The sequence below is a fragment of the Moschus berezovskii genome, chromosome Y (assembly GCF_049115385.1).
Source record: "Moschus berezovskii isolate FMDL1 chromosome Y, NW_MosBer_1.0, whole genome shotgun sequence".
In the NCBI taxonomy this organism is placed as follows: domain Eukaryota; kingdom Metazoa; phylum Chordata; class Mammalia; order Artiodactyla; family Moschidae; genus Moschus; species Moschus berezovskii.
Window position 1 is genome coordinate 65,960,203 of NC_142489.1, and position 72,089 is coordinate 66,032,291.

At 42.1% G+C, this 72,089-nt stretch overlaps 2 pseudogenes; both read left to right on the forward strand.

Moving 5' to 3' along the window:
- The first annotated feature begins 204 nt into the window (after positions 1-204).
- LOC148773147 (testis-specific Y-encoded protein 3-like) lies at positions 205-10,425 on the forward strand (annotated as a pseudogene).
- Positions 10,426-21,984: 11,559 nt separating this feature from the next.
- LOC148773148 (RNA-binding motif protein, X chromosome-like) lies at positions 21,985-43,433 on the forward strand (annotated as a pseudogene).
- The last annotated feature ends 28,656 nt before the right edge of the window (positions 43,434-72,089 follow it).

A 72,089-nucleotide genomic window follows, 5' to 3' on the forward strand; every position in this document is an offset into this window, starting at 1 on the left:
AGCCCCTTCCCGCTGCCATACTACGCGTGCGTGGTGGCTCACGGTTCTGCGCATGCGTGTCTCCCTTTCCCTGCTCATTGGCTGCGCACGAGTATCCTGTTGGTGGTACCTCTGAGTGCGGCTGCCCGGTGGGCGTGCTGTGCCGGCGTCTGCTGTGCTCTGGTGGCCACCTTCTTCACAGCTCTGGGCTCCGGCCAGAACACCATGGCGAGTGAGACGGGGCCAGAGGAAGGCGGCAGCACCCCCGGATCCTGGATCTTGGTTGTGAGTCCGGGTCTTCAGGAGGGAGGGGCCCTGGGGCCTGTCAGCCCAGTGCGGGCGGCAGAGGCCTTGCAGGCCCCAGGTGGTGCGCCAGGCGAGGAGGCCGCCCTCTTCTGGGTGGAGGCAGTGGAGGAAGGTGCGGTCCTGGAGGAGGGAGATCTGGCGGGAATCGGGCAGGAGTTGCAGCTGCTGGTGTTAGACGTCATGGAGGAGCAGGAGCAGGTGTCCTCGGAGGAGCAGGGCCAGAAACATCCACGGCCTGGAGGCCCGAGCGACCAGCCTGCACTGGAGGCGCTGGCGGCACTGCAGGTGGAGCTGGAGCCGGTGAATAAGAGAGCGCAAAGGGCGCACGCTCGCCTGAAACATAAGAACTGTCAGAGGCGAAAGCTGCATCTAGAACACAGAAGCGCCATCATCCAGGGAATCTGTGGCTTCTGGGTCGAAGTTGTATCCCTTGGTGTGGTGGTTGTGAATTTTTTTTTTTCTTTTTTTGTTTTCTTTAAACCTGGGATATTGCAGGAGCAATTTTACAGATCTGGCAGTTCTGGTAGAAAGTTGTTTTTTTTTTTTTGCATGATGGGTATTCGTTACCGTCCTGCATATCTGTTCCTGATATTAGATGTGATGTTCTTGCTGTCCTGACTAGCACAAATTGATATTTGGGCTTTACTTGCAGAGGTCCCAGTCAGAATCGTCATTAGCATTAGGGACTCCTCAGAGAAAAATCGTGTCTGGAATCCAGGTCTTCTCCAAAAAGTTGAGTGAATTTGGGGGTGGGTTTGGGATGTGTAAGTGCTCATATTGGTTGTAGCTAGGAATGCTTGTTTTCCAGAAGTAAGCTACCTTGAAGGAGGCTGAGATGGAGCTTAGGGCCTTCCTGTTAGGAACAGAAGCTCCTTTTGGTAGTGCACTCATAGGCACAGCCTTGGGCCTTGTTCCGCGTTCATACAGTCTGCATCCACGGAAATGTGGCGAGTTCAGTAGTAGCACGTTGAAGTCAGACAATGCCATTCTACTCTTTAGGCTAGCTTTGTTCTTCCAGCACATTTACCTTTAGCATCTAGAGGCTCCTTGGCCTAAAGCAGTTTATGAACCACCCCCAGATGTCAGTTATGATGAGCAACCAGGATGAAGAGATGCTTCACTACATGACCAACTTGGAGGTCAGGCAGGGGACCCCGCTAACTGTGGAGGGGAGATGACTGGGGAGGGGAGAGGGCATGGTTTATCCCTGAATACGGGAAAGGACAGCTCTTCTGTAAAGAGGTTTCATACCCACTCCCCCTACCCCCAACACTTTGTCCTGGCAGGTGGAGGAATTCAGGCATCCCACTCATCACTGCAAGATCACATTGTCCTTTCGGAGGAATAGGTATTTCCAGAATGAAGTGATTGTTAAGGAGTATCTCATTAACGTCCCTGGTAAGAGGCAGCTCCCTGGATTTGGGGAGTGGGGGCAGAAGAGTGTAGGTTGAGTGGGAAAGTGAGCTAGGTCTTTCTCCCATACTCCTTTTCCTGCAGGATACCGAGCGTCTCATTCCACTCCGATTCAGTGGTCCCAGGGGTTTGAACGTAAGGCATACAGCCTCAGGCACCACGACAGCAGCCGTTAACTTCTTCAATTGGTTCTTTGACCACAACTTCACAGGATCTGGCCGGATTGCTGAGGTGGGGTCCCACGTGGCCACTGGGCCGAAATTGGTGATTTATGTTGGAGTTCTTGGCGGTGCACGGGAAGGCTCAGTGTCTGGCCAGCCCTGTGCCGACCTTGCTCATTTCCCTGGCAGATCATCATAAAGGATCTGTGGCCCAATCCTTTGCAGTACTATGTGAGGAGGAAGGCTCCACCGCGAGAGGTAGCGGGAGGACGAGAGGTGAGGCGCCCAGTGGCTGAGCACTGGCATAAGGGTTGTCCAGGAACTTGGGTCGTTTATTTCACTTGCGGAGAAAGTGAGACTCTGTGGAATCCAGCGTGACACCGTGCACGGGGAAATCAGCAAGAGACAGCAAGTGTGGAGAACTGTAGTGAAAGACAGGTTCTAACTAGAGAAGCCTGAGGTAGATGAAGTGGCCTGGTCAGGCCAAAGTCACTCCAATTTATATCTGAGTCAGCTGCACACATCTCTGAACTGTCATTCCTTGGCCAACAAGTCCAGCCTCAGGCTTCTCTTAAATTGGGGTCCACCTACTATTCCTCATGAAGTCCCCTTTCCACCAGGTCTGTGAGTCTCCTTTGTACAAGGCTGTTCCCCCACTGACCCATCACTTGATTCCATTTTGGTCATCACGCTTTTTTTTTTTCCGTTGCATCTTTTTCACCTGCCACCCTCACTATGAGAAACTGACCACTGTGAAGGATTATGGAGAATAGTTTTTTATTTATTTTAACTGGAGCATAATTACTTTATAATGCGGTGACCGGTTTGGCCGTACATTGGCCAACATGAATTACCCAGAAGTATACACGTGTCCCCCGAATGGTGAACCCACCACTCACCGCCCTCCCCTCCCTGTCTTTCTGGGTTGTCCCACAACATGACTTTAGTTGCCTTGCTTCACGCATCAAACTCACACTGGTCATCTATTGTTCAAAAGGTAATGTACATGTCTCAGGGCTGTTTTCTCACATTAACCCACCCTCCCCTTCTCCCACTGAGTCCCATGTCTGTTCTTTATATGTCTGTGTCTTATTTGCTGCCCTGCGTGTTGCATGTTCAGTATCACCTACATGGTGCTCAACTCCAGATATTTGTGTTAACATACAGTGTTTGTTTTTCTCTTTCTGACCCACTTCACTCCCTGTAATAGGCTCCACGTGCATTGCATCTCACTAGAACTGACTTTGATGCATTCCTTTTTAGAGCTGAGTCACAACACCATTGTGTATCGGTACCCCAACTTCCCTATCCCTTCATCTGCCGATGGGACATATAGGTTGCTTCCATGTCCTAGGTATTGTAATAGTTCTACGGGGAAGACTGGGGTACATGTCTTTTAGTATGTGCTTAGAGGACATGTAAAAATTCACAGACTCTGTCTCCTGGGAACTGACTTGAAAAAGTTGTGTTTAGTGTTCTCAGAGAGGGTAGGTTTTCATATCTGTGTCTCTGTCTTTTTTGAAAGGAACCACCCCTGCTCGACTTTGAGACGTTTATGAGGCAGTGTCCCCCTTTCCCTAAAATAGAAAACCTAAGAAGCTGCTTCATGTGAAGATCAATGGCCATCAGAGTTCTCTTGGACGGGAAAGTAGTGAAGAGTGGTCTGGTGGTGAAACGGATCGAGAGGGAGACACAAGTAAACCTGAAATAATGCCGAAGGACAAATAAAAAGCGTCAACTGTATGCTTCTGTGTATTGTTTGGGGAGGGCCTCAGGACAAAAACTTCAGCTGCATGTAGAATTCTCAGTTTACCGTGTGGGAAGTACCAGTCCATGGAGAGTTGTAGAGGTGGTTAAGTCGTATGTGGGGGTTGTGTCAGGAGACACAGTTCTTCCTGTGGGGTGGAGCTTGGGGAGGATGGAGAAAGAAGATGAGGGGCCCATTAACTGTGGGTCTGGCAGTTTTACAAGGGAAATGTGGATGTCCACGCACAGGGTCTGGTGAACAAGGGCCAGAGAGTGAAAAGCTGGAATGCAATTTTGTTGGAAGGTGGTGCCCCAGGTATCTTCTCTGTTGCACAGCATCAGACATTTTAAGAGTACAGAACAAGGAAAAAGCCTTAACATTCCACTCACTATGAAGCAAGAAGGCATTGCAAAGAACTTACAGACAAGAAAAGTTTAGGACAGGGTCCCCCAGTGCCTAATATTTCCTGCCAGTGCTTCAGTACCAGGGGTGGCTTTAGCTCTAACTTGTGCTGGAGTGAAGAGTGCAGAGATAGTCACAGGTCGGTGAGTAAAAGTGAACTGTGGATGGTTGACTTGCTGGTCAGTCTCTGGAAACTTGCCATGACTTGTGTCCCAGTCTCTTCAGGGCTTTCACTTAGGCCCTAGGGTCTAGGTGCTATTAGATTTGACTGCACACTAGGATGTGTTGTGTAAGGTTTTCTTCCACTGAATATCAATGTGTGTGAGACTTGGCGGGTTTCTGATGAATTCATGAGCATTCTCTCTCAGTCACCCTGAGCTGCATTTGCTTCCTGTTCCCTGGATGTGTTCATGTTTTCCTCTGTTTAGAATGAACAGCGGGCGTCTCCATTGTGTCTGCCCATGAATGTGAGTTGATGTTCCTTCCTGCGGGTCTGCCTTTGCCTCCTTCTTCTTTCATGATGCACCCATGCTTGTGCTGTTACGCACAGCTCTGCTGCCATAGCTCTCTGAGTTCTTACACTGCCCTGTTCAACACTCCTGCATTGTGTTGCTCGTATGCCCTCTTTTTTTTTATTTTTTTAATTTGTGTATCTTGTTAGATTGCATGTGAATTTGACCCTTTCTTTCACTCCTGGATCAAATGCTTCCAGCATCTTGAATTGTGACTTTTTTAAAGAGTTCTGTGATATCTGTGCTCAACAAGAAATGCGTTATCGCAGGAATAGTTAACAGTGACCCACATTTGGAAACAAGAATGCCTACACACTTAGAGTTATGCCCAATGGGCAAGAATATCACTCGCTGAAGTGAGAGTATTAGTTAGGATCACAGAGGGCAAAAATGTTGCAGGAATGCTTCTGTCAGGAAAGATTTAGGTTTGACTGGTTAAGTGTTCTAAAAAACACTAGTGCAGGATTGAAATACGTTGACTTTTACCCCCATCCATGTATTCTTGCGTTGACCATTACAGTTATGATGAAACTGACATTACCCATGCAGAATTTCTTCATGACTTAAAGTGAATTATCACCCAGGTGATAAGAATTGGGGCTTGCCTTTCTGTAAAGAGAAAGTTGTTAAAGAATTGTTGTCCTCAGTGACCCAGGGAAAAGGGGTGCATGATCAATTTCCAGTTCAAAACCCGTTGCTATTTCTGTGTTGTTTCTGGAAGTAAAGCACAGGGAATGGAATCACGCCAACCTGATTGGCACTGTGAGCCGGTCCAAGGCGATAGGATTAGGGAACGCAGGCACACGTCACTCAACTGTCCACAGTGAGGACTTCCAACCCTGCCAGCCTCTTTGCATGTCAGTCCCCCTCATAAGCAAATCCCATTCACCTTCCAGGATATATCGTGGAAGTAGACGAGGACACTGACTTGATCAACTAGCGAGTGAAGCAGATAACAGGAACTAAAAAAGAGGGGTGCTTACCAAAGTCCATTATACTGCACAAGTAAGCCAAGAGTCGCGCATGTGTGCAAGTTTCTTTTCAGACTTAGGAGTGTGTGTGTATGTGTGCGTGCACACGCATGTGCGCTGGCAAAAATGGGTGTGTGAGCTCTCTGAACTGGCCTGGCTGGGGGATGGAAGAATGGACACTGGAAACGTGAAAGAGCTTGTGTAAGGTACAAAGACCTTGGGGCATCAGAAGCACTGACGTGATGGAAGAAAGCCCAGGGATCTCTCCGACAGAGCAAGATGTAAGTGTAAACGTGGATCCCTGAGCAGAAAGGAGAGACAGGAAAAAAGCACCCGGGGGCAGTCAGGGAGGATGTGAAGGGGCAGAGAACGAGAGTGGGCCAGATTCCCAGGCACAGAAGAGGGGCTACGCACAGCCCCTAGGACACCCGGCTACAGAGGGTTTTCTGTCCTCAAGTGCAGGAGCATTCTTTCCCTGACATGACCAGCCACGTGAACCCAGCTTGCCCTCTTCTGTAAGGCTTGCGAGACGGATGGCACTGTAGCATCAGCAGCTGCTACGTGCATAGTTTGCCAGTTTGAAACATCACTCCATAAAAGGGTGTCTTAGGTTGATCCTCTCACCCCCTCCCAGTCCCACAGGCCTGGGCTGATGGGGTTAGCTGGCGTGTGTTCTCTCACCTGGAGGCTGGATGAGAACAGAACTAGTTTGAAAGGACCTCTGTACAATGAATGTTCAGACTTCAATTCCTCTGGCACTGGTGAGTCATGGCTCTTAGCAGGACACTGTCCTTAGCATCTCTGTATTAAGAGATGCTTCATCTCTAAATCTCTCTACAGAGAGAATTCCATGTTTGTGTCACATTTTGACATGTGGGCAAAAGTGTTCTACGTGCAGCACGGAACTCGGTATTTCACATATGAATCCATGCGTGAAGTTTTCATGAATGACATATGCAATTCTCTACATTTCACCTGTGAAAATCTCACCACAAACGTTCCAAAATGAAAATGGAATTCTCTACATTTTATATGAAAATATACGCACATACTATTTTCCTACGTGAAATTTGGAATTCTGCGTATTTCACATACGAAAAACTGGGTGCTGAGTTTTCCACATGAAATCTGGAGTTTTGTCTATTTCACTTATGAACATCAGGCCACTGATTTTAATACACAAAATGTGGAATTTTGATGATTTCATATATGCAATTCGGGGCACTGATTTTCCTCTGTTGAGGACGGATTTCTCTGTATTTCACATAAGAAAATCTTGGCAGAGACTTACTCCATGAGATACTGAACTTTTTATATTTCATTTAGGAAACTCTGAGCCATGATTTTCCTACATGAAATACGGATTTCTCCGCTTTGGCATTTGAAACTCTAGCCACAGAGCTTTTTCCCATGAAATATGAAATTCTTGTATTGCACACTGAATTGGGAATAAACAGGGTAACATGAAATATGGAATTTTTCATATTTCTCATTTGAAAATCTGTGTGCTGACTTTCCTTCACGAAGTACAGAATGCCGTATATTTAACAATTGAAAGACTTGGCATCAATTTTCCTACAAGAAATATGGAATTTTCTATTTCCTACATAAAGTGATTTTCATGCTAGAGGTGTGAAAGTCTCTATACTGCACCCAAGAAAATTTGTTAGAAGAAAAGTTGTTAATTCTTGGGTGGGAGCAGGACTCATGGACACCCTGCCCTGGCATGCCCTCCACCTCTTGGCAGAATATCCAGCCATCGCCCCAGAAACTCAGTCCTCTGAGTTTCAAGTCAGTGTTTTTCAAGAATAAATAGTCGAGCCTTTCTGCACTCCCCAGGGAGGGGCTACAGGTGGCTACTGATCCCAGAGCTGATTCCTTCATCTCCCAGAGGCTCTGGGATAAACCCGCCCACCCCTGCTCTGTGTAGCACAGTCTCCCCTTTGTGCCGTCCCTGCAATACCAAGGGAACTTGCCCAGCGGGTCCGATGTGGTAGATCAGGAAGTCCTACAGGTGCGTGGGGAGGTCGTGCCTGATCTCTCCTTCTCCAGAGATCCAGACGAGTTTGAAAATGAAGAACAAGTCACTTTCGAAAAGGAGGAATGTTACGGTGAATCGATGCTCCAGCACCCAAGTTCACTGCCACTCAACCAAGGTCACAGCCTGGTCTAAAGGCACACAGATGCCCTCTGTGCCTGCGCAGCGCCTCCCTCCCGGAGACTTCAGTGCTCAGACCGCTGGATAGGAAGTGGTCTGAGGCTGCTCTTCCACAGATACTTAAAGGTAAGCGGAAAAGTGGTTGATAGAAATTAAAGTGAAAACGTCATCTAGCAAGATGAGAACCTTGACAGGAGAGAGGAAGGAGCATGTGGCAAACAGCTTCGGTTCTTGGGGCATACGATTCTCCTTAGTAAAAACATTTGCATTGCAAAACTTATGAACATTCCCTCTTATAATTTGTCTTCCCAGGGACATGGTCATTGTATTGTAATCTGTCAAAATCCACTGAGTTTCATTAGAAATATGAATTTTTGCAACATATGCAAAAGAATTCTAGCCTAATGAGGCTAGAAATAGGCTAGTCATAACAGTGGTTTGAAATACTACTTCAAGATATAAAACTTAAATTTCAGGACAAAGTGTTCTATTATTTTTTTATAAAGCATCTTGAAATATCCAAAATATCTTCCCTTACTGTGTTGATTGAAAAAAAAAAAAAAAACACTCCTCTAAAATTTCGGTTACTTGATAAAATAATGAGTTAAATATGAAGAAAAAAAAAAAACCCAGAGTAAGAGGCCTTGCATACAGCAAGCTATGTAATCATTTCCGTTTGACATTAGTCATAGTGGTGGTCGCTCAAATAAGAAATACCTTGTATTTATCCAAACACCCAATAAAGCAAAATTCTCAGGTGGAAAAAAAATAAAAACATGGGTTCTGGAAAAGAGGAGCCCTGATGAGATAAAGCTGCATTGCCCCATTCTGGTCAGGTTAAGAATATGCTCAAACAGTGACCAGCACAGTGAGTAATCCTTACTAAATGGCTCTCTGTCCTTTTGATTAGATGCTGTCTGCTCCCTTTCACTAGTTGGGGGTATTTTATTTCTCTTTAGCCCCGATCACCACCACAAGGGAGGGGCTGAGGAAAAAGCGACAGCAACATCTCTGAGTAATAAACCCGCTGGCATCTCTCATGGGAAAGAAGAAGGATTCCATAATTTCACTTTCCAGTACTCAGGGCGAGATGGTCCCAGCATATGCAGGTCTTCCTGGCCAGCATCCACTGCATCAGATCCCCTGGGAGGCTCCCTTGTGGTGCAGGGGTGGTGGGGAGGAGAGTCTGTGCACACAGAACAGCAATGGGCAGGTTAACCTAAGTGCCTCTGGGAGACACAGGTGGTCAGCTCTGGGAACAGAGTCATGCAAGCAGGTTATTAGAAGAGCCACATCTTATTCTGCACCCAGAAAACATTTTTTTAGTAACCTTCTCAAGATCTCAGAAGTTAGGATGTTAAATACCATGATATCAAGCTAGTGGGCGAACAAGTTAATTGCACACAATCTGTATGTTTATTGTGTTTATTCATTTTCTTGGTCATGCTGCACACCTTAGGGGATCTTAATTTCCCAGCCAAGAGACTGAACCCACACCCTCAGCAGCGGAAGCACGGACTCCTAGCCACCACTGGACTAACAGGGAATTCCTCATCTTCTTAAATCTGAGTCATTTGGTAAAGAACAGAGCAGAGACTGTGATCACCCCATTCCCACCACCTCCAACTCACCACTTGCTGATATTACGACTTACTTGCTTCCAATCTTGTACACACTCACAAATGTCTCTGACAAATGACCCAGGTGAAGGTGTGTGTCTGTGTGTGTGGGTGTGGGTGTGTGGGGTTGTGTGTGTTTATGGGCACATTGGCAAGAGCTTGAAGAAATCTGATGAAGAGCTTCTGTCAGCTGGTTGGTGTCTCTGTGATTGTCCATCCAACCTCCTCTGGAGGGAATGCCAGAATTTGCAGCTGAGCCCTTTCAGATTAAGTCACCCCAGTCAGTTTCCTTCTGGGCTGCCTGCCCCAGTGGTGACATTTGCTTTCGGATTTGAGGCATCACTCAAGGCATCTCTGTGGATCCTGCAGGGATTTTGTTGTCCCCAGTTTGATATTCAAGCTGAGCACAGGAGAGAATGACCCAGTGCTTCCCATTTCCAAATTCTCTCTTCTCTGTCGCAGCCCTGGTGTTAAACTGGGGATACCGAAGGTACAGTTCCAAGTGTTGTTTCATTCCTAGTGCATCATATCTCTACCCTTAAACTCATCGCAGAAAATCCAGAAACAACAAAATAATAGAAAAAGAAGAAATGTCAGCCAAACCCACCCATTGAGAGGCCCTGGTACCATGCTGAGCTGCTCCCCACCCAGGCTTTTCCTCTCTGAAAAGACCTTCACTTTTGAAGTTTTGGGTCTACATATTTCCTTGTGATGTCGAGTGATTTTGCAGAGCTATACCAGGGGCTTCCCCGGGGCTTCCCCAGTGGCTCAGAGGTTAAAGCGTCTGCCTCCATTGCGGTAGACCCGGGTTCAATCCCTGGGTCGGGAAGATCCCCTGGCGAAGGAAACGGTAACCCACTCCAGTATTCTTGCCTGGAGAATCCCATGGACAGAGAAGCCTGGTAGGCTACAGTCCACGGGGTTGCATAGAGTCGGACACGACTGAGCGACGGAATGGAACGGATACCAGGCTTCTGGTGGAGGGAGAGAAAATGGTGTTCCAGGAAAGCTGGGGTTTTCATTCTCATGCTCCAGCTGCGATCAATGACAAATTCCCCACTATTCCCCCTTCAGGTTCCCAGCTGCCGCTCATGTCATTAACTTCCCATGACACTCTGACGTGTTCCCAGGGCATGCTTCACGCTGATGGAGGGTGATATATGCAAAGTACTCTGTACATATGCAATCGACTCGGCCTGATTAGTAGTAGTAGTAGTAGTAGTATTTATTCTTTTGCTTCAGTACTGTGAACAGACTTTCTCTCGTTGGGGCAAGCAGGGGCTACTTGCCAAGTAGCAAAAGTACCAAAAGCCCACGGTATTTTCTTCCAGAATCTTCTCTTGGGATGAACCAAAGGCAACCACTTTTTGGAATTGCCTTCCAGCTTCAAAGTCCAAAGTGGGAAGCAGAGAGGCTTCCCTTGGCTTGGCCACTCACTGCATGCAGGGAACAGGATGACTGCCCCTCAAAAATCTAGACATGTTCTTTGATACCAGAAGCAAGAGGATGGAGCCTGACTGGGCACGAGCACAGGAAGCCACCGTTGATCAGGAAGTGAATGAAAGCCCTGATCCTGCTACCCCCAGAATGCAGATTCAGCACCATCACGCATTCAGAGACATAGTGAAACACAGCCCTAAGCCCACCCATGGTCTCCTGGTGAAAAGAGCCCTCCTCCCCACAGTAAGAAAGTCTCTTCTCCATCCCGCAGCCATCTTCCTCCTCCCCAGCACCTACAACTTCTCCCCTATGGCTTCCACAGTTCCGCCCCAGGAGCCAGCCTGTGCCATGATTTCGGTGTGCACAGCGGCTGTGGACTGGATGAGCAAGCTGGCCCTCCGCTACCACTGGGTGAATGGGATCACAACACCTACAAGAACAATGTTGGCAGTGAGTGGGCCGGGGAGAGGGCCACCCATGGTGGTTGAAGGGTCTGCCTGCCTGGACTCCAGGCGCACCCTGGACCAAGGGAAAGTCATCAAGAATGGATGCTGTCACTCATATCCCAGTGGCTCGGTGCCAGGTTCCAAGAGGCTTACAAATCCTAGCTCACTCAGTGCCGCCCTCATTGACACCCTCTGGGAGAGGATCTCATCATCTCCACTTTGGTTCTGGGGAAGCTGAGGGACAGATGACTTGTCTTGCCCATCCACGATTTATGCCTCCAACCCCACCGAGGTGTTCCACATGTGGTCCAGCATCAGGGTCACCTGCAGGCTCTTTAGAAATGCAGAGTCTCTGGTCCCCACCTCAGACCTGTCAGATCCACAGCTCTGGGGTGGGCCTGGCCCTCTGCATCTTAACTGGCCCTCCAGGTGATTCTGATGCTTGTTGAACATTTGAGGACCACAGGCTTCAGCCCTGACTACTCCGACTGTGTTCCCTGGTACAGCCACATGAACATCACCTGGGAGCTTGTTAGAAATGGGACTCCAGGCCCCTGCCAAGGCAATGGAGTCAGGTCTGTGTCTTTAACAAGATTCCCAGGTGATTTCTGAAAACACTGGCCCACAAGCTTGGCTCGTATTGGAGTCCCCTGAGGATCTGCTCTTTGTGGCTTAGCTGCTGCTTGGCATTGGGACTTACTGAGTTCCCTGGGTGATTCTACTGTGCAGCCAAATCATGAAAGCCACCAGCTTCATTGTCAGGACAGCATTGGTTTATCACACTGAGCAAGAAACCTGGAAGGTGCTGGAGGCTGGGTTGATTCACCAATGGTCAGGCCCTTGATCACTATTTCTGGAATTCTCTAGGCCTTTGCCTCTTTTCAGGTGAGGCTGCTTCTATCCCACGAGGCACGTGGGGATGTTTCTGATTATCACTATGTCTCTTAACAGCTACTGGCTGGTAAAGGAATAACCATTTCTTTTCATGGTGCCTCAAATCACTCCTAGGAATCGCTGTTCACCTCTTAGCATTCAAGACCACCTCCCTAAACTCCGAAACAACATTATGGGATCCAGACTCGGTTCAGAAGATCTGTGACTAAATGTAGAAGACTGAGCCTCATATAGGACACCCATGTTCTGCTTCTGGGGATTCTAGGCCCACATCCGCGGTCTACAGGGCTACTGTTAAGAACCAGAACTTGTGTTAGGGAACCAGTTTATTTCCAAACATCTCAAGGAACACGTCAGGGATCTCAGACCCTCAGTGGCCAGGTGAGAAGATTCCAGAAGCAATTTACGATTTTCCAGATCCACTTCAGAGAAGCATAAACCCACTTCAGGGGAATCAAACACCTCTCCAGTAACCTCCAAGTTACCTCGTGGTACACTGGACAGTCTACTGGTTCTAGAATCCTATATAACTTCTGACGATATCATCCCGATTTAGGAACCCTGTGCTTTGTGCTCTGTTTCTCAGTTGTGTTTGACTCTTTTTGATACCATGAACTGTAGCCCATCAGGCTTCTCTGTCCTTGGAATTTCCCAGAGAAGAATATTTGGGTGGGTTTTCACTTCCTGCTTCAAGGGGATCTTCCCAACCCAAGAATCAAACCTGTATCCCATGTCTCCTTTATTGCAAGCAAAGTCTTTACCTGTGAAGCCATGGGTGGAGCCCTTTAACTCTGAACTGACTTTCGTTGAAACCCACTTCAGTTCAGCCCTACATGCTTAGTTGCTCAGTTGTGTCTGACTCTTCACGACCCCATGGACTGTAGTCCACCAGACTTCTCTGTCCATAGAGATTCTCCAGGCAAGAATACTGCAGTGTGTTGCCATGCCCTCTTCCAGGGGATCTTACCAACACAGGAATCAAACTCGGTCTCCCACATTACAGGTGGATTCTTTACAATCTGAGCCTCCAGGAAAGACAAAGAGTGGGTATCCTATCTCTTCTCCAAGGGATTTTCCCAACCCAGGAATTGAGCCAGGGCTTCCTGCATTGCAAGTGAATTCTTTACCGGCTGAGCTACTAGGGCAACCCTATTTAAGAAACCATGAGCCCACTGCAATGAACCCAGATTCAACCCGAGATTCCTAGACTCACTTTAGGAAGATGTGAATCATCATCATATTATCGTCTTCAAAATAGTAGCTGTATCATCGGTTGAGCATGTTTTGGACTAATAACTGTTGATGAAAAGTCTTCTTAGGAATGAAATTAAAAGGACAATTACTTAAGGTCAAAAAGTAATATATAACCAACAACTGAGCTTAAAGTGAAACTTATACATGGTTGTCATAAATATGACTCATTAGGAATTACCTAGGGTTCATTAAAATGGTTGTCCAAAGGATTCATATTTTAGAGTTCATATGACCTGTTGTGATGGAAGTAGTATACCATCCATTTTGGAAGATGAAAGTTCCCAGGTTTTTGACTGCATGACAATCAGAAGTTCCAAGTAAAGTTTGCATTATAGTTAGGACCATCTCAGTATACTATATTCACACAACAAGACAAGGAACATGTGGTTTTGTGGCAGAGTGAGCTCCGGGAGTTGGTGATGGACAGGGAGGCCTGGCGTGCTGTGATTCATGGGGTCACAAAGAGTCGGACACGACTGAGCGACTGAACTGAACTCAACTGAGTATAACTGAAAACAGTAAGATGCCTGAAAAACCTTTTGGTTATGTTACAATGGAAGTATACATTACTCATTCTGAAAATCACTGAGGTTCATGGAGGTTCCTTTTGATATCCAGAGAGGAATTTAAAGCTAGCCCATACTAAGTTTCAAGACAAATGATGCCCTTTATTCAGTATAGGAATTTCAAGAAACTGCAGTTTTGCAAAGGAAAGTGAATAGAAAAATCAAATGAAGGAGTCAGGTACATTTGGACAATTCCTCTGTCCTTGGAGGGACAGAGGAATTCTTACAGGGGAAATGGTTCATGTGTAGAGGAAGACAAAGAGGTAACATACCAAGAGGGAATGAAAGAGAGGAAGAGGGATAAATTTAGAGACTGGGACTGACATATAAACACTATTCTCTCTCTCTCTCTCTCTCTCTATACATATATATATATATATATATAACTCATAAGGACTTACTAGTATCTGTTACAAGGAACTCTGTTCAGTACTCTGTCATGGCTTATATGGGAAAATGATCTAATGAAGAGCAGATAGGTGTATATGTGTAACTGATTCACATTGCTGTACACCTGAAGTTAACATAACATGTTATGCTATGTTAACATATCAAATATGCTTCGATAAAAATAAGTTTTTAAACAGCTAATATAACGTAAGGCTTGCAGTAGAGAGCTACTGTTGTAATGGTGAAAGTTTTAAGGACAGCAGAAGTGATGGTGGAGTGGATAGAGATGAAAATTCAGCAAAGAAAGACCAAATAAATGGCAAGGACAGAAAGACAAGGAATTTCTCAGACTGGGGGTCTTGTTCTGATATCTTAGGTAGAAGCTGACCATCTCTCCTGATGTCGTCTGCTCAGGCCCAAGTTCCTGGGAAATAGGAACAGCCTATAAAGAACTATCTATCTCATAGTCCTGTCTGCCCTTGGGCACTGAAGAGAGTACCTCAGTTTAACTCCCCAAGTAGGGTGAAGGAGTTGTATTCAAGAGTAATATGTATACCCTTTCAATTGAGAGATGCAAATCCTGGGTTAGAACCCTTAGCTTTTCTCAGCATTTCTAGGAGGATAAAGATTTGTATTTGCTGTTGATGAATGAAAATTTGAACACACTTGATGTTTAATGATATTTAGAAATTATTATTAATATACTCGTATGTCTGTTTTCTAGTAATGTGATGGCCTACTCTTTCTTGTCCATTGTCCACTGGAAGAGGACAAAGGATGTCAAAACTCATTTGTGTCATAGAACTCAAAAGTGGAAAAACAAACTGAGACATTGGTAAGAAGTTTATTTAAAAAGAGAATTAAATAGAAGAACATTTCCATCTCAGAATCTGCAAATATTTTAAAATAAAAAAGAATTCTTAAAGTAAGTTTTTTTTTTTTTTTTAAGACTATGGAATGAGCATAATCATTCCATAATGATTATGGAATGATTTTCCTAGCCTAGGAGAAACTAGGCAGAAACTTATGGGGGCACAAGCAAATGGGTGAGCAGGAAGTAAAATATCATCTTTCTAAGAGAAAATTTCTCTTTCTGCCAACTTATTCTCAGTATAAGCTGTTAGGAAATATGTTCTACCTTAGTATGTTACTGCTTACTACAAGTTGAGAACAGGTCAAAATTTAGGGCATTCCCATCCCTTTTAGAATTTTCCAGAGTTTGTTGTGGTCCATACTGTTGAAGGCTTTGGCATAGTCAATAAAGCAGAACTAGGTGTTTTTCTGGAACTCTCTTGTTTTTTCTATGATTTTGGTAATTTGACCTCCTGTTCTACTGCCTTTTCTAAATCCAGCTTGGACATCTGGAAATGCATGGTTCATGTACTGTTGAAGCCTGGCTTGAAGAATTTTGAGCATTACTTTACTAGTGTACCTTTCTTTGGATTGGAATGAAAACCGGACCTCTTTCAATCCTGTGGCCAATGCTGAGTTTTCAAAATTTGCTGCAATATGTGTGATTCACAGGAAAACAGCAATAACAAAATGAAACAGCTAGCGTCACAAATATCCATTCATCCAAGAGTGGTAGAAGGAAGGAAGGGGACGAGGGAGTGGGGAATGACACAGGGAGAAAGAGGATTCAGATCAGTGCCTGCCCAGGGCTGGCAAATGCTAGAAAAGAGTTGAGAAAAATCAGTGGTCCTTCCAGACCCTCAAGTGTTTAAGGTCCATGCTGGTGTCAGGAAGATTCTGCCTAACACAGAAATCTGGATTCCTCACATTTCTCAGAGAGAATGGAACATGGCTAGAGCCCTCAAAGGGGAGAACCAGCCAACACTATATTACTTATTTATAACAGCTTACTAAGAAATTCTAAGTATTTTTGTAAATGGGGAAGTATTATAAAGATTAGTAGACATCAGTATTAAAATAAGACATAAACACTGAAAATGGAGCTACAGTATTGCTTTTCTAAAAGTAGTAAAATCTAGTATACTTCCAAATATAAATATACAAGTACATTACAATTTATATATGTATGAATATATACATATGTAAATATTTATGTATCTATGAGCGTGTATGTATGTATATTATATATGGGTATATAAACTATGTGGATAAATTCTAGGGAAAGCCTTGGAAAATGAGTTTTAGTTCTGTCTTGCATTAAGTGTATTTTCTTCTATTACATATGATTTTGCATGTTAATTCCTAGAAAGAAGAATTTTATATTAGGGAAAATAATTTAAAATTTATAAACTTTATAATTTTATAAATTTTATAATTTATAAAATAATTTATCAATTTTAAAAGGTTACAATTTTTCCAGTTTTTTCGGGTATAGACATGCATTAGCTGAAAGCGTATTTATTACACAGAAGCTGAGGTGACAGAAATTGCAGAAATTTTCCTTAGTGGATCTCTTCATTTTGTTAATTTTTGAATTTTCAGTGAAAAGCATTACCTGTATTTGCTTACTGAGAAAATTCCAAATGTGTTTACTTCAAAGACACTAAGATTTTGACTCCTAAATGTTTTGAGTATTTTCCTTATGTTTTCTTAATTTTATTATTACTTTTGTTTTGTATGAAGAAAAAAGAAAATCACACGCAACTAAAGAATATGCCAGGCAAGCGTGATCATATTGGCGACATTTGAGACGGCAATAAATTACGAAAAACATGTGATGGTAAAAGTTCTCTTTTGTATTTTATAGTAATTAAGTTAAGGCGAGTGGTAAATCTATTCATTAAAAAAGAAACGTAGAACACTTGGCTCTTCTTAATTTATTATTATTTTTTAGACTTTCCCTCAAAGGTCTCCATTTACCCCTCCCCCGCCTCTGTATTCTCTTCCTGTCCTACTTTCCCTGAGGCTCAGCTCGCTATACATCCGGGTTTCTTACGCTTGTCTCCTGGCGCCATACATCCGGTTCCTTATGCTCTTGACGGAAGAGGCACGGCCGCCTTCAATGGTAGTTTAGCTAGCGGTCAGCTGAGGAAGGTTGGTGTTGTGTGTTCGCAAGAACGAGGCGAAAAAAGGTACGGAGTTGCACATTTTAAGATTGGAAAACAGATTTAGACCCTATGAGAACATGTTTATAGTTATAGCGTCCGTGTTTACTGGAGAAAAATAGTAACTCAGACTGATTTTTTCCTGTCAGGCCTTTTCCTGTAAGAACTAATAACTGAGTGAAATGTGTGTGTGTGTTTGTACCTTCTCCTGAAAAGTCCTATCAGTTTAATTCTTGAAAAGTATCTTTAATTTTTATTCCTTGGAGAATCAGTGCCTGAAGTAGCCATGGAAAGCCAGTGAAGGTGGAGAGTCCTTTTGTCTGAATGGAGGGCTGGGGGATGGACGGGAGGGTGGGGGTGGGCAAAGAAGGGGGTTTGAAACGTCTGGATGTTGGCCGTGGGAAGATATACTGGGCATATACTCCTTCCCTGGGACTGAGAAAGCTGCTTTTGCTTTCTTTAATTTGGTATATAACGCTGGGCTTTTCTCCATCCGCTTATGGCTACTAGTGCGGAATCTTGGCTGCTTTTGGTGTGTAATTCGTTTTTTCTTCCGTTGGACTGGGGCTGCTAGTCACGTGGAATGTTGCTTTGGTTTCTCGTGCAATGTTGCTTTGGTTTGCAGTTCGGCTTTTTTCCGTTGGTTTCGGGCTGCTAAGCGCATGGAATATTACTTTCGTTTCTCGCCTAGTGTTACTTTGGTGTGTTCTTGTTTTTTCTCACGTAGTGTTCCTTTGGTGTGTAATTCGGCTCTTGTTTTTACTCGCATAGTGTTTCTTTGGTGTGTGATGCGGCTTTTTTCCGTTGGTTTGGGACTGCTGCTGCTGCTGCTAAGTCACTTCGGTCGTGTCCGACTCTGTGTGACCCCACAGACGGAAACCCACCAGGGAAGTCCCCCGTCCCTGGGATTCTCCAGGCAAGAACACTGGAGTGGGTTGCCATTTCCTTCTCCAATGTGTGAAAGTGAAAAGTAGAAATGAACTCGCTAGAAGGCAATGGCAAGCCACTCCAGTACCCGTGCCTAGAAAATCCCATGGATGGAGGAGCCTGGTAGGCTGCAGTCCGTGGGGTCGCTAAGGGTCGGACACGACTGAGTGACTTCACTTTCACTTTCACACATTGGAGAAGGAAATGGCAACCCCCTCCAGTGTTCGTGCCTGGAGAATCCCAGGGACGGGAGAGCCTGGTGGGCTTCCGTCTGTGGGGTCACACAGAGTCGGACACGACTGAAGTGACTTAGCAGCAGCAGCAGCAGTCATGTGGAAGTTTGCTTTGGCTGCTGGCGAAATATTACCTTGGTGCGGCTTTTTTTCTCTCCACTTGGGGCCGCTAGTCTTGCAGAATGTTGCTTTGGTGAATAATGCGGCTTTTTTTCGGTTGCCTTGAGAAATAGATTTAAAGGACTAGATCTGATTGATAGAGTGCCTGATGAACTCTGGACGGAGGTTCGTGACATTGTACAGGAGACAGGGACCAAGACCATCCCCATGGAAAAGAAATGCAAAAGAGCGAAATGGCTGTCTGAGGAGGCCTTACAAATAGCTGTAAAAAGAAGAGAGGTGAAAAGCAAAGGAGAAAAGGAAAGATATAAGCATCTGAATGCAGAGTTCCAAAGAATAGCAAGGAGAGATAAGAAAGCCTTCCTCAGTGATCAATGCAAAGAAATAGAGGAAAACAACAGAATAGGAAAAACAAGAGACCTCTTCAAGAAAATTAGAGATTCCAAGGGAACTTTTCATGCAAAGATGGGCTCGATAAAGGACAGAAATGGTATGGACCTAACAGAAGCAGAAGATATTAAGAAGAGGTGGCAGGAATACACAGAAGAACTGTACAAAAAAGATCTTCACGACCAAGATAGTCACGATAATGTGATCACTGACCTAGAGCCAGACATCTTGGAATGTGAAGTCAAGTGGGCCTTAGAAAGCATCACTGCGAACAAAGCTAGTGGTGGTGATGGAATTCCAGTTGAGTTATTTCAAGTCTTGAAAGATGATGCTGTGAAAGTGCTGCACTCAATATGCCAGCAGATTTGGAAAACTCAGCAGTGGCCACAGGACTGGAAGAGGTCAGTCTTCATTCCAATCCCAAAGAAAGGCAATGCCAAAGAATGCTCAAACTACCGCACAATTGCACTCATCTCACACGCTAGTAAAGTCATGCTCAAAATTCTCCAAGCCAGGCTTCAGCAGTATGTAAACCGTGAACTCCCAGATGTTCAAGCAGGTTTTAGAAAAGGCAGAGGCACCAGAGATCAAATTGCCAACATCCGCTGGATCATGGAGAAAGCAAGAGAGTTTCAGAAAAACATCTATTTCTGCTTCATTGACTATGCCAAAGCCTTTGACTGTGTGGATCACAATAAACTGTGGAACATTCTGAAAGAGATGGGAGTCCCAGACCACCTGATCTGCCTCTTGAGAAACCTGTATGCAGGTCAGGAAGCAACAGTTAGAACCGGTCATGGAACAACAGACTGGTTCCAAATAGGAAAAGGAGTGCGTCAAGGTTGTATATTGTCACCTTGCTTATTTAACTTATATGCAGAGTACATCATGAGGAACGCTGGACTGGAAGAAGCACAAGCTGGAATCAAGATTGCTGGGAGAAATATCAATAACCTCAGATATGCAGATGACACTACCCTTATGGCAGAAAGTGAAGAGGAACTCAAAAGCCTCTTGATGAAAGTGAAAGAGGAGAGTGAAAAGGTTGGCTTGAAGCTCAACATTCAGAAAACAAAGATCATGGCATCTGGTCCCATCACTTCATGGGAAATAGATGGAAAAACAGTGGAAACAGTGTCAGACTTTGTTTTTTTGGGCTCCAAAATCACTGCAGATGCTGATTGCAGCCATGAAATTAAAAGACGCTTGCTCCTTGGAAGGAAAGTTATGACCAACCTTGATAGTATATTAAAAAGCAGAGACATTACTTTGCCGACCAAGGTCCGTCTAGTCAAGGCAATGGTTTTTCCCTTGGTCATGTATGGATGTGAGAGTTGGACTGTGAAGAAAGCTGATCGCCGAAGAATCGATGCTTTTGAACTGTGGTGTTGGAGAAGACTCTTGAGAGTCCCTTATACTGCAAGGAGATCCAACCAGTCCATTCTAAAGGAGATCAATCCTGGATGTTCATTGGAGGGACTGATGCTAAAGCTGAAACTCCAATACTTTGGCCACCTCATGAGACGAGTTGACTCACTGGAAAAGACTCTGATGCTGGGAAAGGTTGGGGGCGGGAGGAGAAGGGGACGACGGAGAATGAGATGGCTGGATGGCATCACCGACTCTGTGGACATGAGTTTGAGTGAACTCCGGGAGTTGGTGATGGACAGGGAGGCCTGGCGTGCTGTGATTCATGGGGTCGCGGAGAGTCGGACACGACTGAGCGACTGAACTGAACTGAACTGGGCCTGTTGGGCGAATTGCCTCTTCGGTGTGTAATGCGTGTTTTTTCTCCTCGCTGGGGTCTGTTAATCGTGCAGAAGGTTGCTCTGGTGTGTAATTCGGCTTTTTTACATTGGCTTGGGGCTGGTCGTTGTGCGGAATGCGGCTTTGGTGGGTAACGCGACTTTTCTCCCTCCGCTTGGGGCTGCTGCTGCTGCTGCTGCTAAGTCGCTTCAGTCGTGTCCGACTCTGAACAACCCATAGACGGCAGCCCACCAGACTCTGCCATCCCTGGGATTCTCCAGGCAAGAACAATGGAATGGGTTGCCATTTCCTTCTCCCGGCTGAATGTTGCACTGGTGTGTAATTCGGTCCGCCCCCGCACCCCCCCCCCACCCACGTTGGCTTGGGGCGGCTAGTGCGCTAGACTGTTGCTTCAGTGTGCAAACCGGCTTTTCTCCCTTGGCTTGGGGCTGCTAGTTGTGGGGCCTGTTGCTTTGGTGCGTAATCCAGCTTTTCTCTCTCGGCTTCCGGCTGCTAGTCGTGGGATATTGCTTTGGTGTATAACTTAGGTTTTCTCCCTTGCCTTGGGTGTGCAAATTGTGCATCGCGATGTAACAGCCGAGGCTCCGTTTGGTTTCACGTGCACTTCTTTAAACAGTTTTTCTCCGAGATAGTGACAGTAGTTGGAAAACTTAACCAATATACCTAACCATTTTACTTACATGACTTTAAAGTTTTCAAATGTCGAACTGTTGATTATTTTAACAAAAACGGTCAAATTTTAATGTTCGTAAAAGTTAACATTATTCAGTTTGGCGCCATGATTCTTACTCTACCACAAAAGCCCACAGGTTAAATTTCCCTCAACAAAGTATTTTATTCTTTTGTGGCTTTTATGACTTAGTATTGCAGAAGTTTTTGAATGTAAGTGTATTTTAAAGATTATTTGTAGGGTAATCAATATAAACGTGAGAAAATGGAGGAAATTTGAAAATCTGTTTAGTATATTTTATGCACATGTTATAATACTTAGATACAGTATTTAGGTTTTAATGAATGAAACCTTTAAATAGTGCAGCTCAAAAGAGATTTACAGCAGCCGTCTAATGTAATTTAAACTTCCAGGCTTTTGTCATCTGTAAAAAACGTCATTCGTTAGTTCAGCGCTTGTTGTCCTTTTTGCGTTACAAGTTTCCTTGTCTTTTTAGTAAACATTTTTTAAAGTTAAGTGTTTTTTTTTTTTTTAATGACACTTGAACATTTTGGCTCATGATTAGTTTTTTGGCATACTTTTTGCCACCTAACAGTAAAACGATGGAAGCAGATAGGCCTGGAGAACTCTTCATAGGAGGCCTCAGTGCTGAAACAACGGAGAATCTCTTGAAGCTGATTTTGGGAAATACGGTCACATTATGGAAGGTAACTGTAGAATCAATATACATTAAGTCGTTAAAGCATATGTATACTTTGAGTAGTTTGAGATTTTTTTTTTTTTAATTGATTAAGCACTTGGCAGTCAGTGAAAGGGTCTCCTCTTACTGAAAAGGGAAGAAAAGAGTGCTTTTAAAATGTACTAATGGTCCTGGGACATGAAATAGAATAAGATATGGTAATTGTAGAATTATTGAGATTATTTACTGTTAGTTTTTAAAATACTAGAAGTTATACATAAAAATCAAGTTGTGTGGTGTTTTTATATCATATATAAAATAATATATAGATTTTTGTTGCTTTTAAGTAACTTTCAAAAGTTTGTACTCTATTGATAACATTCAAGTATGTTAAAGGGGTCTTATGAGAAAGCGTCAAAGGAGTGATTATTTTGAAAACAATAAAGTTCAGTTTTATGTGACATTTTAAATTAAAAAGATTTATGTATATTACAGTTCTCTTGATAAGGGATCGGAACACAAACAAGTCGAGAGGCTTTGCTTTCATTACTTTTGAGAGCCCGGCAGATGCAAAGGATGCTGCCAAAGGAATGAATGGAAAGGTAAGTCTTAACAATGAATGTTCTTCATCTAGTACTCTTTATACATTTCTTTATTGTTACAATAGTATAATGCTCTGTAAGGCTTCACTCTCCTTTTTGTCACATAAACACTGGATCCTCTGGTTGGGAAGAGATTGAAGTTAATACCCAGCAGTAACAAAATAGATTGTCTTCTATTAGCATTCAAGTGTAAACACAAATAGGTTTTAACCTTCAGCACTCTACCGGTATTCCATTCTGTATTTTAAGTCTTGGCATTTTCTATTTAAGTCAGTCTTCACTGTTTCCGTGTTACGAATAAAAATTTGTCCCTTAGAGGCAGAACTGTTTTTAAACATTGGAGAATTGCTTTACAATATTGTGTTGGTTTCTTGCAGTCTATCAGCATGAATCAGCCATAAGCATCCCACTTCTTTAGCTAGTTACAGAGCACTGTGTTTGCTCCAGGATTTCCCCCTCTGTGGATTGTTATATTAAATAAAAAAGTCTATTTCCCCCATTTTGTATTGTGGGTCATGGGCTTTTGTACTCATGATATCCTGTTAATTGTTAAATTATCTCTAAAACTTCTACATTCCCTTAGTGTGACTACATTAATTCCCTATTATCTATAGTTATGGTTCTAGTATATTTCAGGCATGTGGCACAAGCTGACCCTTGTACTTTCATTTTTCAGGTATGGTAATACCTAAAAGTTAAGTTTGACCCAGCTTTGGGTCACAGAGGTAAAGTTTCCTTGAGACTACTTGATGGTAACTAATTGCTGTTTTTTAATTTGTTCTAGTTGTCTAGCCACAGGAACATGTAATCTGAAATTACACTTGAATTATTCTTTATTCAATAGGTGTTATATTGTAAGGCATTGATTGTATTTAGTAGCTGACTAATGGTTATGGATGAGACAAAGTATTTATTTTCTTGAGCACTGGTATTCTAGGGTGAAGGGAAAAGATGTACGAGAGGAAACATTAATTTCACATGCAGAAATGTTAAGGAAAATGAAGTAGTAATTTTGGTAGAGCTTATTGGGTTTTGGATACTATTTTTAGGTATATCTAGGAATGTAAGCCAAATCCTGCGTTGGGAAGGAGGCAGTGCATGAATTTGTGGAAAATATTTTGAACCAAAAAATAGAAAATAAGACCTAAGATGGGAAAAAATGGCTTTTGAGGCTGATTATATTGAGCTAGAGCCCATTTCAGCCAGAAGTCCTGGTAGGAATTTAGGATTTAAAATTATTTTCCAAAAATAATATGAAATAACAAGAGTCTATATAGTATGATTCCTGCTGGGTTTTCAAAACTCCCTTTGGTCTCTGTAAAAGATTAAGGCAGATATTGGAAGATCAATTAAGTTTAAGCATTTCTGAAAAATATGAAGTAGCATTACGGTAACTATTTGGGAACACAAAATAAAACAGTTGTGTAAGGCAAGAAATGTTAAAGACCAAATAAGGACCCTAGTTTTAAAAAAGAAAAATGAAGAAAATTAATAGAACTAGAGTAAATACAGAGCAGCACTTATATTGAGAAATTTTCTTTATGTTTGTGTCTAATAGAACAAATGCTAAAATGTAATTATGATAGGAACAATAATTTTGAGTAAATACTGTAAGTAATATGCATGCTTTTACATACCCTTGGGAAACAAATTTTAAATGGAAAAATTACTAAAATGAAGCACGTTACAGAAAATAAAAATGTGTGCTTTTTCATGGTAATGGAGAGATACACATCTTTTAATACCAGAGAACCTTTCAGGCAATTCTGATAGTAAATGCATATGCTTTGTGGTGGATGACTTACAAAAGGCAATTGCCAATTAAGTCATGTTCATCATGTGGAAGGACACAGTCATTTCAGGAAAAAAATGTTTGCTTTTGGGGAAAAAATACTGATTTAACTCATTACAACAATAAGTTAAATTTTATGTAGCATTAGTGATGCTGTACTTAATCTTTTAGTTTTTGGATGGAAAAACAATTAAAGTAGAACAAGCCAATAAGCCATCATTTGAAAGTGGTGGTAAACTGAGATCTCAACCTCCTGCAAGAAAAAGGGGCCATCCGAAAAATCTGAGATGTGAAAAAGGAGGAGGAGCAAGAGGGCGTGTGTCTCAAGGAGGACACTTTGGTAATGTATTAAAATATAAGGATGCCATAGCACTGAAAACCTGTTAAGTTTGAACATCTAGTAAACCTTAATTTTTATTGCATTGGTAATGAGCAGAATAATCGATAAGAATATATTAGGTGAGAAATTACCATTCTTGATAATCAAAATTATTTCTAAGTTGTAAAGAATTGTCGTAGTTTTAAAATTACGTATGTGCAAAAAATGTTTATCGTCTTACAGGGAAATCACTTAAATTTTGTTAAGTTTTTTTTTAATCATTGTTATTGATGCCTCTTTAAGAGTTTTTCTACAGAATTCATTTCTGTTGATCATACATTAGAATTTTCCAGCTTACAGCAAATAACTTTATTTAAAGAATTAAAACTACGTTGATATACTTTCAGAGTAGTCCTACTGTATTGTAAAAAGTACTGGATAATTTTCAAGATTACATAACAGATAACCACAGTTCAGGGGTGAAAATTCCATATTTTTGGACTGACCTTATAGTGTTTGTCTTGAGCATAAATGTGCAGACAAATCTATGCAAATATCCACTGTCATTTTGATATGGTGCTTTTGTTCCTGGGTTCTGTTGTAGTATAATTTGCATTTTGGAAAAGTTGTCTTTGATGCAGATGTAAAAGCATCTGTTTTGTATGTATATTTACATACAAAACATATATATTTACATGTTTGTGTGTGTTAGAGAACAGTGAGTTATTGAAAATGGTAATATGAGATTTTCAAAGAAGTTTTTACTTGGTAAGACAGAAGAAGGGAGTCACTTTCCATTCATGAACTTCCATATATTTAACGAACTTTGTCTCTTCTACTAACAGTAGCAAATCTTTAAAAAATTTCACTTCTGGTTTTGACAACCAGATGTGCCATTTTTAGAAAATCTTAAGTTCAGTTACAGCGTGTGTTCATTATAAGATCACACAGTCCTGTTGTTTTCTCAAGTTCAGTTCAGTTGCTCAGTCGTGTCCGACTCTCCGCGACCCCATGAATCACAGCACGCCAGGCCTCCCTGTCCATCACCAACTCCCGGAGTACACTCAAACTCATGTCCACAGAGTCGGTGATGCCATCCAGCCATCTCATTCTCCGTCGTCCCCTTCTCCTCCCGCCCCCAACCTTTCCCAGCATCACAGTCTTTGAGATGAGGGGAAAAGTTTACTAGCTTATACTCTGCCAAGTGTAATTGGAATATATCTGTCAACATTTTTCTAGTTAGATAAAAAGATAATTTTTCATTGCATACCATGTATTTTTAACGTCTGTTAAACTTGAACAGAACATAGCCTTTTACTCAAAATTAACACTAAAGGTTATGCTTGAACAAAACTGAATTGATCTGTGTGAATTCAATTATAAGCAGGATTTTTTGTTTTTTATCGAATTATATATGTATCCATGGTTGTTTGAAAACTTGCATATTTTCCTATAAAAGGTGTTGTTTGTATTTTTAGGTGCATATTTTTATTGTTTTGACTTAATTATTGTTACATTTTATTTATTTGAAGTATAGTTTATTTAAAAGAATGGATTAGTTTCACTTGTGCAACATTGGGACTTAATATTTGGATAGATTCAAGTCAATGTATATTTCATGTAAAATATTCTCTCTTTCTCTATGAGGTACAAATAGCTTTGTGACCTGTTTTTTCTTTAATTTACATTATTGTATTGGTTGTCCCATACTTGGCATGAATCCACCCTGGGAGTACATGTGATCCCAATCTTGAATGCCCGTCCCACATCCCTCCCCATATCATTCCTCTGGGTCATCCCAGAGCACCAACCCCGAGCTTCCTGTATCTTGCATCGAACCTAGACTGGCAATTCATTTTACATATGATAATATACATGTTTCAGTGCCAATCTCCCAATTCATCCCAACCAGCCCTGTGTCTCTATTGCTGTCTCACACACAGGGTTATCGTTATTGTCTTTCTAAATTCCCTATGTATGTGTTAGTATCCTGTATTGGTGTTTTTCTTTCTGGCTTACTTCACTCTGTATAATAGGCTCCAGTTTCATCCACCGATTAGAACTGATTCAGATGCATTCTTTTTTTATTATGTTAATTTTAATTGGAGGCCAATTACACTATTGTTTTGGTTTTGCCATACATTGACATGAAACTACCCGGGTGTACATGTGTTCCCCATCTTGAACCCCCGTCCCACTTCCCTACGCATATCATTCCTCTGGAGCATCCCAGTGCACCAGCCCCGAATATCCTGTATCATGCATGGAACCTAGACTGCCGATTAGTTTCACCTACGATGATATACATGTTTCAGTGCCGTTCTCCCAAGTATCCCACCCTCACCCACGGGGTCCGTAACTGGTGTATATATCTGTGTCTCTTTTGCTGTCTCGTATACAGGGTTATTGTTACCATCTTTCTACATTCCATATATGTGTGTTGGTATACTGTACTGGAGTTTTTCTTTCTGGCTTACTTCACTCTGTATAATAGGCTCCAGTTTCATCCACCTCATTAGAACTGATTCAATGTTATATATATTTATATATATATATATATATATTTATATTTAATTTTAATTGGAGGCTAATTATTTAAAATATTGTATTGGTTTTGCCTTACATTGCCATGAATCTTCCCTGGGTGTACTTGTGTATCCCATCTTAAACCCCTCTCCCACTTCCATCCACATGTCATTCCTCTGGGTCATCCCAGAGGACCAGCCCCAAGCATCCTGTATCATGCATCGAACCTGGACTAGCTATTCGTTTCTCATATGATAATATACATGTTTCAATACCATTCTGTGAAATCATCCCACCCTCTCCCTCACCCACCGAGTACATAAGATTGTTGTATATATCTGTGTCTCTTTTGATGTCACGCATACAGGGCTGTTTTTACCATCTTTCTAAATTCCATAGATATGCGTTAGTATACTGTATTGGTGTTTTTCTTTCTGGGTTACTTCCCTCTGTATAATAGGCCCCAGTTTCATCCACCTCATTTAGACTGATTCAAATGTATTCTCTTTTTTTTAATCTTAAAAAGAAAAAACAAACTTTACTTAGAAGCTAATTAAAATATTGTATTTGTTTTGCCATACTTTGACATGAATCTGCCCTGGCTGAACATGCATTCCCCATCTTGAATCCCCCTCCAGCCTCCCTCCCCATATCATTCCTCTGGGTCATTCCAGAGCACCAACCCCGAGTTTCCTATAAGATGTTTCGAACCTGGACTGGCAGTTCGTTTCACATATGATAATATACATGTTTCTATGCCATTCTTCCAAATCACCCCACCATTTCCCTCTCCCACAGAGTCCATAAGACTGTTGTATAGTAACAGTAACAGATATCTGTATCTCTTTTGATGTCACGCAGACAGGGTTATTGTTACTATCTTTCTAAATTCCATATATATGCTTTAATACACTGTATCGGTGTATTTCTTTCTGGCTTACGTCACTATGTATAATAGGTTCCAGTTTCGTCCACCTCATTAGAACTGATTCAAATGTGTTACTTTTTTTTATCCTTTCTGAAAAATTTTAATTGGAGGCTAATTAGTCTACAATATTGTGTTGTATTTGTCTTACATTGACATGAATCCGCCCCGGATGTACATGTGTTCCCCATCTTGAACCCCCCTCCGACCTCCCTCCCCATATCATCCCTTGGGGTCATCGCAGTGCAATAGCCCCGGGCATCCTGTTTCATTCATCAAACCTGGGCTGGGGATTTATTTCACATATGATAATGTACATGTTTCAATGCCATTCTCCCAAATCATCCCAAATTTGCCCTTCCTTCAGAGTCCATAAGACTCTTCTATACATCTGTGTCTCTTTTACTGTCTCGCATACAGGGTTATGGTTACCATCTTTCTAAATTCCATATATATGTGTTAGTGTACTGTTTTGGTGTATTTCTTTCTGGCTTAATTCACTGTGTAAAATATGCTGAAGTTTCATCCACCTCAGTAGAAGTGATTTAAATGTATTCTTTTTTTTTAATCTTTTCAAAAAATTTTAATTGGATGCTGATTACTTCACAATATTTTATTGGTGTTGCTGTACATTGACATGATTCTGCCCTGAGTGCACAGGTGTTCCACATCTTGAACCCCCCGCCCCCCGCCGAACTTCCCTCCCCGTATCATCCATCTGGGTCAACCCAGTGCACCAGTCCCGAGCATCCTGTGTGATGCATCGAACCTCTACTGACGATTCATTTCCCATGTGATAATATACATGTTTCAGTGCCATTCTCTTAAGTATCCCACCCTCGCCCTCTCCCATAGAGTCCATAGACTGTTGTATATATCTGTGTCTCTTTTTCTGTCTCACATACAGGGTAATCGTTCCCATCTTACTAATTTCCATATGTGTGTGTTAGTATATTGTATTGGTGTTTTCATTTCAGGCTTACTTTAATCTGTATAATAGACTCCAGTTTCATCCGCCTCATTAGAAATGATTCAAATATATTCTTTTTTAAAATTTAAATTATAAGCTGATACTTTACAATATTGAATTTGTTTTCCCATACATTGACATGAATCGGCCCTGGGTGTACATGTGTTCCCCATCTTGAACCCTCCTCCGACCTCCCTCCCCATATCATCCCTCTGAGTCATCCCAGTGCACCAGCCCCGAGCATCCTGTATCATGCATCAAACCTGACTGATGATTCATTTCACGTATGTCGGCATACTTGTTTCAGTGCCATTCTCCTAAATCATCCCTTGCTTGTCTCTCCCTCTGAGTCCATAAGACTGTTCTCTATATCTATGTCTCTATTGCTGTCTCACATAAAGCGATATTGTTACCATCTTTCTAAATTCCATATAAATGTGTTAGTATACTGTGTTGGTTTTTCTCTAGCTTACTTCACTCTGTATAGTAGGCTTAGGTTTCATCCACCTTATTAAAACTGATTCAAATGTATTCATGTTTTATCGTTTATAAAAAATTTCAATTAGAGGCTAATTAGTTTCCAATACTCTATATTGGTTTTTCCATACACTGCCACGAATCCACCTGGTTGTACATGTGTCCCCGTCTTGAAATCCCCTCACACCTCCCTCCTCATATCATTCCTCAGGGTCATCCCAGTGCACCAGCCCCGAGCATCCTGTGTCATGGATCGAACTTGGACTGGCGATTCTTTTCCCATATCATAACATACATGTCTCAATGCCATTCTCCAAATCATGCAACCCTTGGCTTCTCCCACAGACTTCATAAGACTGTTCTACATCTCTGTTTCTCTTTTGCTGTCTCGAATACAGGGTTCTCATTACCATCATTTTGAATTCCAATATATGTGTTGTATACTGTATTGGTGTTAATCTTTCTGGCTTACTTCACTCTGTATAATAGGCTCCAGTTTCATCCACCTCATTAGAACTGATTCAAATGTATTCTTTATATATATATATATATGTATGTATGTATGTATTTAATTTTAATTGCACGCTAATTGCTTTACCTGAATTGCTTTACAATATTGTATTGGTTTTGCCTTATATTGCCATGAATCTTCCCCGGGTGTACATGTGTTCCCTATCATGAACCCTGCTTCCACCTCCCTCCCCACATCATTCATCTGGGTGATCTCAGAGCAGCAGCCCCGATCATCCTGTATAATGCATTGAACCTGGACTGGTGACTCATTTCCCATATGATTATATACATGTTTTAATGCCATTCTTCCAAATCATCGCACCCTCTCCCTCACCCACAGAGTCCAAAAGACTGTTCTATATATCTGTGTTTCTTTTGCTGTCTCGCATCCAGGGTTATCGTTACCATGTTTCTAAATTCTATATATTTGTGTTCGTATACTGCATTTTTTTTTTTCTTTCTGGCTTACTTCACTCTGTATAATAGCTCCATTTTCATCCACCTCATTAGAATTGATTCAAATGTATCCTTTTTTTATCTTTTATAAACAGTTTTAATTAAGAGGCTAATTACTTTCCAATACTATATTGGTTTTGCCATACACTGACATGAATCCACCGGTTGTACATGTGTTTCCCATCTTGAACTCCCCTCCCACCTCCCTCCCCATATCATTCCTCAGAGTCATCCCAGTGCATCAGCCCCGAGCATCCTGTATCATGGATCGAAGCTGGACTGGCGATGCATTTCACATATGATGATATGCATGTTTCATTGCCATTCTCCCAAATCATCCCTCCCTCACCCTCTCCCACAGAGTCCATAAGACTGTTCTATACGCCTGTGTCTCTTTTGTGTCGCATACCATGTTATTGTTTCCATCTTTCTCAATTCCATATATTTGTGTTAGTATACCGTGTTGGTGTTTTTATTTCTGGCTCAGTTCACTCTGTATAATAGGCTCCAGTTTAATCCACCTTATTAGAACTGGTTAAAGTGTATTCTTTTAATTGCTGAGTAATACGGCATTGTGTATATGTACCACAGCGTTATTATCCATTTGTCTGCAGATGGACATCTAGGTTGCCTCCATGTCCTGGCTGTTAAAAACAGTGCTGCATTGAACATTGGAGTACATTTGTTTCTTCCAATTCTTGTTTCCTCGGTGTGTATGCCCAGGAGTCAAATTGGTGGGTCGTATGGCAGGTCTATTTCCAGATTTTTAAGGAATCTCCCCCACTTTTCTCCATAGTGGCTGCACTAGTTTGCATTCCCATCAACAGTGCAGGAGGGTTCCCTTTTCTCCACATCCTCTCCAGCTTTTTTGCTTGTAGAATTTTGGATAGCAGCCATTCTGACCGGGGTGAAATGGCACCTCATTGTGGTTTTGATTTGCAGTTCTCTGATTAGAAGTGACATTGAGCATCTTTTCATATGTTTGTTAGCCTTCTGTTTGTCTTCTTTGGAGAAATGTCTGTTTAGTTCTTTGGCCCATTTTTTGATTGGGTCGTTTATTTTTTCTGGATTTGAGCTACAGGTGTTGCTTGTATATTTTGGAGATTAATTATTTGTCAGTTGCTTCATTTGCTATTATTTTCTCGCATTCTGAAAGCTGTATTTTCACCTTGCTCATCGTTTCCTTTGCTGTGCAGAAGGTTTTAATTTTAATTAGGTCCTCTTAGTTTATTTTTACTTTTATTTCCAATATTCTGTGAGGTGGTTCATGGAGGATCCTGCTGTGATTTATGTCAGAGAGTGTTTTGCCTACGTTCTCCTCTAGGAGTTTATAGTTTCTGGTCTTCCCCTTAGGTCTTTAACCCACTTTGAGTTTATTTTTGTATATGATGTAAGGGAGTGTTCTAGTTTCATTCTTTTACAAGGGGATGACCAGTTTTCCCAGGACCACTTGTTACAGAGATTGTCTTTTCTCCATTGAATATCTTCGCCTCCTTTGTCAAAGATGAGGTGTCCATCGGTGTGTGGATTTATCTCTGGTCTCTCTATTTTGTTCCATGGCTCTATATTTCTGTCTTTATGCCAGTACCATACTGTCTTGATGACTGTGGCTTTGTAGTACAGCCTAAAGTCCGGTGGATTGATTCCCCCCTTTCTTCTTTCTCAAGATTGGTTTGGCTGTTCGATGTTTTTGTACTTCCATACAAATTGTAAAATTATTTGTTCTAGCTCTGTGAAAAATAACATTGGTAGCTTGATAGGGATTGCACTGACTCTATAGATAACTTTGGGCAGTATAGTCATTTTCACAGTATTGATTCTTCCAATCCACCAACATGGTATTTTCTCCATCTATTAGTATCCTGTTTGATTTCTTTCACCAGTGTCTTATAGTTTTGTATATATAGGCCTTTTGGTTTTTTTGGTAGGTATATTCCTAAGGATTTTATGCTTTTCGTTGGAACGGTGAATGGAATTGTTTTCTCAATTTCTTTTTCTATTTTCTCATTATTAGTGTATAGGAATGCAAGGGATTTCCGTGTGTGGATTTTATATCCTGAAACTTTACTATATTCATTGATTAGCTCTAGTAGTTTTCTGGTAGAGTCTTTAGGGTTTTTTGTGTAGAGGATCATGTCATCTGCAAATAGTGAGAGTTTTAATTCTTTTCCAATCTGGAATGCTTTGATGTCTTTTTCTGCTCTGATTGCTGTGGCCAAAACTTCCAAAACTATGTTGAATAGTAATGGTAAGAGTGGCCACCCTTGTCTTGTTCCTGACTTTAGGGGAAATGCTTTCAAGTGTTCACCATTGAGGATAATGTTTGCTGTGGGTTTGTCATATATAGCTTTTATTATGTGGAGGAATGTTCCTTCTATTCCCACCTTCTGGAGTGTTCGTATGATAAATGGATGTTGAATTTTGTCTAAGGTTTTCTCTGCATCTATTGAGATAATCATACAGTTTTTATTTTTCAGTTTGTTCATGTGGTGTATTACATTGATTGATTTGCGGATACTGAAGAATACTTGCATCCCTGGGATAAAGCCGACTTGGTCATGATGTATGATCTTTTTAATGTGTTGTTGGATTCTGATTGTTAGACTTTTGTTAAGGATTTTTATATCTATGTTCATCAGTGATATTGACCTGTAGTTTTCTTTTTTTGAGGTATCTTTTTCAGGTTTTGGTATTATGGTGATGGTGGCCTCATAGAAGGAGTTTGGAAGTTTACATTCGTCTGCAGTTTTCTGGAAGAATTTGAGTAGGAGAGGCGTTCAGTTCAGTTCAGTCACTCAGTCGTGTCCGACTCTTTGCGACCCCATGAATCACAGTACGCCAGGCCTCCCTGTCCATCACCAACTCCCATCGTTCACTCAAACTCATGTCCACCGAGTCGGTGATGCCATCCAGCCATCTCATTCTCTGTCGTCCCCATCTCCTCCCACCCCCAATCCCTCCCAGCATGAGACTCTTTTCCAGTGAGTCAAGTCTCGCATGAGGTGGCCAGAGTATTGGAGTTTCAGCTTTAGCATCAGTCCTTCCAATGAACACCCAGGATTGATCTCCTTTAGAACGGACTGGTTGGCTCTCCTTGCAGTCCAAGGGACTCTCAAGAGTCTTCTCCAGCACCACAGTTCAAAAGCATCAATTCTTTGGTGCTCAGCTTTCTTCACAGTCCAACTCTCACATCCATACATGACCACGGGAAAAACCATAGCCTTGACTAGGCGTACCTTTATTGGCAAAGTAATGTCTCTGCTTTTTAATACACTATCCAGGTTGGTCATAACCTTCCTTAGCTCTTCTCTAAAATTTTGGTAGAATTCATGTGTGAAGCCGTCTGGTCCTGGGCTTTTGTTTGCTGGAAGATTTCTGATTACAGTTTCCATTTCTGTGCTTGTGATAGGTCTGTTAAAGATTTTCTATTTCTTCCTCGTTCAGTTTTGGAAAGTTGTACTTTTCTAAGAATGTGTCCATTTCTTCCAAGTTGTCCATTTATTGGCCTGTAATTGCTGATAGTAGTCTCGTATGGTCCTTTGTATTCCTGGGTTCTCTGTTGTGATCTCTCCATTTTCATTTCTAACTTTATTGATTTGGATTTTCTCCCTTTGTTTCTTGATGAGTCTGGCTAATGGTCTGTCAACTTTATTTACCCTCTCAAAAAAAAAAAAAAAACAGCTTTTGACTTTGTTGATTTTTGCTTTGGTCTCTTTTGCATTTATTTCTGCCCTGAGTTTTAAGATTTCTTTCCTTCTACTCACCCTGAGGTTGTTTATTTCTTCCTTGTCTCATTACTCTAGGTGTAGAGTTACGTTATTTAGCTGACTTTTTTCTTGTTTCTTGAGGTATGCCAGTATTGCTATGAAGCTTCCCTTTAGCACTGCCTTTACAGTGTCCGAGAGGTTTTGGGTTGTCATGTTTTCATTTTCATTCGTTTCTGTGCATATTTTGATTTCTTCTGCGATTTGTTGGTTACTCAGCAGCGTGTTCTTCAGCCTCCATGTGTTGGAATTTTTAATAGATTTTCTCCTGTAACTGAGAGCTAATGTTACTGCATGGTGGTCAGAAAAGATGGTTGGAATGATTTCAATTATTTTGAATTTACCAAGGCTAGATTTATGACCCAGGATATGATCTATCCTGGAGAAGGTTCCGTGTGCACTTGAGGAAAAGGTGAAATTGATTGTTTGGGGGTTAAATATCCTATAGGTATCAATTAGGTCTAAATGGTCTGATGTATCATTTAACGTTTGTGTTCCCTTGTTAATTTTCTGTTTAGTTGATCTATCCATAGGTATGAGTGGGGTATTAAAGTTTCTCACTCTTATTGTTTTATTGTTAATTTCCCCTCTCAATTGCTAGCATTATCTTACACATTGCGGTGCTCCTATGTTGGGTGCATATATATTTATAACTGTTATGTCTTCTTGGATTGATCCTTTGATAATTATATAGTTTCCTTCTTTTCCTCTTTTCACAGCCTTTGTTTTAAAGTGTATTTTATCTGATATGAGTATTGCTACTCCTGCTTTGTTTTGGTCTCTGCGAGGAGTATCTTTTTCCAGCCCTTCACTTTCCGTCTGTATGTGTCCCTCGTTTCGAGGTGGGTCTCTTGTAGACAACATATATAGGGGTCTTGTTTTTGTATCCATTCAGCCAGTCTTTGTCTTTTGGTTGGGGCATTCAACCCATTGACATTTAGGGGAATTATTGATACCTATGATCCCGTTGCCATTTACTTTATTGTTTTGGGTTCGAGTTTGTACACTCTTTCTGTGTTCTGTCTAGAGAAGGTCCTTTAGCATTTGTTGGAGAGCTGGTTTGATGGTGATGAATTCTCTCAGCTTTTGCTTGTCTGTAAGGCTTTTGATTTCTCCTTCATATTTGAATGAGATCCCTGCTGGGTGTGGTAATCCGGGCTGTAAGTTATTTTCTTTCAACACATTCAGTATGTCCTGCCATTCCGTCCTGGCCTGAAGAGTTTCTCTTGAAAGATCAACTGTTATCCTTATGGGAATCCCCTTGTGTGTTATTTGTTGTTTTTCCCTTGCTGCTTTTAATATTTGTTCTTTGTGTTTGATCTTTGTTAATTTGATTAATATGTGTCTTGGGATGTTTCACCTTGGTTTTATCCTGTTTGGGACTCTTTGGGTTTCTTGGACTTGGGTGATTATTTCCTTCCCCATTTTAGGGGAGTTTTCAACTATTATCTCAAGTATTTTCTCAGGTCTGTCTTTTTGTCTTCTTCTTCTGGTACTCCTATGATTCGAATCTTGGTGCATTTGACATTGTCCCAGAGGTCTCTGAGATTGTCCTCGTTTGTTTTAATTCGTTTTACTTTTTTTCCTCTCTGTTTCATTTATTTCTGCCATTCTGTCTTCTAGCTCACTTATCCTATCTTCTGCCTCCGTTATTCTACTGTTGATACCCTCCAGAGTGTTTTGGTCTCATTTATTGTGTTATTCATGATATATTGACTCTTATTTATTTCTTCTAGGTCCTTGTTAAACCTTTCTTGGATCTTCTCAATCCTTGTCTCCAGGCTAATTATCTGTAACTCCATTTTGTTTTCAAGATTTTGGATCACTTTCACTATCATTTAGAATTCTTTATCAGGTAGATTCCTGTCTCTTTCTCTTTTGTTTGGGTTGGTGGGCATTTATCCTGTTCCTTTACTTTCTGGGTATTTCTCTGACGCTTCATCTTGCTTATATTGCTGTGGGTGGGGTGGCCTTTCCGTCTTCTGTCTGTTTGTGGAGTTCTCTTTATTATGAAGTTTCCTCTCTGTGGGTGGGATTGCACGGTGTGGCTTGTCAAGGTTTTCTGGTTAGGGAAGCTTGTTCCGGTGTTCTGGTGGGTGGGGCTTAATATCTTCTCTCCGGAGTGCAATGAAGTGTCCAGTAATGAGTTATGAGATGTCAGTGCGTTTGGAGTGACTTTGGGCAGCCTCTATATTGAGGCTAAGGGCTATGTTCCTGTGTGGCTGGAGAATTTGTGTGCTGTGCTCTGGAACTTTGTGTGCTTGCTCTGGAACTTGTTGAACCTTGGGTAGTGCTTGGTTTCAGTTTAGGTATAGAGGTGTTTGATGAGCTCCTATCGCTTAATGTTCCATGGGGTCAGGAGTTCTCTGCTGTTCTCAGGATTTGGACTTAAGCCTCCTACCTCTGGTTTTCAGTCTTATTCTTGCAGTAGCCTCAAGACTTCTCCATCTGTCACTTCCAAAGCCGTTCCCTCTGTTTTAGCTTCTTCTGTTTGCTGGTCTCTTCAGTGTCTAGCTTCTGCCCTGACACAAGGGGGCGGTGGTGGACACTTTTTTAGGCTCACGTTCAGTCGTGCTGTGGGGAAGGAGGAAGTCTGCAAACAGATATCACTGGCATTTGTGGGGAGTGCTCGCAGTCTCGGCCACACTGGGTTTGCCCCCGCTCACAGCGTGTGTACTTTCCCTCTCTATACTGCTCAAGCTCTAGGTTGCTCTGCCAGGAACTGTCTGAGGCAGGCCCTGGGTAGCATGCACTTCCCAGGTCAAAGCCGCTCAGGTTCAGGTAGTACTCCTCAAAGGCGCAGACTTGGTTGGGCCTGCGTATTGGGCCCTTCCCCAGTCCGAGCAGCTCAGGTGGCCAGGTGTTTGGCTAGCGCAGTCGCTGCGACTTATCACCTCCCCGGGCCCTGCTTCTCGGTTTTCTGGGTATACAACTGGCTTACCCTCTCAGGCTGTTGTCAACCGTCCAGAATCCCAAGAAAACTTGGTTATCATCGAAGCCTGCTTGCAGTTTGGTAGATGATGCCTATGTGGGGCCTTGATTGCCCCCTTAAACAGCTCTGCTTGCCCTCTCCTGCCTGTCTCGGTGGGGGATTGGCCATCCGCAGCTGGCTAAGTTGCTCAGTCCTTTGTTCTGTGAGCAGGTCTGGCGGTGTCTTAGGTTTGGGCTTTTTGCCTTTTTGCAGGATATCTATCCCACAGTCTGCTTTGCTATCTCAAGTTAGCTCCCTCAGATTGCCCTCGGGGCCTTCAGGTCCGGTCCTTACTCTAAGCAATGCAGCCCGCATCTCCCTGCCAAGCCCCCACTTGCTAGTGGTGGATATGGGCGTCTGTGCTGCTTCTTCACTGGGAGTTACCATTGGGCATGTAATCTGTGGGTTTTAATTATTTATTTATTTTTCCTCCCAGTTATGTTGCCCTCTGAGTTTCCAAGGCTTGCCACAGACTCGCCAGTGAGAATGTTTCCTGGTGTTTGGAACCTTCTTTCTTTTTTTAGACTCCCTTTCTGGGACAGATCTCCATCCTTACCTCTTTTGTATATCCTTTCGAAGACAATGGGCTGATTTTCTTGGTGCCTGATGTCCTCTGCTGGCATTCATAAGTTGTTTTGTGGAATTTACTCAGCGTTCAAATGCTCTTTTGATGAATTTGTGGAGGAAGTGGTCTCCCTCTTCTGTTCCTTCGCTGTCTTAGGACCGCCGCCCTATTGTGTTACTTTTTTAAAAAGCTTTTTTGATACCAGAATAGTATGAATTATTATCATTTTCCTCCAAGTGTGTTTAAAAATTTATTTTATCCTGGTTTTTCTCCACCTCCTTTATTCTATTCAGACTACTATCACAGCAGTGGTTCTTGACTCATTTCGTAAATTTTTCAAACTGAATTGTACTAACTGATGCATCATTTGAGAAATTAGTTTTATTGGTTTAGGCAAATACGAATGCTGAAGGCAATGGTAGTTCTTTAGTAAATATCTATAAACAGTAAGCGAAACTTAATGTTTATTCTACTTAAAAGATTTCATTGAAATACAGGTGATAATGGATATAGTCGCAATATGAGCTCTTCAAGAGAAACTTATCCACCTAAAAGAGGACCATCCTCAAGATGTGAAGGTCCTTCTCCTAAAAGATCTGCTCCTTCTGCTCAAGGGCGAACCAGTAGTGGAATGAAAGGACAAGGTAAACGCTATATAATATAGGGACTGTTGTTTCTTAGTAAAAGTGAGCAATTTTAAAATGAATGCTTAACTTTAAGATGCACATGTTTACTGATCACTAGTTTATTTGTTGATTCACAGCTGGAAAATAATTCTTTAGCATCTAATTTTAGATGTGTAGTAGGTGATTAACATAGAAGTGGGGAAGACATTTCCTTTAAATCTAAAAGTGAAAGAGGAGAGTGAAAAGGTTGGCTTGAAGCTCAACATTCAGAAAACGAAGATCATGGCATCTGGTCCTATCACTTCATGGGAAATATATGGGGAAACAGTGGAAACAGTGTCAGACTTTATTTTGGGGGGCTCCAAAATCACTGCAGATGCTGATTGCAGCCAGGAAATTAAAAGATGCTTACTCCTTGGAAGGAAAGTTATGACCAGCCTAGATAGCATATTAAAAAGCAGAGACATTACTTTGCCAACCAGGGTCCGTCTAGTCAGGGCTATGGTTTTTCCCATGGTCATGTATGGATGTGAGAGTTGGACTGTGAAGAAAGCCGATCGCTGAAGAATTGATGCTTTTGAAGTGTGGTGCTGGAGAAGACTCTTGAGAGTCCCTTGGACTGCAAGGAGATCCAAGCAGTCCATTCTGGAGGAGATCAATCCTGGGTGTTCATTGGAAGGACTGATACTAAAGCTGAAACTGCAATACTTTGGCCACCTCATGTGACGAGTTGACTCACTGGAAAAGAATCTGATGCTGGGAGGGATTGGGAGTGGGAGGAGATGGGGACAACAGAGAATGAGATGGCTGGATGGCATCACCAACTTGATGGACATGAGTCTGAGTGAACTCTAGGAGTTGGAGATGGACAGGGAGGCCTGGCGTGCTGTGATTCATGGGGTCGCGGAGAGTCGGACACGACTGAGCGACTGAACTGAACTGAAGCTTGCTAGAGAATTCCTCAGAATTTTTTTTTTTTAAGTTGCTAACATTTGCTGCTTAGTAGGAGTCTTCATGTAGTTTCAAGGTCAAGTATTTTTATGAAAACTAATATCCTATGAGTCAGCATTTTGGAATGTAGAATCGTTTAGCTCTGTTATATTGGCTACCTGGTTCATGTAATTATAAACATTAACTGAAATTTGCCATATTAACTTTAGTTTGGATTCTTGACATATTTTTACTTTGTTGTTTGACTCCTGGTACAGTTAAAAACTTTGAATCACTATCAAATTGTCATTTTATGTATAGACTATTATTGAAGCCAAGTGTAATATGGTATTGATTTCAAAATAGTAAAGAAGTTGAGAAAACTAAAGTTTCATTAGACTATTAGCCCAGTAAGCAAACAAAACAAGAGAAGTCTGACCACCAGGAATTAGTAAGAATTAGCACAAGAAGTGAACATTATTTATGGGAATTAGTTTCCTGTTTTGGAAGAGGCAGCATTTTTCAAGTGCGCCCTTTATTACTAATAAGTAGTTGAACTCAAAAGCACTATTGTTTAGAAAGGTCAGTAATTCAGGTTGCGGTTTATGTTAAATTTATCACCATTAGGAGAGAATCAGCTACTTTGTGATTGAATATGTGATAATAGTTTCCAAAAATTAATTAGATTTTACTCAAGTTTTGAGAGATTCTATTACTTGTAATTTAAGGATTATGCAAAATGTACAGGGAGCAGATGATGTCAGAAAATAAAGTGTTCAGGAATTACATGTATAAAGCAAACTAAATGTGCATTAATGGGATTTTATAAGTAGTTTTTTTTAATTGTTTTGGAGAGAGGAAAGATACCAGTCTTTTGATTTTTTTTTTTTTTCTTTGAACTATTACTCTCAATTCTGAGATACTTATGTAAGCATTTTAAAATTAAAGGTCCAGTATTGCGGAGAGAAAATTACAGAGGAGGTCCTCATAGAGAGCCAATGTCTTCTCGGAGAGATAACTGTGTGTCACCAAGAGATAATGGTTGTGCTACTAAAGAGAGGTAAAGAAAAATAAAATACATGCATTTTTAAGTCATAGTTCATTTTGTTGAGGTAAAATTTATCTAACAAAATTTTAAAAGTGAACAATTCAGTAGCATTTAAAATACTCAGAATTCTACAACCACTCTCTCTGTTCAGTTCCAAAATAGTTAATCACCCCAAAACAAAATCCATAAGCAGTTGCTCCCATTTTTATCCTCCTGTATCCCTAGTAAACACCCACCTATATCATGTGTCTGTAAATTTACCTAATCCTGAATATATCATACGTTCACTGTAGCCTGCCAGGCTCCGCTATCCATGGAATTCTCCAGGCCAGAATACTGTAGTGGGTAGCCATTCCCTTCTGCAGAGGATCTTCCTGAGGGATTGAACCCTGGTCGTCCACATTGCACTCGGATTCTTTACCAACTGAGCCACCGGGGAAGCCCTAACAATATGTGACCTTTAATATGTGGCTTTTCCATTAGTGTCAGTGTTTTCAAAGATAATCCTTGCTGAAGCATGAGTCAGTACTTCAGTTTTTGAGTGGGGGTTAACACCATTGTATGTATAGTTAACATGGTTTGTTTATCCATCTTTGTAGTTAATATTTACAAACATTGGAGTGCCTGTTTTCAATTCTTGGTGTAAACTCTGAATTGGAATTCCTGGGTCATACAGTAACTTCAGTATTTTAAGGAACCGTTCATCTCCATAACTGCACTGCTGCCAATGCAAGAGACTCAGGTTCAGTCCCGAAGTGGGGAAGATTGCCTGGATGAGAAAACAGCAACTTACTGCAAATTCTTGCTTGGAAAGTCCCATCAATAGAGGGGCCTGGTGGGCTACAGTCCACAAGGTCTCTAAGAGTCTGACACAGCTTTATATTTCTACCATGCACACACAGGATTTCAGTTTCTCTGCATGTTCCCAAACACTTGATGTTTTATATTTTGTATTAAAAAATATCTCTCTATATATATAGCCTGTCTGCTAGGTGCAGAGTAGATATCTCATTCGGATTGAGAAACTGTATTTCCCTAAAATACAATTATGTTAAGCAGTGTTTTATATTCTTGTTCATAATTATATATCTTCCTTGAGGAAAAGTATATTGAAGTCCTTTGCACATTTAAAACTTTCTTTCTGAATTCTTATCATTTAATTTTGTTTGTTTGTTTTAAGTTTCTCAGGCAGAGATTATTCAAGTTCGCGAGACACCGAGGATTATGCTCCACCGTCTAGAGACTATGCATACTGTGATTATGGCCATTCAAGTTCTCCAGATGATTATTCCTCTAGAGGACATAGGTACTATAAACAATTCTGTTTTTAATCGAATAACTTATGGAAATGGTTAATTATAACATTAATTCTCTTAAATGTAGTGATCGTGATGGCTACGGTGGAAACCGTGATAGAGATTATTCTGAACATCGAAGTGGAGGCTCCTACAGGGATTCATACAAGAGTTATGGTAAGAGTACAGTTACAGCTTACAAATGACAAAATTAGAATTGACATGCTAGATCTACATCATTTACTCAAGTTTACTTCTATTTTCTCAGAAAATAAAATGTAATTTCTACCTAATTGATTGGTTGAAGGTCTTTGAATTATTTTTGATCTGTCATTTCAAATGATATGAAGGATAATTTGGCAGCTCACATTTTTTAATCACAAAAATTATTGTAACATTTTTAAAAGCAAAAGTGCTGTTGAGAGTATGAAGCATAGGAACATTATGAAGTTCAAAATTTTAGTCTTTTCCAAAAAATTAACATTTAAACTCCTGCTAAGTCAGTTCAGTCGTGTCCGACTCTGTGCAACTCCATAGACAGCAGCCCACCAGTCTTCCCGGCCCCTGGGATTCTCCAGGCAAGAACACTGGAGTGGGTTGCCATTTCCTTCTCCAGTGCATGAAAGTGAAGTCGCTCAGATGTGTCCGACTCTTAGCGACCCCATGGACTGCAGCCTACCAGGCTCCGCCACCCATGGGATTTTCCAAGCAAGAGTACTGGAGTGGGTTGCCATTGTCTTCTCAACTACTGGAACTAAAAAGTACTGCTCTTTTAAATAAATGTGAAAGCCCCTTCACCACTGCTGCTAATTCATATCTTCACCACAGAGGCAGATAAAGGCTATCCTTTCAAAGATTTAGTACTTTACAGTCATGTTATAGAAGTAACGGGAAAAGTTTTATAATTTTATCAATTACTGATTTCACAGGGGGCTCCCGTGGTGCTCCATCAGGAAGAGGTCCACCTCTGAGTTACGGCAGAAGCAGTCGCTATGATGATTATAGCAGTACAAGAGACAGATATGGAGGAAGTCGGAAAAGTTACTCAAGCAGCCGAAGTGATACCTACTTAAGTGGTCGTGACCGTGGCGGAAGACAAGAACCAGGGTTTCCATCCTCCAAGGATAGGGTGTACCCTCCTCCTCGTGAGTCATACAGTAGCTCAGGTTGTGAGGCTTCCAGGGGAGGTCATGGGGGGAGCCGATCTGAAAGAGTAGGCAGAAACAGGTACTAAAAATGTTTTCTTGGCATGGGAAAATTTTTTGTGAGTTTCTGTTTTAACTGGTACTTGAGTATTGCTGAAGAAAACCGTTGGTTTTGGAGGGAAGAGCTGTAAACTTTCACCTCCATGAATTTTCAGATAAATTGAAAAATAGAATTATTCAGATAAGTTGAAAAATAGAGTTATTCAAAGTAATTTCATACTTGTTACTGCTGGTTGAAAGATAGAAGTTAAAATTTTTAAATTTAATGTCTAAATTTTCTGAGTATGTTTTGTAAAGTGTTATTGTTTATTTTACTGGTGGGTTAAACGAGCATAAAAACACTTGTTTCTTGTTTAGAAGGTGAATTGTGCTGTTTGCTTAAAGTTTCCCTTTGTAGTCTTTGCACATGAATGCATTCAGAATTAAGCAGTATGGTATTTCTCCATTGCAAGCCTTACCTGCTTTATATTTAGGTTAACAATATTACATGTTATTTTTGAAAGCAGTGTATAGAAGGTTTGGCAAGGCTCTAAAAACCTGAAGGAAATGTTTGCATCTTTACTAAAATTTTTGTCTAACTTTTTAAAACAATAGTATAAATCAGAAGAAAATTTAGATGTGTGAATCAATGTTTAAGAAGTCTGAAGTTAAGTATCAATTTTCTTAGTCATTCAAGTGGCAAATGATAAAAGTGCCAACCACGATTAAAAAGAAAACAATCTGCACCTAAGTTGGGATTGAACTAGTTAAGTATTCTGAGTATGTATCTTCATGAAAGGAAGCAGTTCTAGATTTGTTGGAAATGCAGTGCTTTAAGTAATACTGATTTTCACTTCATTTTGGAGTACTTGGTATAACCCCAAAGTATAGGCTTATCTATAAGGAAAGTTAAGGGGTTTTGTAGGCAATCCTAGGTATCAGTAATAATACATCAACTTTTTATTAAGAGGCAAGTATAAGCGCTGCAGAACAAATTGGAATTTGCAAAATTAGTGGAGAAATTTGCAGTGTCCTTTTAAAGTAACAGAAATTTACTTGTTAAAGGTTCCATTAACAGTAAAATCAAAATAACATTTGAGGCAAACTCAGAAGACAGATTAAGAAATTTCTTAGGATTGTTCCACATGTTAGACGTCAAAGGCATAGTTAAAATACATTTTCAAGACAAAGGACAGTGCATAAAAGTGACATTCATGTTTTACATGAAGTTCACCAGGCAGTACTGTCCAGGTAAGCAGGTACAAAATAAGCAGTAAGTTACTGATCCTAGTACGAAGCTGAGAAAGAACAGGATATGTTTTGAGTAGTTACATTGGTAACTGCTGAAATGCCAACCAAAGTCAGCAACTGCTCCTTTGATATTTTGGTAACATTTTTACTAGACATTATGAAGGCATAATTTTCATTCAGTTGTGCTGTAGTGTTTGTGAGGACTGAATAAGAGTATAAATGTTGTAGCATAATTTCTAGTTACCATAACGGATTCACAGGAAATAGTGTCTGTATTACCTACCCTGGAAGCTTTGAGCAACAGAAAGATCCTTGACAGGATGTCTTGTTATCATAGTGACAACATTTGTGAGAAAATGAGAATGGCAGCCTAGAATATAATTTCTCCCCAACATTGCTACAAGGATTCTGTTTTTGAGCGTGTGAAAGAGTAAATGCTGAAAATTATAACCAAAGTTAAAAGCCTATCTTGTTAAAACGTTCATGAGAATATAATGAATTTGTCTGTAGTACAGAGAATGAGAAGTAAATTTCAACTATAAGTTTTCTCTACATTTTATTTGTAAGGAGTTCCTGTTTTTAAAATCCGTTTGACCTGCAGGTTCCTGTAGTGGGCTTAATTTGAAAATGTCAATTAACCCAGGAATGTAAAATTTCCTGTTGAAAAAGCTTATCGTGTAAGAAATATTGTACCTTTCTGTTGACCCTAGCCATTAAACTGGTGTGTAGTAATAAAGAATATCAAGTTGCTTTAGAAACTGTGTTAAAAAACCTACACAATGAAGTTTTCTTCTTCTCTACATTTACCTAGAACTCTGTATCCCAGGCTTTGCTGTATATACTGAATATAAAGGTGCAATTTGTTTAGTGTCTAGCAACTATGAAATCGTCTACATTTATATAGCCAGAGTAAAGTGGAAAAAAGTCCTTGACTTAAAGTGGTTATCCTCCTGTATCTTGCTTGTTTTCATTTGATGTTCTTTCTGTTAGAGAAAACTTTTTTCACTTGTGATTTTTCATTAATTCTGTATGTGTTGTAAACTTTTAGTAGTTTGTGCTAAGAATTTTTATCTTGAAATTAAAAAGTTACATAACTTTCTAAAAGTGTTAGTTTGACTTTTTACACCTAATCTATTATTTTTTCTTACTGTGATATATGATATAAATATTTTCATTCCTTAGTTAAACACCATTTTTTCCAGTGAAAACTAGCATAAAAGTTAAACTGTACATTCATCTTCACTCAGCTCTGTATTCCATTTCTCTTAATGAAAATTTCTGGAATGTATTGCCATGTACCACATTACTTCAGAAGTAACTCAGTTATTGTCCAATTTTATCTTTTATTTTTCTGGCTGTTTGCTTTATATAGTTCCATAGGACACTGGAGCTTTGACTGTCATTGCTTTACATTTATCAATGAATTAGGGTGAAAGTGACTTGAATGTTTTAAACTTTTCCCACCCATCTTTCCTTATATTCAGACTCTATTTAGAACCTGACAGATTCTCAGTAAAGGCCCTTATCACCTCATTTGTTAATGACATTCTCCTATTTACTTGTTTTTGGTTATGCTGGATTTTTGGAGCTGCATGGTGTTTTCTTTAGTTGTTGCAGGTGGTGGTTACTCCCTAATTTCAGTACACAAGCTTCTCATTGCAGTGGCTTCTTTTGTTGTACAGCACAGGCTCTAGGGCATGTGGTAGTAGTGGTTCTTAGGCTCCTGGATTACTGGTTCAGTAGTTGTGGCTCACAGGCTTAGTTGACTCTTGGCATGTGGGACCTTCCTGTACCAGGAAGTAAATCCATGTCTCCTGCATTGATGGCAGATTCTTTAAGAGGGAGCCACCCGGAAGCCCTGTTAGCTACATTCTTAAAGTAATTTTTAATGATTAGGTCTTGAATGAAATTTTATCTATGTTGTAATTAACGAATAGATGTTCTTTTTGTTAAAAGTTGTTTTATTCAAGTGATATTTTATTAAAAATAACTTCTTAATTACTCAGTTTCCTGCATAAGCTCGCCATCATTTAAGGACACAATTTTGTTATTTGGTCTGTATCCCTGTTTTCTTCCACCACTCCAAGGAATTAAGCTTTCAGTTCAGCTCAGTTGCTGAGTGATGTTCCACTCTGCAACCCTATGGTCTGCAGCACACCAGGCTTCCCTGTCACCCACTCCCACAGCTTGTTCAAACTCACGTCCAGCAAGTCACTGATGCCAGCCTACCATCTTATCCTCTGTCATCGCCTTCTCCTTCCTTCCCTAAATCTTTCCCAGCATCAGGGTCTTTCCAAATGAGTCAGCTCTTCGCATCAGGTGGCCAAAGTATTGGAGTTTCAGCTTCAAAATCAGTCCTTCCAATGAACACCCAGGACTGATGTGTTTTAGGATGGACTGGTTGGATGTCCTTGCAATCCAAGGGACTCTCAAGAGTCCTCTACAACACCATAGCTCCAAAGACCAATTCTTTGGCACCCAGCCTTCTTTATGGTCTTACTCTCACATCCATACATGACTAGTGGAAAAGACTGGATGGACCTTTGTCAACAAGGTAATGCCCCTTCTTTTTAGTATGCTGTCTGGGTTTATCATATCTTTCCTTCTAAAGAGCAACTGTCTTTTAATTTCACGGATACAGTCACCAGCTGCAGTTGATTTTGGAGCCCAAGAAAGTAAAGCTTGTCACTGTTTCCATATTTTCCTCATCTATTTGCCATGAAGCTGTGGGACCAGATGCCATGATCTTTGCTTTTTGAATGTTGACTGTTAGGCCAGCTTTTTCACTCTCCTCTTTCTTTCATGTTCATTAAGAGGCTCTTGAATTCCTCTTTGCTTTCTGCCATGAGGGTGGTGTCATCTGAGATTATTGATACTTCTCTCAGCAATCTTTTGATTCCAGCTTATCTGACATTTCATATGATGTACTCAGTATATGAGTTAAATAAGCAGAATGACAGTATAGAGCCTTGACCTACTTCTTTCCCAGTTTGGAACCAGTCTGTTCCTAATCGAGTCCTTTCTTAACCTGCATACAGATTGAACTTTGAATTGTTGTAATTTCTGCTTTTACCTCTAAAAATACTCTCCAATTTGGTGACTTCTAAGGTAAATCAGTCTCTCCTATTAACGAGAAAGGAAAAAAAAAAGTTTTCTACTAGTTGTTAAGCTATATTTGTTCCTTCTTCATGAGTAAATAGTCATCATGTTCCCAGTGAGTTTAAGATTCTTTCCTCATTGCAGAGAGAATTTCAAGATAAGAAAGGAAGAGTAAGAAGTAAAATGAGTGTTTTAGTTAAGCAAGGGTCTGTCCTTGGAGGGAGAACAGGCATATAGGTGAGGAAGTGCTACTCTGCATTTCTTTGGTAAGCCAGCTATGAGGGGCATACAAATGAAGGGGTAGAATATTCCCAGGGGAAGGATTTTGGAGGTCCTTTCCCTGATTTTCACCCCAGCTCCAGTCTCCTGAGGGGAGGAGGGACTGTTGTCTTTATTTACCTTAGATCAGAAGTGTCATGGTGTTGATGCATAATCTGGTATTTCTTTCTTGCAAGGCTAATTGTTTTGTAATGAAAGCATAATAAGCAATAGGTTACATGTGAACACAGGAGATTCCTTCCATTCCACACATTTCTTTGCTGACTTTGGGACACTTATAGAAAATGTGTGATTTCCTGTCAGTCTGGACATTCCTGCTTTTGTCTGCCTATGGGCCCCTGCTGTTAACAGGGTGAATGATTTCCTGCCACATGCCCACTGTCTCCATTTCTCTTCTCATAGCTATCTGCCTATTGTAACAACTAAAACTGCCTTAGTTTTACTGTCATTTAGTTACATGGCAGTCACTGAAAAATATATTTATGCCATAAAACAAAATTTTAGCTATACCACTTAACCACATAATTTAGTTCATGAGTAAGTAATATTCAAATTTCTGTCAACTAAGAAAGATGCCCAACTTGAAAGTTACAAGTTGTCTTTGGGGCAAAATCAGGACTGCAGTGTGGGGGGCAGCACCTCAGATAGCTCTGACAGACTACTCGAAAGAGGTGCATCAGGAGAGGTCAATATGTAATATTTTGGTGACGGGGAAAGTGAAAGTGTTAATTGTTCAGGTGTGTCAGACTCTGTGACTCCATAGACTATAACCTGCAGTTTCTCTGTCCATGGCATTCTCTGGAGTGGCTTACCATTTCCTCCTCCAGGGGATCTTCCTGGCCCAGGGATCAAATCCAAGTCTCTTGCATTGCAAGCATGTTCTTTACCAACTGAGCCACCAGGGAAGCCCCTGGTGAAGGGGAGTGCAATACAATTAAGGATTCAGGTTACAAAGATTTTCTGGTAGTCAAGGAGCTGATGGGATTTAGTGCTTTTCTAACCATGAGGAGATGCAGGAATTGGGATCATGAAATCAGTTCCTGAAAATCACCAACTATCTAAAACCTGTCGGTCTAGATTCCCTGGAGCACAGAATGCCTCACTGCACACTAGACTCTCTCAAGGGGTGTTGATAGTTGGCAGCCGCCGCAGCATAGGGCAGATAGTAAATGTTCTTGTTCAGCTGTTGGCAGTGCTCTTGGCAAGTGGCAATTTGTAGTTGACACATAATGTGATTTTCTAAAGATACCACCTAAGATTTAATCTTGTATTTTTCTCTCCACTCATATATTTTATTTCTTGTCAGGATTAAGAAATTAATAATTATTAACATAAAATTTTCTTGATTTCTCACTGTATTCTGAACTTGTCCTTTCAATATACTGACTTGGAAGCTGTGAGTTGGCCTACATTATTAGGTATAAGCCATAAAACCCCTGAAAGGAAACAGGTACAATTTCCATAAAGATCAATTTCATATAATGCATATAATTGTTATCTGTCTGGTCTGTGGAAAGTGTCCCTATAAGTACCATGATCCAACCACTGGAAAACCTATGAAAGTATCTGTGGAAAGCATCCCTATAAATGCCATGATACAGCCTTAATCTATAAACACTGATGAGCTGGTGTTTATAGAAATGTTCTGTGAAATTCACTGAAACTGCACACCCTATCCAGGCATCATAGTAACCATTTACGTGAGTTATTTTATGACAGGAGGTCCTGGTAAGGAACATGGAAATAATAAACCACCACCAACAGAAGAGTTCAGCAAGATCAAAAGGAGATGCCATGTGTTCTAACACTTCCCAGAATTATATTCACTGGCACTCTTCCTGGTTGAACAATGTCTGCACCACCAGGAAGGATCTTACATCAAAATGCCTGGCCAAATACAACTTGGAAACTAATCCCATCACCATAAAACCTGAGGCTTCTAGCCACCTGGCAGAGCAGTCCTAGGTTCCGTTATCCTACTGCTGTCCATTTGGGTACCCTTTCCCAATAAAGTAATTTGTTAGCACAAGTGTTTTCTCAGACAATTCATTTCTGAGTGTCAGGTTAAGAGTCCACTCTTGGGACCTGGATGGGGTCCCCCTTCCTGCAACACAGGGACTTGTGCTTCATTCTGTACATATGTTTGTGTATGTGCACACATACATATAGGTATGTATATAATTGAATTTATATATATAATATGCATATATAAAACGTCTACACACACACACACATACAAAATATGCATGTGATGTGCTGTGCTTAGTTGTGTCCAACTCTGAGACCCCATAGCCTATAGTCCACCAGGCTCCTCTGTTCACAGTGAGTCTCCAGGTAAGAATATTAGAGCGGGTTGCCATGCCCTCCATCACAGGATCTTTACAACCCAGGGATGGAACCCAGGACGCCTGCCTTGCAAGTGGATTCTTTACCATCTGAGGCAGCAGAGCAGCCCAGGAATACTAGAACGGGTAGCCTATCCCTTCTCCAGGGAAACTTCACCAGCCAGGAACTGAACCAAGGTCTCCTACATTGCAGACTGATACCAGTGGGGCTATCCAGGAATCACATATGAAATATGTATTTATGTATTTGATATGTACTAGGTTTTGTTCCCAGTTTCTGGCACAGAATTGCTGAAACCTGTGGAATTGCCTGAGTGGTTTTGGTAACAGGACTGCATTTTGTTATTTATACGCTTCTTTCAAAAATATATGAGTTGACACTAAAGAGGTGACTTTGGGTTGCCACTTGATAGCTTTAGAATGGAGACTAGCTACCAGTGAAACTCACCATGTGATTAGAGATTTAGAAGTTTCCCTTAACTCCTGATTTCCTGAGAAGTCGGAGGAATTGGGAATTCAGTTAATCATTAATGACTAACTTCATCAATTATGCATGTGTATTGGAACTTTTTAAGACCAAAAAAACTAGTTTGTAATTGAATTCCAGATTGGTGGGAAAAAATGCATCATGTACCGGAAAGGTACAACTCAAACTCAATGGAAAGCTTGAGATTTTTTCCAGACTTGTGTCTTCTGTTCTCTCTGTTCAATTTGTTTCCTTTATAATAAAGTAAATGTTTTTCTGGGTTATATAAGCCATTACAGTAAATTACTAAATCTGAAAATGGGGATAATGAGAACCTGTAATGTTTAACCAAGTTTGGCACACTACTTTGCACTAGTGTCTAAAGATGGAGAGACAGTCTAATGGCACTGATTTCCACTTTTGGGTGTACACTAGGAAGAGAAATGTAAACAGCCAAGGACTAAGGAAAAACTGAGGCCCTAGTCATGACTGTACAGGCTTTAATGAGGCAGTCAGGGACTCAAGGGGTGCCTCAAGCCCAGGGAGTCCCAGGTAAGGGGCAAATATATTACCTGTGTGGAAAGGAGAGACTTCATGTGAGAATGTCTTCAGGCATCTATGCTGCCCCTGGCCCTGGGCCTGGTCTGTAAAGGAACACACTGGAGTAGGAACAATGCTCAGAGACAAAGGCCCCAGTACTTGGAGCCTCCCAGTAACCAAGACCGATGAGGCCTGGGATACCCACACAGTTCCCCTTTATAATAACATCTGAGGAGTCCAGGGTACAACTGATGGTGGCTGGATTACTGATTTGTTTTTAGGTACTGGGGATACATTCTCCATTCTCACTGAGACCTCCCAGTCTGCTCTCTGCATCTGCAGCCATAAGAGGACTGGCCAAATAACACCTGGGGCGGATTCATGTCACTGTATCGCAAAACCAACCAATATAATATTGTAAACTAATTCAGTTCAGTTCAGTTCATTTCAGTCGCTCAGTCGTGTCCGATTCTCCGCGACCCCATGAATCACAGCACGCCAGGCCACCCTGTCCATCACCAACTCCCAGATTTCACTCAAACTCATGTCCACAGAGTCGGTGATGCCATCCAGCCATCTCATTCTTGGTCGTCCCCTTCTCCTCCCGCCCCCAACCTTTCTCAGCATCAGAGTCTTTTCCAATGAGTCAACTCGTCGCATGAGGTGGCCAAAGTATTGCAGTTTCAGCTTTAGCATAAGTCCTTCCAATGAACACCCAGGATCGATCTCTCCTAGAATGGACTGTTTGGATCTCCTTGTGCTACAAGGGACTCTCAAGAGTCTTCTCCAACCCCACAGTTCAAAAGCATCAATTCTTCGGCGATCAGCTTTCTTCACAGTCCAACTCTCACATCCATACATGACCATGGGAAAAACCGTAGCCTTGACTAGACGGACCTTTGTTGGCAAAGTAATGTCTCTGCTTTTTAATATATTATCTAGGTTGGTCATAAGTTTCCTTTCAAGGAGTTAGCGTCTTTTAATTTCATGGCTGCAATCAGCATCTTCAGTGATTTTGGAGCCCAAAAATATAAAGGCTGACACTGTTTCCACTGGTTTTCCGTCTATTTCCCATGAAGTGATGGGACTAGATGCCATGATCTTTGTTTTCTGAATGTTGAGCTTCAAGCCAACCTTTTCACCCTCCTCTTTCACTTTCCTCAAGAGACTTTTGAGTTCCTCTTCATTTTCTGCCATAAGGATAGTGTCATCTGCATATAGCCTCCAATAAAAAAATTTTTTAACAAGTGCTATTTTAGTCAACCTCATAGGTGTAATTGAGACTCTGGTTCTTTTTAAACTCAAATGCCTTTTTAATAATGCCTGAGAACTCTTATACCTTGTTGGGATGAGATATATTGGTAACAATTTAAGTTTCTGTGCACCTGAACATGAACCCCTCCATTCCCCAGGCAGATCCAGAAGTATGGGCTGACGGGGACAAATTGCAATAAGTATGCAGAGCTAAGTTTATCAGACTTAAAGATCCTACTTCTTTCCCTTATCCAAAGCAATATCTCCTAAGTTCAAAGGCTAAGGAAAGACTGTGACCAATCATAGAACTTACAAGGGTTATTAGTATCTTTTAATAATCTCCTCCATATTAGGGCTTAGGAAGCCTAGTGGTCAGTAACACCTGGTTCAAGATTTGAGAATTGTCAATGAGGCACTTGTGCATTTACACCCCTGTGGTCCCCAATCTTTATACTTTGCCTTCCACTGTACCTGAAAATGCCAAATAGTTTACAATTCTAGATTTAAAATATGCCTTTATCAACATTCCATCAGCCTAGGTAAGTCAGTTTTTGTTTGTTTTCAAGGACCACATTTGTCCCAAAGGGTTTTGAGACAGCTCTCACTTGTTCAAACTGGCTTTGTCTTGGGACTTAAAAAGATTTGCAGATCAACAGGCTACAGTTTTTAATGATATCTTGTTATGTATGGCCATTGAGGAATTAGGCTCCTCAGCCACAGAGCAACTATTAAATTTCCTAGAAGACTGTAATTACAAGGTGTCAAAGACTAAAGCACAAACACCTCAGGCTTTTGGTCCAATATCTGGGTCTTATAATCTTCCAGGGCACCAAAGCCTTGGGATATGAGAGTCAGATCAATTCTTAAGCTGGATATTTTGAGATAAGATTTTTAGGAATCATGGGCTACTGTAGGATTTGTATTCCTGGATATGGATAATTGCTTTATACATCATCTCCTTAATGAGTCTTAGGCTTCCTTGAGAGCTAAGGTGATAAAGAATTTACCTGCAATTCAGGAGACCAGAGTTCAATTCCTGGGTTGGAAAAATCCCCTGGAGTAAAGATAGGCTAGGGACTGGAATGCAAAAGTAGGAAGTCAAGAAACACCTGGAGTAACAGGCAAATCTGGCCTTGGAGCACGGAGTGAAGCAGGGCAAAGGCTAATGGAGTTTTGCCAAGAGAACAAACTGGTGATAGAAAACACCCTCTTGCAACAACACAAGAGAAGACTCTACACATGGACATCACTAGATGGTCAACACTGAAAACAGATTGATTATATTCTTTGCAGCCAAAGATGGAGAAGTTCTATACAGTTAGCAAAATCAAGACCAGGAGCTGACTGTGCCTCAGATCATGCATTCCTTATTGCCAAATTCAGACTTAAATTGAAGAAAGTAGGGAAAACCACTAGACCATTCAGATATGACCTAAATCAAATCCATTATGATTATACAGGGGAAGTAAGAAATAGATTTAAGGGACTAGATCTGATAGAGTGCCTGATGAACTATGGATGAAGGTTGGTGACAGTGTATAGGAGACAGGGATCAAGACCATCCCCATGGAAAAGAAATGCATAAAAGCAAATTGGCTGTCTGAGGAGACCTTACAAAGAGCCGTGAAAAGAAGAGAAGCGAAAAGCAAAGGAGAAAAGGAAAGATATAAGCATCTGAATGCAGAGTTCCAAAGAATAGCAAGGAGAGATAAGAAAGCCTTCCTCAGCGATCAATGCAAAGAAATAGAGGAAAACAACAGAATAGGAAAAAACAAGACATCTCTTCAAGAAAATTAGAGAGTCCAGGGGAACATTTTATGCAAAGATGGGCTCGATAAAGGACAGAAATGGTATGGACCTAAGAGAAGCAGAAGATTTTAAGAAGAGGTGGCAGGAATATACAGAAGAACTGTACAAAAAAGAACTTCACAACCAAGATAATCACGATGGCGTGATCACTCACCTGGAGCCAGACATTTTGGAATGTGAAGTGAAGTGGGCCTATGAACAAAGCTAGTGGAAGTGATGGAATTCCAATTGAGCTATTTCAAACCTTGAAAGATGATGCTGTGAAAGTGCTGCACTCAATATGCCAGCAAATTTGGAAAATTCCGCAGTGGCCACAGGACTGGAAAAGGTCAGTCTTCATTCCAATCCCAAAGAAAGGCAATGCCAAAAAATGCTCAAACAACCGCACAATCGCACTCATCTCACACGCTAGTAAAGTCATGCTCAAAATTCTCCAAGCCAGGCTTCAGCAATATGTGAACCATGAACTCCCAGATGTTCAAGCAGGTTTTAGAAAAGGCAGAGGAACCAGAGATCAAATTGCCAACATCTGCTGGATCATGGAGAAAGCAAGAGAGTTCCAGAAGAGCATAAATTTTTGCTTCATTGACTATGCCAAAGCCATTGACTTTGTGGATCAAAATAAACTGGAAAATTCTGAAAGAGATGGGAATACCAGACCATCTGACCTGCCTCTTGAGAAACCTGTATGCAGGTCAGGAAGCAACAGTTAGAAATGGACATGGAACAACAGACTGGTTCCAAATAGGAAAAGGAGTACATCAAGTTTGTATATTGTCACCCTGCTTATTTAACTTATGAGCAGAGTACATCGTGAGGAACGCTGAGTTGGAAGAAGCACAAGCTGGAATCAAGATTGCCGGGAGAAATATCAATAACCTCAGATATGCCGATGACACCACCCTTATGGCAGTAAGTGAAGAGGAACTCAAAAGCCTCTTGAGGAAAGTGAAACAGAAGAGTGAAAAACTTGGCTTAAAGCTCAACATTCAGAAAACAAAGATCATGGCATCTGGTCCCATCACTTCATGGGAAATACATGGGGAAACAGTGGAAGCAGTGTCAGACTTTGATTTTTTGGGCTCCAAAATCACTGCAGATGCTGACTGCAGCCATGAAAGTAAAAGACACTTGCTCCTTGGAAGGAAAGTTATGACCGAACTAGATAGCATATTAAAAAGCAGAGGTATTACTTTTCCAACCAAGGTCCGTCTAGTCAAGGCTATGGTTTTTCCCGTGGTCATGTATGGATGTAAGAGTTGGACTGTGAAGAAAGCTGATCGCCGAAGTATTGATGCTTTTGAACTGTGGTGCTGGAGAAGACGCTTGAGAGTCCCTTGGACTACAAGGAGATGCAACCAGTCCATTCTAAAGGAGATCAGTCCCAGGTGTTCATTGGAAGGACGGATGCTAAAGCTGAAACTCCAATATTACGGCCACCTCATGCGACGAGTTGACTCACTGGAAAAGACTGATGCTGGGAGGGATTGGGGGCGGGAGGAGACAGGGATGACAGAGAATGAAATGGCTGGATGGCATCACCGACTCGATGGACATGATTTTGAGTGAACTCTGGGAGCTGGTGATGGACAGGGAAGCCTGGGGTGCTATGATTCGTGGGGTTGCAAAGAGTTAGACACGACTGAGCGACTGAACTGAACTGACCCACTCCAGTATTCTTGGACTGCCCTTGTGGCTCATCTGGCAAAGAATCTGCCAGCAGTGTAGGAGACTAAGGTTTGATCCCTGGCTGGGAAGATCCCCTGGAGAAGGGAATGGCTACGCACTCCAATATTTTGGCCGGGGGTCACAAAGGGTTGAACGTGACCGAGCGACTTTCACTGGCAGACTCAAAAAGCAAGTACTGATCAGTTGCTTTGGACCCCAGGGCCACAAACACTTTTAAAATCCTCCAAAAGGCCTTGACTCAGGCCCTGGCTCATAGTCTAGCCACAACACATAAATTTAATCTATACGTCACAGAAAGAATGTGTGTAGCTTTAGAAGAAATGATTGAAACTCGAGAGCCTATCGAAGTAAGGAATTAGTGTCACAGGGATGCTCACATTAATCTCAGAGTCATAGTAGAGTCATAGCCTCACAGTGACTGGGTCTTTAAAGTTCGCAAATGGAAGGGACTGCACTGTTGTAACCACAAAATACATATGCACACTACTTAGTTCAAAGAGCAGTCTGTGGATGTCAGATGATCTTTCTTAAATATCAGTCCCTCTTATTAGAATTTTTTGAAAGATCTTGACGACCGAGGTAACCAAGATGGTGTGATCATTCTCCTAGAGTCAGACATCCTGGAATGTGAGGTCAAAAGGATTTTAGGAAGCATCAATATGAACAAAGCTGGAGGAGGTGATGGAATTCCAGTTGAGCTATTTCGAATCCTAAAAGATGATGCTGAAAAAGTGCTGCACTCATTTTGTCAGCAAATTTGGAAAACTCCATAGTGGCCACAGGACTGGAAAAGGTCAGTTTTCATTCCAACCCCAAAGAAAGGAAAAGGCAAAGAATGCTGAAAGTACCACACAATTGCACTCCTCTCACACCCTAGCAAAGTAATGCTCAAAATTCTCCAAGCCAGGCTTCAGCAGTATGTGACCTGTGAACTTCCAGATGTTCACGCTGGATTTAGAAAAGGCAGAGGAACCAGAGATAAAATTGCCAAAATCTGGTGGATCATGGATAAAGCAAGAGCGTTCCAGAAAACCATCTACTTTTGCTTTACTGATTCTGCCAACGACTTTGATTGTGTAGATCACAACAAACTGTGGAAAATTCTAAAAGATATGGCAACACCAGACCACCTGACCTGCCATTGAGAAAGCTGTATGCATATCAAGAGGCAAAAGTTAGAACCACACAGGGAACAATAGACTGGTTGCAAATTGGGAAAGTAGTACGTCAAGGCTGTACATTGTCACCAAGCTTATTTAATTTATATGCAGAGTATATCATGAGAAACGCCAGGCTGGATGAAGCACAAGCTGGAATCAAGTTTGCCGGAAGAAATATCAGTCATCTAAGATATGCAGATGACACCACCCTTATAGAAAAAAGCGAAGAACAAAAGAGCCTCTTGATGAAAGGGAAAGAGGGGAGTGAAAAGTTTGCTTAAAGCTCAACATGCAGAAAATTAAGATCATGGCATCCAGTCCCATCACTTCATGGCAAATAGGTGGGGAAATTTTGGAAACCGTCGCTGACTATTTCTTGGGCTCCAAGATTGCTGCATTTGACTAGGTGGAAAATAGAGTTGGTGGTGGACAGGGAGGCCTGGCGTGCTGTGATTCATGGGGTCGCGGAGAGTCGGACACGACTGAGCGACTGACTGAACTGAGCTGGACGGAACCCACTTCGAGTCCCAACGCCGCCACTTTCTTACTCCCCAAGCCTAAGTTTCTAAGTCTGTGAAATGGGGATAACAGTAATTCTGCTTCCTTGGTGACTGAAAGGTTTGTTGTTAATGCACACAAAAGGCAAGATTCTGTGCCCGGAGTGCAGCAGGCACTCAGTAGCATTCATCACTAGTTCCTTTCAGTTTTGCTTGAAAGTCTTTTAGATTCTTCTGTGTTGTCTGCTTTCTGCGGATAGACCATCAGTTCTTCAGGAGAGATTTACTGTCTCTTCTGTGGTTGCAGTTCTGACAACAGTGAACGTTTATTGAGCGTTTCCTCTATGCTAGGCTCTGTTAAGAAGGCTTTTTGTCTAATAGTAATAGCTTCTTTTGCTCTTTGCAACATCTCTGTAATGCCAGAATTTGTTATAAATAATTTCTCTGTTGATTTCTTTTGGGTCTTCGTTGCTGCATGGACTTTTCCTCTAGTTGCAGAGAGCAGGGGCCAACTCTTAGGGTTGTGATGCAAGGGCTTCTCATTGCAGGGGGGATTATGGTGGCCACAGCTCTGTTCTTGGAAAAGAAGGAGCTGGTACAATCCTAGGTCTGGACCTGTGTACACCATCCCAGAGAGCCTGACCCCCACCCCCACCTCCGCCCCACCCAGAGGCCTGGCAAGTGGAATGTTAATGTCAGAGAGTTTAATTGAGGGGACCTGGTTTTCCCCTTCCTGCCTCAGAAACAGATCCTAAGGAAATGCAGAAATGTTTAGGTGTGAAACCCACGAGAAGAAGGAGGGTCCTGAGCGAGGGGTTCAGGAAAGGAAAAGCTTAGAAAGCTTTGCATACATCATCCCGGCGGCCTGGAAGGCTCTGCCCCTTGCCCAGCTCTTTGGACTCATCCTTTCCCAGCCTCAGCCTCACTCCGGAGGAAGCATTCCCTCCCAGCTCACACTTCCACCTTCCAGCTCCGTCAGACCTGCCTGCACTTCCTTCCCCCAGCTCCCCATATTCCTCCTCCAAGGCGTTATCCCCTCTTGTCAAGAAAGAGTTACCTTTGTGACACGTGGCTTCATCACCGACCCTCCACACGGAGGGTAAGCTCCATTAGCTGAGCACCTACTGTGTGCTGGCCTCTCTTGCACAATCGCTGTGCACGCCCAGGGAGCAGAACACACAGGCCGTCTCACCCCTCACTCAGCTCACAGCCTGAGGACAAGCAGGCAGCACCTAAGCGTAACAAGCGTGTCAGTTGACCACCAGAGCTTTGGAGAAAGGTAAAGTGGAGAATGGAGAACAGAGGAGGCTCTAGGGCTGGGCAGGCTGGGAGTATCGGTGGTGATCAAGGCCTGCCTGGTTTCAAAGGTGATAGCAGAACAAAGGTGGGAGGAGAGGAAGTAAGCCGAGGGAGCATCAGATGGAGGGAATTTCAGGAGAGGAAGCAAAGAGTTCAAAGGTCCGAAGGCTAGAGCTTCCTGTGAAGAGCCAGAGTGCCCTCAGGGATGCACAAAGCAAAGGGCAGGGAGGGTGGGGGCGGTGCGGTCATGGAGGTGCCTGGGGCCTTCGGAGGGACTTCAACTTTTAGTCCAAGCACTTCCTTTTAAAGCAGATTCCTGTAACTTTAAAAATGAATTGACTTAGGGGGACTTTGTTACCTGGTTGTCCTTAACACTTGTGGCTCAGTGGCCACAATGCAGGGGCACAGGTTTGATCCCTCTTGGGGGCCTAAGATCCCACATGCCTCATGGCATGGCACACGTTCAATTTAGAGGAGACAATATTAATAAGAGCTATAAGAGTGACCATGGGAAAAGCTGAGTACCAAAGAATTGGTGCTTTTGAACTGTGGGCCTGGAGAAGACTCTTGAGAGTCCCTTGGACAGTAAGGAGATTCAACTAGTCCCATCTAAAGGAAATTGGTCCTGGAAACTCATTGGAAGTACTGACGCTGAAGCCCCGATAACCAGGCCGCCTGATGGGAAGAAGTGACACATTAGAAAGACTCTGCTGCTGGGAAAGATTGATGGCAGGAGAAGGGGGACGACAGAGGATGAGATGGCTGGATAGGATCACTGACTCAATGGACATGCATTTGAGCAAGCTCCGGAAGTTGGTAATGGACAGGGAAGCCTGGCATGCTACAGTCCATGGAGTCACAAAGAGTCAGACACGACTGAGTCAGTGAACTGACTGATAGGGGTGATACACCATGATCGGACCAAAACAGTTTTGTGAGCCTCATGAATCATCACATGAATCCAGAATTGGCGTGCCAGGTCAAGAGCTGGTCTCTGCTGAGCCTACCTGAAGCCCTCTGTTGGGGTGGGAGGGGGAGTCTAGAGCCCCTTTTCCAAGTACAGATCTAACTGAGAAGAACCTCTGCCCCGAGCATGTGCCAGCGATCAAAATCAACTTTGCTTCTATCAAAGTTAGATGGAGAACCTGCTTAGGCCTCCGTTCATGGGCACCCCATGACCCTCGTTCATGTCCTCTCGTTCTTACCTGGAGAATGACAGAGAAGTCCATAGAGCTGTCACTGCTATTCACTTGCCTTCCCACGTTAAAGGGGGTTTCTTAGACTGGGGTAGCTTATGTTTTGAAATGATCATTTACTCTCCTGAAATGATATACTAATGGATAACAAAACCTCCTTAAAACAAAACTGTCCTGCCCCAGGAAATCATAAAATCAGAAAGAAAACGAAAAAAGAAAAAACACTGTCCTGGAGATCAACATCTAGTAACACAGAGAGATAGGGAGTGAACTCCCTGGTGGTCCAGTAGTTAAGATTTCACCTTCAAACGCAGGGGGTGCAGCTTCTATCCACGGGGAGCTAAGATCCCACAGGTCTTAAGACCACACCATAAAACAGAAGCGATATGATAACAAATGCAATACAGAGCTCAAAAGTGGAAGCAACCTCGATGTCCATCAGCAGATGAATGGATAAGAAAGCTGTGGTACATATGCACAATGGAATATTACTCAGCCCTCTGAGTCAGTTCTAATGAGGTGGATGAAACTGGAGCCAATTACACAGAGTGAAGTCAGAAAGAAAATCATCAATACACTATCCTCAGGCATATATATGGGATTTAGAAAGAGAGTAATGACCACCTTATCTGTGAGACAGCAGAAGAGTCACAGATGTATTGAACAGTCTTTTGGACTCAGTGGAGGGGGCAAAGGTGGGATGATATGAGAGAATAGCGTTGAAACATGTATATTGCATATGTGAAACAGATCGCCATTCCAGGTTTGATGCATGAGAGAGAGTGCTCGGGGCTGGTGCACTGGGGTGACCCAGAGGGTTTGGATAGGGAGGGATGGGGGAGGGGAGAAGGGGGGTTCAGGACGGGGAACACATGTACATCCGTGGTGGATTCATGTCAATGTATGGCCAAACCACTACAATATTGTAAAGTAGTTACCTCCAATTAAAATAAATGCTTATTAAACAAATAAAACTATGTTGCAAAAATAAGAGTAAGACAATACAAATAACAAAAGTAAGAAAAAAATGGTCCACATTAAAAAAAAAATTCTTTTAAAAAATAAGACAAAGTCATTTATACACAAGGGTTCGTCAGGTGGCGGTGGTGGTAAAGAATCCACCTGCTAATGCAGGAGACATAAGAGACACAGGTTCGATCCCCGGGTCAGGAAGCTCCCCTGAAGGAGGCCATGGCAACCTGCTCTGGTATTCTTGCATGGAGAATCCCACGGACAGAGGGGCCTGGGGTCTATAGGGTCACAAAGAGTTCGACACGACTGAGCACACACAAGTATTTATACTCACAATAGCACGTGCTCCAGTAGGTAAATGTTTGAGCACACAGCCTTACACCCAAATGTGCCAACACTGAGATTCTGCCTGGCAAATGCAAGATGACACAAGTGTGCAACCTTGGCCATTCACGAAGCCGTGGAGGTATTGTGGCCATCATGTGATTGCCACAAACTGGCTCTGAATAAAACAAAATATAGACTTCTCCAGTTTACACAATAGTTGCAGCCCTGGAAAGCTTTTTATCAAATTTAAGTGACAAAGAGCAGGTAACGGTCTCCACTCAGGTTATTATGAATGGGTTTGTACTTACTTAACTATCTGGCAGAACATTTGAAAACCATTCAAGCCCAAGGTATGCGATGAAGCAGGCACCAGCCACCATGTGTCGTGCCGCCCATATCGTGACAACAGTCAAAAATCATACCACCAGAATTTGTCACAGTCACTCCTTCTTCAAGAACTAGGGTCGCCTAGTCTAGGGTCGCCCTCCCTTAGTGAACCAGGAGGAGGCAGAGTTGACAGAGATGCCTCTTCATAAACTAAAGTGAAGTGGGGTCGCTCATTTGTGACCGACTCTTTGTGGCCCCATGGACTAAACAGGCTGTGGAATTCTCCAGGCCAGAATACTGGAGGGGGTGGCCTTTCCCTTCTCCACGGGAATCTTCCCGACCCAGGGATCAAACCAAGGTCTCCCACATTTCAGGCAGATTTTTTACTAGCTGAGCCACCAGAGAAGCCCAAGAATCCTGGTGTGGGTAGCCTTTCCCTTCTCCTGGTGAACTTCCCAACCCAGGAATCTTCCCAACCCGGGAACTGGGGTCTCCTGCATTGCAGGTGGATTCTTTACCAAGTGAGTTATGAGGAAAGACGAATAATAGAGTTCTTTTTTCTTTTCGTTTTTGAGGTCTTAGTTCTCCAACCAGAGACTGAACCCACGCCCCCTGCAGGGGAGGCACAGAGTCTTAACCACTGGACCGTCAGGGAAGTCCTGGAGGTGCCTCTTTCAATTCTGTGTCCCAGGTGCCTCCCTCACCTCACCCTACAGCCACCTGGCTCTCTCAGAAACAGGTGACCAGGAGAGCGCATGTTGCCCTATATCCCTGCTCTGCCTTTGTTGGCTGTGTGGCCTTCAGCCAGCAGAAGCCCTCTCAGAGCTGCCTTTTTATCTGTCACACCTGCAGAGAACAGATGCCAAGGGGGCCCAGCCGAGGAACTGGGCAGAGTTAGCCCTCAGTAACCCAAAGCGGGTGTGGTTAATACTCCCTGTGCCTGTGGGGTGGGGGGGTAGGGGAGAGGGGCGAAAGCTAAATCCATCTTCAGAAACTCAGAGGATGCTCTCTCTCCAGGGGAGCAAGCGGAGAAGGAAGACAGGAGCAGAAGTCTGAATTTGCACAGAACAAAGGGGAAAGACTGAATGAGCAGACATTCTAATTAACAATAAAGCAAAGAAGAGGGGATTTCCCTGGTGCCTCAGTCGTAAGGAGTCCACCTGCCGATGCAGGAGACACTGGTTCGACCCCTGACACAGACCACGGAGCAGCTGAGCCCATGAAACACCCCTACTGCGCCTGTGTTCTAGAACACAGGAGCCTTAACTACTGAGTCCACTTGACCTGAGTCCGTGCTGGACAGCAATAGGAGCCACTGCACGATAACCCCGTATGCGAGACAGCAAAAGACACACAGATGTATAGGACAGTCTTTTGGAATTTGTGGGAACAGCGGAGGGTGGGATAACTTGAGAGAATAGAACTGAAACATGTATAGTATCATATGTGAAACTGAACTCCAGTCCAGGTTGGATGCATGAGACAAGGGGCTCGGGGCTGGTGCACTGGGATGTCCCAGAGGGATGGGATGGGGAGGGAGGTGGGAGAAGGGTTCAGGAAGGGGGACACAAGACACCCTTGGCGGTTTCATGCCAATGTATGGCTACACCACTACAATATTCTATAGTTAGCCTCCAATTAAAATGAATACTTTTTTTTAAACAAGCAAAACTACCTTGGAAAAATAAGAGTAAGACAATAAAATAACAACAGTAAGAAAAATAGATGGTCCACATTAAAAGATTTTTTAAGAGATAAGACAAATCATTTGTATGCAACATCCCACAGGTGGCGGTAGTGGTAAAGAATCAACCTGCAGATGCAGGAGACATAAGAGACACAGGTTGCGTGGGATGGGGAGGGAGGTGGGAGGGGGTTCAGGATAGGGAACACATGTACACCCATGGTGGATTCATGTCAATGTATGGCAAAACCAATACAGTATTGTTAAGTAATTAGCCTTCAATTGAAATAAATATACTCATATCAAAAAAAAGAAGAAGCCACTGCAATGAGAAGCCTGAATACCACAACTAAAGAGTAGCCCCTGGCACCTTCAACAAGAGAAAAGCCCTCATGGCAATGAAGACAAACATAACCAAAGATAAATAGCTTTTATTTATCTTTTTAATAGGGCAGAGAATTGATAAAAGAAACAGGAGAAGTCTGACAAAAAGAAGACACAAAGTAAACTGATATCAAAAATAAAGCCAAATTTCAAATATCAAGCAAATGAATTTTAAGATGAAAATAATACTAAAATGTCAGAAGTAGAAAAAGTATTCATTTGACCTAATTTGCAAGTAGCTAATAAAATACCTTAAGAGAGGAGGACAAAACAAAAATCTGTGCACGTAAGGAAACTCACCTCAATGTCTTGTTTGGGCAAAGACCACAGGAGCAGTGTATCACTGAATCCAGGCTGAGGGAGGGGATGAGGTGGTCCCCAGCAGGGCCAGGTTCTGTGCGACAGAGTTTGTGTTGCCAGTGATGCCGACCAGAGGCTTCAACAGTCAAGAGCGGTCTCTGTCTCCCATTAGCTGCCCATAGAGCTACCAGAGCACCAGGGACCCAGGCCCCCTTTGTCTTGTTGCTCCGCCAATCCAAGTACTGCTCTAACTACACAGGCCAAGCTGGCTTCTCAGCCCCTCAAGACTGCAATCCCCCTGCATCAGGAAAGTAAAGGGGGAGGGAAGAGGGATCGACTCCTATTCCCTTTAAGAGCACAGCTGACACATGTCGACATCACTGCCGCTCAGATCCCTTCAGCCACGTCACCGAGTCAGAAAAATCACACCTTGCCACCAAGGGAGCTGGAAGGTGTACCCTTTATTTTCAGCCACTCCTGCCTAGCAAGGAGAGAAACAAATACGGGAGATGTTCTGAGAGAGAATGGGAGAACGAATGCAGGGAGACAGTCAGCTGTCTGCATCACAGCTGGCAGCTGGTGGGGCTGTAACTGGCACCCTACCTAATCCAAGGACTTACGCACTACTCTTTATTACTGATCGTCATCATTTTATTTAATCCTCCAACCACTGCGCACCCCCCCCCCCAACAAATGGGTACCATACCCCTTCAGTTTAGAGAGAGACTCAGAGAGGTTATTTAATTTACTTAAAGACACACAGGGGCTTCCCTGGTGGCTCAGAGGTTAAAGCGTCTGCCTCCAATGCTGGAGACCCGGGTTCGATCCCCGGGTCGGGAGGATCCCCTGGAGAAGGAAATGGTAACCCACTCCAGTATTCTTGCCTGGAGAACCCCATGGACGGAGAAGCTTGGTAGGGTACAGTCCACGGGGTCACAAAGAGTCGGACACGACTGAGCAACGGAACGGAACGGAAAGACACACAGCTGGTACATGTAAACTGCTATGTGTTTTGCTGCAAACACCTGGTAGGAAGGAGGTGGACTTAGCAGTTTCAAACACTGTCGCTCCACACGCCTGAGCCGGTAAAAAGAGAGTGGAGTCCACCAAAGAAAACTAGCATACACTGCCCCGCTACGACAAGCTCCCCTGAAAATTCCCACCAGTGTCTGAAGCAGCAGCCTCAGCCCGTTCATGAGAAACTCTGTGATCTAGCTGCTCTCCTGGCCTGATGGATGGGCCTCGTTAGCCCCGGCCATGGACACCTGAACACTGTGAAATATGGAGACAGGCCAGAGGGCTTTGGCTGTTCGCACTGACCGGGTTCTCAACATCTCCATTTGAGCAGGTCATTTGTCTCCGCCTCTCCACCAGTGATAAATCCACCTGGGCTCTGCAGCCACCAGTCCTGGGAGGGACGCTGCTGAAACTGTCTCTTGCCCTGTGCTCATTTCCTCCCAGAAACATTAATTACAGTGTTTAAACAGGGACTGGTTTGACCATGTTGCCACCAACATCCATCGGTGCACAGAATGAAAGGCTCAGCCAGGCTGAGGGGAGGAGAGTGGGGAGCTGAAAGGCATGAAAGAGATGGCATCTGTTGCCCATGATGGATCATTTTCAGCTTCATTTGGGCAAAAGAGGAAAGGAACTGTCCATCGAGGACTTTGAGAAAGTCACCACCCCTCTTTTTCTCCCTCCCTTCCTTTTTTCATTCATTCCACAAATATTAAGTGCCCACTGAGGACCAAGAGGCACACTAGGCAGCGGAGAACATGACTTCCCAAGCTCAAACCCTCCTCAGGGCATCTGCACTTGCTGTGTCTTCAGCCTTGACTACCTCCCCCGACATTTGCATGGCCTTCCCATTCTCTGGGGCTTCCTGAAGTGTCACCCCTCCAGTGAGGCCTGCCCTGACCCAGCTATCAAAAGTGTAGGGGCCCCAGCGGCAGGAAAGGGTTTCTGTGCTCCTGCAACCAAAAGGACACTTGTATAGTTTCTCGGCTCTAGGATTAGAACCTCTCAGGGCAGCAGATATACCACAGATCTGGGGGCGTTCATATATGTTCATCAAGCACCCTCTGTTCACTCAGTTAATACTTGAGGCCAGTGAAAAGGCTCAGTATCTTAGCTGTAATGAAGACTTCAACACCTGCTCACCTAACAAGATTAGAAGTAGAGGTACCTTAGATTGTTTGAGTTCGTCCTAAAATTCACCAAGTATCACTTTGCATCACTTTGCTCATAACTTTCTGCACATCCTGGCCTTTTCGTTCCTGCTATATTGCCTCATGATTTCATAACAGCTGCCACAGCGCCATACCTCACATACTAACATGCCACCATTCAAATGAAAAGGGAACAGGTCTCAGGAACTTCTCTCTAATCACGGAGGAAAATCTCTCCCAGACACCCCCAGCCAACTTAGTCAGAAATAGGATCCCTGAAGTGCCTGAAGCAGGCTGAGGGCATATTACTTTGGACAAATGTTTATTTATAGATTTACCCCAACAAAGAATCTTTGCTTGGAAAATTACAGAAATAAAGAACCGTGAGCGTTTTGTTTTTGTTGCCCTCTTACCCGTCCATTCCCTCATTCTTTGGACAAGGATTCTTTCTAGCCTCGTGTCACAGGGAAGGTAACATCACATGCATTTATTTCTACTTTCAGAGAGAAAGGAGGTGAGTGAACTATTGTGGTTTTCAATCATTTCCCCTCATTGACCCTTTGCCAGGCTGGCAAATGCCAGTAAGGTATGATTTGCGAATCCTGCTCTGAGTTCCAAGCGTTCCCGCCTCTGCAAGTTCCCTGGCAGGTTTGCAAACTGAGAGCTAATTTGGTGGCTTAGGAGAGCAAACGTGGGTCACTAGCTCAGTGTCAAGAGGTCTGCAAAGAGAAAAGAACATAAGTTAGAATGAAGACGAAGGAACTAAACAGCACAAATCATAGTCCATTTCCAGTCTATTTGGTGTTTTCCTTCTACAGGGACATAACCCTTGGGTGAAAAGGCAAGCGGCTGCAAAGTGAGAAGTATCCAGTTAGGAAGAGCAGGGGCACCTGGCTCTGGAGGGTTTGGGTCCCAGGGCAGTGCTGGACCCGTGATGAGGGCATGAGATTGACCAGGAATGATTCTGAGAGGTGCAGGTTGCGAAGCACAAGCTCCAAGTCAGCTGAGCCCAAGGCCCCCGCCTCTGGGTGTGGTTCCTGGAAGGAAAACTCAGGGAGTGGAGTGATGCCAAAATGACTGGAGCTGTGCACCTCTCCAAGGCAATGAGAGCATACAGAACACAAAGTGCAGAGCACTCTGCTGTCTGTGGCAAGCACTTCCAGACCTGCGTGCCTCTTTGCAGGTCGGTCCCACACACAAGAGAACCCCAAGACTTTGGAAGCTTCCAGGATAACACGTAAAGGTGGAAGAGGGCCTTGACGTGATCAGCAAGGGGGTGAGAGGAATCAACTGGCACCGAAAAACAACAGCAGCAACAAGGGAGTGATTTCATGGACAATGGAACTTTGAATTAATTATTTATTTTACAATTAAAAGAAATTGGAAGGAAACTTATGACCACCCTTGATAACATATTAAAAAGCAGAGACATCGCTTTGCCAACCAAGGTCCGTCTAGTCAAGGCTATGGTTTTTCCCGTGGTCATGTATTTATGTGAGAGTTGGACTGTGAAGAAAGCTGATCGCTGAAGAATTGATGCTTTTCAACTGTGGTGCTGGAGAAGACTCTTGAGAGTCCCTTGGACTGCAAGGAGATCCAACCGGTCCATTCTAAAGGAGATCAATCCTGGGTGTTCGTTGGAAAGACTAAAGCTGAAACTGCAATACTTTGGCCACCTCATGCGACGAGTTGACTCACTGGAAAAGACTCTGATGCTGGGAAGGATTGGGGGCGGGAGGAGAAGGGGACGACCGAGAATGAGAAGGCTGGATGGCATCACCGACTCTGTGGACGTGAGTTTGAGTGAACCCCGGGAGTTGGTGATGGGCAGCGAGGCCTGGCGTGCTGTGATTCATGGGGTCGCGGAGAGTCGGACACGACTGAGCGACTGAACTGAGCTGAACTGAGTGACGGAACTGAACTGAACTGAAAAGGTTATACCTTGTATAACCATACATAAGCACACTCGTCCATGATTAAAACACCGTTGTTCAACTAGACACTTGAGTCACCTCCGTCTTCTTTTCTTTGCCGTCTTCTCATCAGATCCTGTCCCCGGGTTCTGGTTTGTCAAGAAGAACAGAACACAGAGGTGCGTGGATTTATCTCTGGACTTTATATTTTGTTGCATTGATCTATATTTCTGTCTTTGTGCTAGTACTATACTGTCTTGATGACTGTAGCTTTGTAGTAGAGCCTGACACAGGTTGTGTCCTCCTGTTCCATTCTTCTTTCTCAAGATTTCTTTCGCTATTCGAGGTTTTTCGTATTTCCATACAAATTGTGAAATTATTTGTTCCAGTTCTTGGAAAAATACTGTCGGTAGTTTGATAGGTATTGCATGGAATCTATAGATGGCTTTGAGAAGTATACTCATTTTCACTATATTGATTCTTCCAACCCATGAACAAGGTATATTTCTCCATCTATTTGTGTCCTCTGATTTCTATCATCAGTGTTTTATAGTTTTCTATATATAGGTCTTCTGTTTATTTAGGTAGATATATTCTTAACTATTTTATTATTTTCGTTGCAATGGTGAATGGAATTTTTCCCTTAATTTCTCTTTCTGTTTTCTCATTGTTAGTATATAGGAATGCAAAGGATTTCTCTGTGTTAATTTTGTATCTTGCAACTTTACTATATTCTTTGATTAGCTCTACTAATTTTCTGTGAAGTCTTTAGGGTTTTCTATGTAGAGGATCATGTCATCTGCAAACAACGAGAGTTTTCCTTCTTCTTTTCAAATCTGGATTCCTTTTATGTCTTGTTCTGCTCTGATTGCTGTGGCCAAAACTTCCAAAACTATGTTGAATAGTAGTGGTAAGAGTGGGCACCCTTGTCTTGTTCCTGACTTTAGTGGAAACGCGTTCAAGTGTTCACCATTGAGGATGATGTTTGCTGTGGGTTTGTCATATATAGCTTTTATTATGTTGAGGTATATTCCTTCTATTACTACTTTCTGGAGAGCTATTTTTTATGTCATAAATGGATGTTGACTTTTGTCAAAGACTTTTTCTGCATCTATTGAGATAATCATATGGTTTTTACCTTTCAGTTCATTAATGTGGTGTATTACATTGATTGATTTATGTATATTAAAGAATCCTTGTATTCCTGGGATAAAGCCCACTTGGCCGTGATGTATGATCTTTTCAATATGTTGTTGGATTCTGTTTGCTAGAATTTTTTGTAATGATTTTTGCATCTATGTTCATCAGTGATATTGGCCTGTAGTTTTGTGTGTGTGTGTGTGTTGGGGGCGGGGGCATCATTGCCTTTTTTTGGTATTAGGGTGATGGTGGCCTCATAGAATGAGTTTGGAAGCTTATCTTCCTCTGCACTTTTCTGGAAGAGTTTGAGTAATATACGTGTTAGCTAGTTTCTAAATTTTTGGCAGAATTCAGCTGTGTAGCCATCTGGTCCTAGGCTTTTGTTTGCTGGATTTCTGATTATGGATTCAATTTCCGTGCTTTTGATGGGTAGGTTAAATTATATATTTCTCCCGGTTCAGTTCTGGAAAGCTATACTTTTCTAAGAACTTGTCCCTTTCTTCCAAAGTCTCATTTTTATTGGCATATAGTTGCTGATAGTAGTCTCTTATGATTCTTTGTATTTCTGTGTTGTCTGCTGTGATTTCTCCATTTTCATTTCTAATTTTGTTTATTTGATTCTCCACCCCCCAACTTTTTTTTTTTTTTGGATGAGTCTGGCTAATGGTTTGTCTATTTTATTTACCTTCTAAAAGACCAGCTTTTAGCTTTGTTGATTTTTGCTGTGGTCTCCTTTGTTTCTTTTGCATTTATTTCTGCCTAAGTTTTATGATATTCTGCCTTCTACTAACCCTGGGGTTCTTCATTTCTTTCTTTCCTAGTTGCTATGGGTGTAGAGTTAGTTTACTTATTTGATTTTCCTCTTGTTTCTTGACGTAAGTTTGCATTGCAATGACCCTTCCCATTAGCACTGCATTTACTATGTCCCATAGGTTTTGGATTGTTGTGTTTTCATTTTCATTCATCTATATGCATATTTCGATTTCTTCTATGATTTACTGGTTATTCAGAAGAGTGTTGTTTAGCCTCCATATGTTGGCATTTTTAACAGATAATTTTCACCCTGTAGCTGACATCTAATTTTGCTACATTTTGATCAGAAAAGATGCTTGAAATGATTTTGATATTTTAAAAACTTTCCAAGGTTAAATTTATGGCCCAGGATGTCATCTATCCTGAAGAAGTTTCTGTGTGCCCTTGAGAAAAAGATGAAATTTGTTTGGGGGTGAAATGTCCTATAGATATCAACTAGGTCTAATTGTTCCATTGTATCAGTTAAAGTTTGTGTTTCCTTGCTAATTTTCTGTTTGTTTAGTTGATCTATCCATAGGTGTGAGTTGGGTATAAAGTTTCCCACTCTTACTGTGTTACTGTTAGCTCCCCCATTCATACGTGTTAGCATTTGCCTTACATATTGTGGTGTTCCTATGTTGGGTGTATATATATTTATAATTTTTATATCTTCTTCTTGGATTGATCCTTTGATCATTATGTATTGTCCTTCTTTGTTTCTTTTCACAGCCTCTATTTCAAAGTCTACTTTATCTGATGAGTATTGCCACTCCTGCTTTCTTTTGGTTTCCATTTTCATGAAATATTTTCCCAGCCCTTCACTTTCAGTCTGCATTTGTCCCTTGTCTTGAAGTGGGCCTCTTGGAGGCAGCATATATAGGTGTCTTGGTTTTGTATCCATTCAGCCAGTCTTTGTCACTCAACCCATTTACATTTAAGGTAATTATTGGTAAGTATGATCACAATGCCATTTACTTTGTTGTTTTGAGTTCAAATTTATACACATTTCTTTTTGTGTGTTTCCTGTCTAGAGACGATTCTTTAGCATTTGTTGAAGAGCTGGTTTTGTGGTGCTGCATTCTCTCAGTTTCTGCTTGTCTGTAAAGCTTTTGATTTCTCCTTCATATTTGAGTGAGGTCCCTGCTGGGTATGATAATCTGGACCGGAGGTTTCTCTCTTTCATCACTTTAAGTATGTCCTGCCATTCCCTTCTTGCATGAAGAGTTTCTATTGAAAGATCCACTGTTATCCTTATGGGGATCTCCTTGTGAGTTATTTGATGTTTTTCCCTTGTTGCTTTTAATATTTTTTCTTTGTGTCTGATCTTTATTAATTTGATTAGTATTTGTCTTGTGGTGTTTGGCTTTGCTTTTATCCTATTTGCGATTCTCTGGGTTTCTTGGATTTGTGTGGCTATTTCCTTCCCAATTTTATGGAAATTTTCTACTATTATCTCCTGCAGTATTTTCCGTGGGCCTTTCTCTTTGTCTTATTCTTCTGGGACTCCTATGATTCGAATGTTGGGGTATTTCACATTGTCCCAGAAGTCTCTGAGGTTGTCCTCATTTCTTTTCATTATTTTTTTTCTTTTCCTACTCTACTTCATTTATTTCCACCATTCTATCTTCCACTTCACTTTTCCTATCTTCTGCCTCAGTTATTTTACTGCTGTTTCCCTCCAGAGTACGTTTGATATCAGTTATTGCATTATTCATTATATATTGACTCTTTTTATTTCTTCTAGGTCCTCGTTAAACATTTCTTGCATCTTCTCAATCCTTGCCTCCAGACTGTTTATCTGTAACTCGATTTTGTTTTCAAAAGTTTAGATCATTTTCACTATCATTATTCGGAATTGTTTTTCAGGTAGACTCCCTATCTCATCCTCTTTTGTTCGGTTTGGTGGGCATTTATCATGTTCCTGTATCTGCTGAGTATTCCTCTGCCTTTTCATCTTGTTTAGATTGTTGTTTGGGGTGCCCTTTCTGTATGCTGGAAATTTTTGGTTCCTCTTTATTGTAGAGGTTCTTCTCTGTGCATGAGATTTGACAAGTGTCTTTTCAAGGTTTCCTGGCTAGGGAAGCTTGCATCAGTGTTCTGGTGGGTGGAGCTGGATGTCTCCTCTCTGGAGTGCAAGGAAGAATCCAGCAGTGAGTTTTGAGCTGGGTTTGGTA